Here is a 72089-nt window from a genome sequence, read left to right as displayed (position 1 = left end):
TGCCGCCCCTGCGTCGAGCCCTCCCCCTCCTCCTCCAGCGTCGATCGCCCCGGCGTCGGGATCCGCCCCTCTGGCCCCTGAGACCACACCCCCGGTGGGAGGGACCTGCCCACCCAATGACCCCGCCCCAGTGGGTGGGACCCCCGGGGGGGAGGGCCACGCCTCGGTGGGTGGGCCCGGACACGCCTCCCCCTCTCCAGCCACTTCCGGTTCCCACGCCACCGGAACCGGAAGCCGGCCTGACCGGAAGCAGGCCATCTTGGCCTGCCGGGCTTCTCATCACCGGGGCCCCTCGGTCAGGGAGAGGCTCAGGGCCCTAGCCCGTCCTGCCTCATCCTCCTCGGAGGATGAGGACAGCGACAGCCCCCGGCCCGCACATCGGCCGGGGAAGGGCTGGGCCTTGATAAGGGAAAAGGCGATCGAGGAGGGGGACGTAGAGTTCGCAAAAGACCTAGAACTCTTTGCGGCACCGGTGACTCGGGGTAGAGGGGGAAGGCCACGGTGGGAACAACTGCCTTACGTGGAAGTTAAAGAGCTGCGTAAGGCAGCAAAAGACTATGGGAGGAACTCGCCTTTCTTTAAGAACGTCTTGGACTTAACATTTTCGGGACACACGCTTGTTCCCCATGACCTCCGGTACATAGCGAAATCATTGTTTACACCCACCGAACTCTTGCTATGGGAGGTCCAATGGAAAAAATTACTAAAGCCTCTCCTCAAAAAATATAATTTGGCAGCCACGTTAGGAGAGGGAGAGGAAGGACTTGAGGCATTGGCGGGAGAGGGCGATCTGAGCCGGCCTGAGGACCAGATTTTGCTGCCGCTGGACCTCCTTAATGACATCAGGGAGGCCGCTCGGATCGCTCTCCAAAAAATACCAGATGGGGGGAAACCCCTTCAAAGTTTCTCCAATGTCCTGCAAAAACCGGACGAGTCTTTCATCAAATTCGTCGACCGGCTGCGGGAGGCGATCGACCGTCAAATAGACAATCCGGCTGCGCGAGAGGAGCTCCTCCGAAAAATGGCCTTCACCAACGCGGCAGAGGAGACGAAGAAGATTCTCCGCACGTTACCTCAGGACCCCGAGCCGACCATCGCTCAAATGGTGGAAGCATGTGCCAAGGCAACATCGACCGAGACAACTGTCGCCCTGGCCGTGAGTAAGGGAGTGGGGGAGGCGATGCTCACCATGAACACCATGCGGTGTTTCGGGTGCGGTCAGATGGGGCACATTCAAGCTAACTGTCCCCACTGGCCCCCCGACCGCTTTTACCATCAGTATGCGCCTTCCCCAAGACCACCTCCCAGGAACCCCCCGACCCAGCCCTATCCACCGGCGGGAAACGGGTTGCGGAGCGCGAGGAGGGGCCGCGCGAGGATACCAAGTGGCCCCTCACAGCGCCCTGGCCTCCCTACCATCCGGGAGGACCAGTGGCCCAGCGGCCAGTTTCGACGGATTGGCGGAGCCCAGAGGATGGACTCCGCCTCTTCCGAAGGACAAACAACTTAGATGCTGGCCGCCGCCGGGTCCTCTCTAGCTCTGCCAACATCACCTTCAGAGATGAGGACCTGGTTCGCGTCTCCGCGGGGTTCCTGGAGCCCCCTTACTCCGGCCATGACACCACGGTTCTTATAGTGGGCGACAGCTTGCACACACCACTGGAACTTGACATCTATCCAGAAGTGGTGTGCTTTCCACCGGGGTTCGAGGTGACGGTCTCCGTCGTGTGTCGTAGTCCACCGTACACACTCGACAAGGGAGCTCCTCTCGCCCTCATGTACATTCTGGACAGCGCAGCCGACGACCTTGATCAGGACCATAGTGGGGGGGACAAATATGTCTTCCTCACTACAAACGTGTGTCGTGAAAGACCTTTAATAGACACTGTCATTTCTCAACAGGGGAAGTCCATCTCGCTCAAGCTGATGGCCGACACCGGAGCTGATGTCACCATAATTCCCAAGGCAAAGTGGCCCCGCGACTGGGAGTTGGTGTCCCCTTGCGGCACGATCTCTGGAGTGGGAGGAGCTGTCAATTCCCTTCGGAGTCGGCATCTGGTAAGCGTGGAGGGCCCGGAGGGACAGATAGCCACGGTGAGACCCTTTGTTGTCTCATCGAACATTATGTTGTTGGGAAGGGATGTTTTGTCCCAGTGGGGTGCCCGCCTGGACATTCCTTGCCCTGCGTGGGATTTTTAGTGTGGGCCACTGCGGAGCGCACCTCCCCACCGCTGAACTGGAAAACCGATGACCCGGTGTGGGTGGACCAGTGGCCCCTTCCACAAGAAAAACTAATTGCGCTCAACAACTTAGTAGAGGAGCAGGTGCGCCAGGGACATTTAATACCTTCCACCAGTCCCTGGAACACACCTGTCTTTGTCATAAAAAAACCTGGCAAGGACAGGTGGCGCCTGCTCCAAGACCTACGCAGGGTCAACGATGTCATCGAGGATATGGGCCCACTCCAACCTGGCCTTCCCTCCCCTTCCATGCTTCCCCGGGATTGGCAGCTCGCAGTCATCGATATCAAGGACTGCTTTTTTAACATCCCACTGTATCCCAGGGATGCTCCCAGATTCGCCTTCTCCGTCCCCTCCATCAATCGGGCGGAGCCTTACAAACGTTATCAATGGACCACTTTGCCCCAGGGAATGAAAAATTCTCCGGTGTTGTGCCAGACGTTTGTGGCGCAGGTCCTATCCCCTGTTCGAAAACTGTTCCCGGAGGCCGTCATCCTTCACTACATGGATGACGTGCTCGTCTGTGCGGAAACATCTACATATCTAAACGCTGTTTTAACAAAGACTATGAAAGCCATTAGATCCGCGGGATTCGAGATCGCAGAGGAGAAAATTCAGCTGACGGCCCCATGGAAGTACCTCGGATTCGTGATCACGGGAAGGACCATCGTACCCCAGTCCGTCACCATCAAGGACCAGCCGAAGACACTGCGGGACCTGCAACAGATCTGCGGCACCATCACCTGGATCCGACCTCTCCTGGGACTCACCACGGAGGAGCTGGCGCCCCTCTTCGACCTCCTGCGAGGAGACAGTGACCTGGCTTCTCCGCGTGAGCTGACACCTGCCGCCAAAGGAGCCCTGGAGAGAGTCGCGGATGCCATCAGGTCCCGCCAGGCTCATCGGGTCGATCGGTCGCTTCCCCTGGACCTTGCCATCCTGGGTAAGTGTCCCAACTTCCATGGGTTGCTGTTTCAGTGGGACGCTGGGCGAAAGGACCCACTTCTTATCATCGAGTGGTTGTTCCTTCCGCACCAGCCCTCCAAAACGATCTCTACTCCCGCAGAGCTAATGGCAAAACTCATCATTAAGGCACGGCATCGTCTCCGGACCCTCGCAGGGTGTGACCCGGCGTGCATTTATATACCATTAAATTTGGAACAATTGGAATCTTTACTCCAAACAAATGAAAATCTGCAAATTTCAATTGACAGCTATCCTGGCCAAATTTCGATCCATTACCCTAAACATAAATTGTTCAAGGACACTCTATATCTGGCTCCAAAATCGTTCAAAAGCAAAGTACCAATTAAAGGTGCTCTCACGGTGTTCACCGACGGGTCGGGAAGATCCCACAAGTCGGTGATCACTTGGAAGGACCCGGATAGTCAGAAGTGGGAGTCTGACATCCAGATAGTTGAGGGTTCCCCCCAGATCGCAGAACTTGCTGCGGTCGTGAGAGCATTCAAAAAATTTCAACAACCATTTAATTTGGTGACAGATTCGGCTTATGTCGCCGGGATAGCCGAGCGGGCTGAACATGCCTTGCTCAAGGAAGTCAAAAACGAGAAATTATTTCAGCTGCTCTCGGATCTTATTTGGCTTATCTCCCACCGGGAGCAACTGTTCCACATAATGCATGTCCGAGCTCACACAGACCTGCCTGGCCCCGTTGCCGAGGGCAACCGGAGAGCGGATCAACTCGCTATGCCCGCGAACTTCAATGCACCGGCACTTTCCACGAACCTGCCCGACACTTTTGCACAAGCGAGGCTGAGCCACGCATTTTTCCACCAAAATGCGCCCGCGCTCACTCGCCAATTCAAACTATCTTTGTCTCAAGCAAAATCCATCGTCGCCACATGCCCAAGCTGCCAGGCCTTCGCTTTACCACTGTTACCTACTGGGGTCAACCCCCGAGGCCTGGGAGCATTGGAGCTGTGGCAGACGGATGTCACCCACTACCAGCCTTTCGGACGACTTAAATACATGCATGTGTCCATTGACACTTTCTCAGGCGCCATCTTTGCCTCTCTCCACACTGGAGAAAAAACTAGAGATGTTATTAAACACCTCTTCATGGCCTTTTCCACCCTCGGGGTGCCTAAGGCCATCAAGACGGACAATGGACCAGGCTTTACATCAGCCCGGTTCAACCAATTTTTACAGCAATGGGGGATTGCCCACACCACCGGCATCCCTCATAATCCAACGGGACAGGCAATTGTGGAGAGGTCCCACAAAGAACTGAAAAAACTCATAGAGCAACAACACGATGCCGCTCTAGTGATGACCCCCGTGGAAAGGGTCTGTAAGGCACTTTATGTATTAAATTTCCTTAACTGCTCTGAAAAAGAGCCAGACCCTCCCGTGCTTAGGCACTTTTTTAACAACACGCGGGCACACTTAAAAGAGCGGCCTCCAGTGCTCATCCGGGACCCCGAAACTAAGCAGATCAGCGGCCCGTACCCTCTCATCACTTGGGGGAGAGGGTACGCTTGTGTTTCAACAGGCCAAGGTCCGAAATGGGTCCCGGGGAAATACATCAAGCCCTTTCTAGAAGATAACACCATCGTCGATCCTCCCACAAGAACTACAACAACGCCTGCCTCATTACCACCGGACTCAGCACTCGCTTGGCGCCGACGGAAGAGGAAGACATCACAACGGACACCCAACATCGTATTAAAGACATTACTCACCAGACGTTACCTTCCCCCACCGATCAATGACTGCCCACAAACCCCATCCCCTCCTGTTCCCTTCCCTTTACCCACTTACCTTACCCGTTGCTCCCATTCCACTTAAATGTCAATTTTTTACTTAAAAATAAAAAGGGGGAGTTAGGGAAGTTGGGGAAGAAGACCATATTTTTCCTGAATATTTTCTCTTTGCACTTTAGTTCGCTAGAGATGGCTGCCCAAAAGACATCCACCAACGACCTACGAGAGGGGACGCCCCGACGTATCCGGCTGGCCGCAAGCCTCACGCTCCTTACCATCATGTGGCTGCAGGCGGCGGACGGCTGGATTGTGCCACAGCCGAAGGAAAACGTCTGGGTAACGCTGGCAAAGTCCTTGCAACAAGAGAACTTTTGCTTGGCCATGGGCAATGTGGACAACCCGTTGTCCACATGCCTGGTGGGGGTCCCTCTGGTAGCCGATGATTGGCCAGTTTCCAACTCTGACCTGCTCCGAACCACGGGCAGGAGACCTAACCCGGTCGACACTTGGGATGCGTGGACGAAAATACTACCAAATTCGAAAGAGGAGCCCCAAGAATTGGATCTGTTGGGGTCCTCTCCTGCTACATACTGCGTAAAGTTTTATTTTAAGAGGCCAAGTCAGAATTGGCATGGGATTGACTTGGCCAAAAACACCTACAGAAAAGATGTTACACCATTGAACAAAAAATACAATTCAGCTAATTGGTGTAACTATACAAGTCCTATAATTTCTGTTTCCTCCATTCGTCCCAAGTCGTTGCCCCGGGGGATGTTTCTTGTCTGTGGGGACAGAGTATGGTCAGGCATCCCATCTCGGCTCCAGGGAGGACCGTGTAGCCTTGGCAAGCTTACTACCCTCACTCCAAATAAAACCCAAATTATGGATTGGAAGAAAGAGAGACAATTGGCCAGACAAAAAAGATCCTATGACCAATTCGACCAAAATTGCGATGACAAAATTTATAATTGGGGAAAAACAAAGAGGGTTGCCGCTTCCATCTTTCTACCCTGGTATGCGGTTGCTAAAGCCCTCGGTGAGCTTTCTCACCTGGAGTGCTGGATAGCGAAGCATGCCAACGCATCGTCCGCCGCCCTCTCCGATCTCTTGGCGGACGAACAGACCACCAGGCAGGCCACCCTCCGAAATCGGGCGGCGATAGACTTTCTGCTGCTAGCCCATGGCCACAGCTGCGAGGACTTTGAAGGACTGTGCTGCTTCAATTTGACATCAAGAAGCAAATCCATTCAAGCCAGCATCCAGCGTATCCAGACACAAGTCCAAAACCTACAAACAGAGACTTCGGCTGTGGACCCTGCCACCAAGTTACTGTCCCAGTGGGGCGTCCCGGGATGGGCAGCCTCGATCCTCAGAGGACTTTTATGGATTTTAGTTATTGTTCTTATTATTTTCATTGCCCTAGCAATTTTTAAGAGGATGTTAATTAAAACTTTAGGGAATGTTTATTTAATTAATAAAGAAGGGGGAGATGTGGTAGGGGACTTGGGAAAAGCTCCCCCGAACATGCCTTGGGAGGAGGCTGTTGTATAGGTTCCCTCCTCCAAGCTGCCCATCAAACCTACCACTCCCCTCATGTTATGTAACCTTCAGTTATGCCCATCTTTATGTCAATCACTTTTGTACTTGCCCTCAGTTCTAGAATGTTCTTAAGTTCTTTGTCTGCAATTGGTTCTTCCCCAGTTACCACCCTCTTCCCTTATTCCCATTTGTTGTATCCCCATTATCTCATCCCAACTCCTCCTCCTAGCCCTATTACTATTGGACCCTTTGTACCCTGTCCCTCCTACTTGTTACCTGATATAAGCTCTACCCCGCCCCTTGTTCGGGGCTCTCTGAGCCTGCTCCCTTGCTGTGTGGTCGGGTCACAGATCCTCCCTGACACCCACCCTCAGTGAATAAAGCACAGCTTGAGAGTCAACCTGCCGTGGTGCAAGCCTTATTATTACCACCGCGTCCTCGTCGGGGCCTCCACGACAGACCCCCAGGACGCAGCCTTGTATGAGTTGCTCTCAAGGTTGATCGATCTTGTCTCCCACCAAGAGCAACCCTTCTACGTGATGCATGTCAGGTTGCATACAGAGCTGCCAGGGTTCATCGCCGAGGGCAATTGGAGAGCTGATGCCCTGGCTGCCCCTGCCAGAACGCCCCTCTCCCTGATATGTTTGAGTAGGCACAGATCAGCCATTGGCCTGGTGCGGCAATTCCATCTAACCCACAAACAGGCCCGGGCCATTGTGGCAACATACCCCCAGTGCAAAAACCATCAGGTGCCCGCGTTAAGCGCAGGGGCAAACCCCAGAGGGTTACACAGCTGTGAGGTGTGGCAGGATGTCACAAAGGTACCCGAGTTTGGCAGACTCAAAAATGTCCATGTATCAGTTGACAGCTGTGGAGTTGTGTTTTTATACTTCATTGTATTTTCATTATATTTTGATTTCCGAATGGTTTATTCCTCCCCCCCTTTATGTTTCTTTGGTTTGTCCCTAGTTTTCCCACCTCTCCTCATGTGTCCATCATCCCAAAAGTGCTAAGTAATCCCCTTGTCTCCTCCCAGGTGCCTTGTCCATCACTCAGCATCCCCTCCTTTACATCTGGAAGCTTCCCTCCTTGGCATTGGGTGATTGGATAAGGGCCTGGGGCCCCTCCCCCATTCCTCCCTCATTGGATGCCTCATCTGTCAGTTTGTACAAGAGCCACTCCTTACTGTTCTCCCATTGGATAGTCAATTCCCCTCCCTCTCGGTATTTAAACTGTAGTTTGCATCTCTCCGGTGCTCTTGTTTGCTGGTTGCATTTGAGTCCTGTTGAACTCTTTGGAACCCTTATTTTTGGGTTGCATTTCTAGGTTTTCCCCCTTCTATGGTTGTTTCTGTACACCCCCCACGTAAAATGGTTCTGCCCTCCTCCTCCTCCTCCTCCCTCCACCTGTCAATCCTCCCTCCCTCCACCCACTATAAGAGAAATCCCGCTGAGTCATTCCCTTGACCCCACCCTGGAGCCTGTCTGTCACTTGGAGGCCTCTCCCTCCCACCTAGAAAGTTTCATCCAGAGCCTTGAGTGATAGGCTGTTCTCTGGGGTCCCCTCCTCCCTCCCTTCCTCACTGGACCCCATACCTGCTTGTCACCCCAGTTGCCACACCACCGGGGGAAGGCGGGAAGGCACCGCAACAGCTGGGAATTCCCTCCTGGCTCCAGGGTGACCCATGCAGCATTGGCAAGCTTACTAGCCTCACTCCAAATAAGCCACAAATTCTGGATTGGAAGAAGGAAAGACAATTGGCACGTACAAAAAGGTCTTACTCACAATTAGATTCAAATTGTGACTCAGAAATTTATAATAGGGGCAAGATGAAGAGGGTTGCTGCATCCATCTTCCTTCCATGGTATGCAGCAGCAAAGGCCCTTGGTGAGCTTTCTCACCCGGAGTGCTGGATTAGTAAGCATGCCAACGCCTCGTCCGCCGCTTTATCTGATTTCTTGCCAGACGAACAAACCACCAGACATGCCACACTGCAAAATCGAGTGGCCATTGACTTCCTGCTGCTCGCCCATGGTCACAGCTGCTAAGACTTCAAAGGACTGTGCTGTTTCAATTTGTCATCGAGAAACACCTCCATCCAGGCAAATATCCAGTGGATCCAGACGGAAGTCCAAGATATCAAGACAAAAACTTTGGCTGTGGACTCAGTGAACAAACTCCTTTCACAGTGGGGTGTCCCCGGGCGGGTGGCCTCAATTCTAAAAGGACTTCTATGGATTTTTCTCATCATTTTTATTATTTCAGTTGCTCTCACCTTGTTTAAGACACCTTTAGTTAAGACTTTTGGAAACATTTATTTAATAAATAAAAATGGGGGAGATGTGGGAGGGGGGTCCTGGGGATAGTTGCCCTGGGATGCCCTGGGAGACCACAACTGTATGATTTCCTGCCTCCCTCATGACAATAATTTGTTATACCTTCCCCTGTTTATGTCAATCATTGTACTATCTCTCAGTTCCAGAAAGTTTCCTGTTCTCTGCATCCCCATTGGTTCCCTCCTGTTAACCATTCCTTCCCCTTGTCCCCATTGGTTCATCCTGTCACTCTTCCCCTGCTCCTCCCGAGTCTTTTCCCCATTGGTCCCTATGTACTGTGACCCTCCTATCCCCACCTGGATATATACCTTGACCTGCCCTCAGGACAGGGCTCTCACAGCTAGCTGCCCTTTCTAGTGGCTGTCTCCCTTCACCCTGATTTGCCTTTCCCAATAATAAAGCCCTTGAGAACTAAAGCTGCCTGTGAGTCATCCCATCTTCGATGGAACAAGAACTATAGCTATCCAGGCTTCTGTAGACCACGCCCACTGTGGTGTTCCCTGTGGCACAAAGGTCCAGGGAACGCCTCACATTATAAAATCTAGCATGCCACTCCTTTCAGTTTTGGGTTACTTTTGTGGTTGGCATAGTTCCTTTCATCTTCCTTTAGAATGAATGCATGACTACATACTTCTCAAAAATAATGTAATACTGGTACTATATTATGTTATATTGCTGAGCAACCTCCTGCAATGTATGTGGTGCTCAATATTCATGTAGTTCATAGTTGAACTTTCTAACATAGCACTAACATAGCTAGTTATAATGCTTGCTATTTTCCTATTAGTTTAGTTTAACTGGCGAGCACCCACCACCCAGCTTTCATTAACCTCTTTTAGAACAAAATTCTGGGTAATAGCAGACAATTAAACGACTTAATGCTGATCTAGGCTGCACAAATCTATATTACTCTTAGAGCAGACAGGCAGCCTGCTTGCATGTTTGCTGCAAGCAGAAACAGCAAAGAGACCCAAATCTACTGCCTTTCTTGCTAATGAAAACACTATAAGATGCAAAATTTTTATAAGTCTAATTACCCATCTTCATTGTACAGAATTTTGTGGCATATGCCAGAAAAATCCAGGTTTTTTACTAATAATGCTTAATCCCTTCTAAAAATTCACCAAAATTATATAAACTGAAAGATAATTAAAAGGAATGTCCCAAATTTGTTGTTTTCTGCATTAAAAGCTAAAGCTGATTTGAAAATAATCTTGCATGCTCCTCACACATTTACATTTAGCTTTCTGAAGGGAAATAAGTATAGCACAATTAAATGCATGTGAAGGCATTTTGTCAAAGTAATAGCAAGGATCTGGGAAGCCATACCTTTCATGTAATATTCCATTGCATTGCTACTGAGATATGAGTCCATCTGGATAGATTTCTTGGTGGGGCCTAATTTCTTTTCAGCAAGAACAGGGTAATTGCTACTGGCTGCCTTTGTAATCTGCAAAATGTAACTGTGTCCAGTTCAGCTCTCCTGAGAGTGGTTTTCATGGATGGAGGTGGAATGGCTCTAAACAAACGTGTCTCTCTTGATTTTTTGTCTTCCCAAAAGTCAGATTCTTGGCTCTCAGCACCCATCACCTCTGTGCAGCTGGCTGTTCTGTACTGTGCCAGCTGTGCCTTCCATTGCATCAGCGCTTTGTCCTGCTTCCTCACCTCTCCAGTTTTTTTCACAGAGAATAACTTTAGATCTCTTTCCCCCTGCCGCCCAGAATCACAGAACAGGTAAGGTTAGATGGGACCAGGTTCCAGTTTAGTCTAACTTCCTTGTTCAAGCAGGGTCATCCTTGAGCACATTACAGGATTATATCCAGTCCGTTCTTGAGTATCTCCAGCAAAAGAGACCCCACAACCTCTCTGACAACCTGTTCCAGTGCATGGTCACCAGCCCTCAGTAAAGAAGTTCTTCCTCATGTTAAGGTGGAACTTCTGTACATCAGTTTGCGACCATTGTCTCTTGTCCTTTTGCTTGGCACCACTGAGGAGAGACTGGCTCCATCCTCTGACACCTTTTCCCTTCAGGTATTTACTCACATTGATACGGTCTCCTTTCAGTCATCTGGACACTGAACAGGCCCAGCTCCCTCAGAAGAGAAACGCTCCTAAGGCCTCTAATCAGCCTCCTCCTAGCCCTGTGCTGGCCCCACTCCAAGAGCTGTTGTCTTGAGGAGGCCAGAACTGGACGCAACATTACTGGGCAGCACGGGCCAGGTGCCACATCAGGCTCGGGTGCCACATTGGGCACAGTGCCACATCTGGTCCCGGTACCACATCGCATGCAGGAGCCACACTGGGCCTTGGTGCCACATCGGGCTCGGGTGCCATGTTGGGCTCGGGTGACACATCGGGCCCAGGAGCCACATCTGGTCTCAGTACCACATCGGGCTCAGGTGTCACATCGGGCCCCAGTGCCACATGGGGCCCTGGTGCCACATCGGGCCCAGGAGCCACATTGGGCTCGGGTGCCACATCGGGCTCAGGTGCCACCTCGGGCTCAGGAGCCACATCGGGCCCAGTGCCACATTGGGCCCAGTGCTACATCGGGCTTGTGTGCCACAGAAAGTGCAGGAGCCACATTGGGCCCAGTGCCACATCGGGCTCAGTGTGACATAGGGCCCACTGCGACATCGGGCCTAGGAGCCACATCGGGCTGAGGAGCCACATCGGGCTCAGGGGCCACATCGGGCTCGGGTGCCACATCGGGCTCGGGTGCCACATCGGGTCCCGGGGCCACATTGGGCTCGGGTGCCACATCGGGCTCAGGAGCCACATCGGGCTCGGGTGCCACATCGGGCTCAGGGGCCACACCGAGCGCCGCCGCCGCGGCGGCCCCACGCCGCTCGGCCAGGACATCTCGCGATATTTCCCGCGGGCAGCCGGCGCCGGCGAGCACGGAGCACCATGGCAACGCAGTTCTCGCGATATTTGCCGCGCGGCCGCTGCCCGCGGCGGGCGGGGCCGGGCCCGGCTCTCCGCGGCCGCGGCGCTCCGGGGTCCGGCCGCGGTGCGGAGCGGGGACGGGGACGGGGACGGGGACGGGGACAGCCCCCGGCCCTTTACCGAGGTGCCCCGCGGGCTCCGGCGGCGCCCGCACCGCCGTGACCCGCCCGGTGGAGGGGCGGCTCCGGGTCCCCCGCGCGCCGGTGCCCGTCTGCCCCCGGTGCCCCCGCCCGCGGGCCCCGTCGGGCTTTGCACGGCCAAAAGTTAAAATGTGTGATGATGGTGTCCCAGGTAAGCTTATTCCGTATTCCTCGAATTCTGTTTTTACAGTCATTTGTTAAGAGTATAAAATGAAAAAAAAAAGCAACCGAAGGACAACGAAACCTTACAGTCTAAGTTAAGTGGTCAATTCTCACTGGTTAGAAAACATTCGACATAATTTCGTAGAGGAGTAGTGGTTGAAAAGAACGAGTGCGTGACAGGATGCCATTATCACTATGATTTAGTACAGTTAATGTTGACAGTGGCACATTTTTCCCACCTGTAGTAAAAAGTGTAAGTACAGGTAAGCATCTTAAATCCAGCTTTCATCATTCGTGGCAACTGTATTATACCCATGCTAGGTAGCCGTGTGAGATAATTTTCTTTGTTTTTAAAGACTGGTCCACGTGAATTACGGTTCTAATTCAAAAGCCAAGAAGTTGGTGAATCAGGCTAGTTAAACTAAGCAGTTCATGCATTGGCTTTAACAGCATTCTTTTCTGGCCCTTAGTAGCAGTGGTGTCCTTAATACCATTTTTTGTTTCAGCCTTTTTCTTATTCTGTTCGCTACTTCTCACTAAGTTTGGAGTTTAGTAACACTACTACTATTGCCCAGTGTAATTTATTTCACTTTGCACCTGAACTTTACTTGTGATGATCCATATGCAACTCCTTAACCTCAAGTAAAAGCTTCACTAAAATCAAAAACTCTGTCGTCTTAAATAATGGTTTTAACTTTGAGAGTTTCTGAACATGTTGCATGTCCCTTCACTACTGTAAAAAAAAAAAGGAATTACAGAAGTGCTCTGCTATTTTAATTTTGATTTGCATATATAACAGTGTGCTGTACATAGCTGGTTTCAGTTTTTCATTTTTAGTTCCTGTTCTCAAGAAATTGCAGAAAGAATTAGATGCTACTGGAAGAAGTAAATGTACTCATCTTTTTGCATTGAGATGAGAGATGTGTACAAATGCCATGAACTTCAAGGATTAGTTTTGTTGAATTTACAGCCTGTACTTTATCCTTTGCCTCAGAAAGTTACATTTGAGCTTCAAGTCTTTGAGAAGGTCTGAGGGAATGGCTGAGGGGCTTGGAGCAGCTTATGTAGAAGGTCACAAGGTATGGGGCTGAACTCCAAATAAGGATAATGGGGCCATTATTAAAGAGATCTGCAAAATGGTGAATTGAGTGGGAAGACTGTGGTTTATGACCTTGTTAATGTAAGAACTAGTGGGCTATCAGTTTAGGTCTTTGGATTGAAGTTCATATCAGGCAAAAGTGTGACATGTATCCAGAGGAGACCCACAATATTTTTAGTAAGAAGTCTCCAAATTCTAGGAATCTGCATGTGTTGAAAGGGGAATGGAGCTACTTGAAAGAGAGCAGTCTACTGGTATTTGCTAAACAGACAAAATCACCTGTGGCCCATGAAAACCCTGTAACTAAAAGAATACTTTAGAGGCCAAAAAAAATTGGAATTAAGGGTGTTGTGTAGACTTGTACTGTTTTTATTGTTACCTGCGTCTCAGCTTAGGGCCAGTGCTGGCTGTGGAATAGTGGGCTTGGCTACATTGATGCTTTTGTTTTCTCTAAGTGTATATAATTAAATCAATTTAGTAAATGAATTATGAGTTATCATTGATTTAACTAATGCATTGTGGACATTAAACCTGTAAGTGTATGCTTCCAGGTGCTCAGAACTTGGTGGGGAAAATCAGTTTTCTTGCAGTTTTTACTCAGAGTCATTAAAATGGGTGAAGGTGGAATTTCTTGCCTTCAGAACTTTTTTCTTTACTTCTGAAAAGTGTCTGGGTTGATGTGTCCAGGAATATATACCACCACTGGTCATAGAATGATGAATACTTGCTCTGATGCAAGATTCTTCATGGCTCGCTCCTTCCTGTAAAAAAAAGGTGTGCCTCATGGTAATTGATAATGACTTTCTTGTAAGTATCAAAACTATTCCAGCAAATAGATAAGAAACAATGAATATTCTGAGATGAATCATGTATCCCTTTGTTTTGGGATGATTGAGCAGGGGAAGACTAAAAATTGTTTCTGCAAACTTGAAAGAATGCCCCTTTTTCTCTCAGTTCAGATTTGGAAAACTTTGTGCGCAGCCATTACTTGCAAGGTCTTTTTACTGTGAAGAGTGAAGACCTTGTTTTTTTCCAGTAGAAGTATTTTGTATTATTTTTAATTGTCAGTGTGATGTGAGGTCTTTCCACTTTGGTACATACTGCTGTGTTTGCCTGTGTGAAGCCACTGTGTTAACTTAATGTATTGGAATCTGGATTTTGCTTTATTTTCCTATACACCTTCTGTTATTTCTAAAATACTGGCATTAGAGGAAACTATAATTTTATAGTCTAGCTGTAAATAGTAACTGCTATTTTGATTCTAGTGCTACCTTCAATAAAGTGTTTGTATGAAGTTGTGTGCATTTTGTCAACTAAATTTATATCTATTGTTTTAATAGTGAAGAAGTTAAATACTTTGTACATCAGGCCAGTTTATCACTATGTGTGTTTGTTTTTTTTAATAGACCATTGGCATATTGGGGAGAAATGCCTTGCACCTTGTTTTGAAAATGGAAAACTTCATGAAGGAACAATAACTTCTCTTGAAAAGGACAAGAATGGAAAATCATTTGCTGTTGTATCATTCTTCGATTCTGAAGAAAGGAAAATACTAATAAGAAAACTTTGTAAAATCAAAGACAGTCGAGGACCCTGGAAGAACTCAATATTTGATGAGGGTGATCTGGAAAAGCCATATTTTCCTGACCAAAATCTTCCATCTCCTGGAGTTGCTTTTAAATTATCTGACAATGGCGATTTTATCCCATATACAATTAACAGATACCTGCGTGATTATCAAAGGGAAGGAGCCCAGTTTCTGTATAGACACTATGCTAATAAAAGAGGGTGTATTCTTGGAGATGATATGGGCCTTGGAAAAACAATACAGGTATTCTTTTTGCTTGTTACAGTGGGAGAATATACTATTTTCTGGGATCTGTAAATCTTTTTTTAAAAAGCATTGTATTTGTGAAGTTTAATCCTCCCTCTGCTGTTACAGGGGTGGATGAGGCAGGACATGATGTCCAGGACAGCGCTCAGATCCAGGAATCCATTGCTGATTTAAGAGTCACTCCTTAACAGGCCATAAAACTGGGATGGAACTCCTTTTAGTATAAGCATGAGTAATTATGATAGTTAAAATGTTAGTGTGTTGAATTTACTTTGACCATTGCTACCTGCTCATAATGAAAGCAGTTTGCACTGGAATACAGTAAAAGAACTTGAGACTCTTATCTGACTCTTGCTTTTAAAATACCTTTTTCCTTTTTTCCTGAAAACAAATAGTTTCACTGTTCTGGAAATGCAAAAGAACTGTCACTTTCACTTCCATCTGTGGAAATAGTGCTTTGTTATTCCATGCCACTTCAGTAGCCTTTGTGCTCAAGGTCAGGTTGGCTGGGGGCTTGAGCAATCTGGTCTAGGTGATCTTAAAGGTTGGTTTCTTCCAACCCTTACCATTTTATGATTCTGTGATCTTCTGTTGAACACAGTATTTGCATTTAAGTTCAGCATGGGAAAGGCAGTTCAGTAAATATAAAGTAAAATGGTAGAATTAACTTGTTTAGAAAAGGTTAATACACATGAAAAATATAAATCTAAACTTCATTGAATAACAGATACAGTCTTAGAAAAAAGTTGCTTTAGGATTGTCAGTTGGCTGAAGCTTACTGTTTCTGAATTATAGGATGGTTCATGAAATAAAAACTACTCTGGAAATCCTTTGAATTTTAATATTCTTTATATTTCTGAACTGATTTTTGCTTTAAATGTCCCAACGATATGGTTCATTCATATCAAGCTGAAGCTTAGGTGAAGGCAAATAGAATAATGTTATTTCTTAGTGTGATTACAGTAAACAGTAATTTGCTGTCAAGGCATTTAGATTGCTTCTTGCTTGATCTAGAAGAGTCAAAGATTTTTTTATAATGAGTTGCTGTTTCACTGCCTTTGCTGCTCTTATAAATTTGTGATGCAAATTCTTCCAAGAATGGAGAACGTGGAAAAGACATGGAGATTTATTGTTCAGTTGAATTTGATTTAATTCTCAAAGTCGTTAGTAAAACAACATGTGCAAACTGGCAGTTGATCTCAACCTCAGTTTATGAGACAGTATGTATAAAAATGTTTGGGTTATTTTTATTCTACATACCTTTCTTTCATTCTGTGGCCATACGTGTGACGGATTTCTTCTCTCTTCTGTCCATACAACTATTCTTTTCAGGGGGTATTTTTTCTGCACTCTGCTCTCCTAACTAGCTTTTTATCCACATCATTAGAGGGAGAAAGTTCTTTTTTTTGGACATCAACAGTTGGTAGCTTTACCTCTGTCCTGCTATGAGCAGCTGTGTAGCAGCTGCACAAAGGAAGTGGCTGGAGCTGGCTGTTCTGAATAAAAGGAGCCTGTTGAGTTTTCAAAAGAAGGGCACCTCTCTGATGATGCATCTGGTCCTTGCTGCTGCTTCTGGATGGAAGTCCATGGATACCATTTATCCCAAGTGAATTTTGAATTTGCATGTTCTGGCCAGATTGTTCTCTGCCTTCTTCCTGTTTTGGATTATGATAGGAGCAGTTTGGAATAGCCTGTGCTGGGATGTTTGTCCTTGCTGTGGTGTATTGTAATAAATGTGTTCTCATAATCACCTTGACTGGTTTTAGGCGGATGGGAGAATATAGCACAAAAGAAAAAAAATGGTTTTGATGTCAGCAACAGGAATTTGAAGGAATGGAACATAGAGGAAAAGGTGTATTAGTAAAAAACAAACCTGTAGTATAAGCCTCTTCTTCCTTTTGCAGGAATAACGTTGAGAGGATAGTTAGAGAATATCTGTTCCTTGTGTTTTCTCATCTGAAATTCAAGTACACTGAAAAGGAGGAGAGTTGCAAGACAAGCCTCATTTCTGTATTTTCCTGGATCATTCATACTCTGTCTTTAGTGTATTTTTGTGACATATCCACTTCAAGAATGAAAGAGTGAGATAGAGCAATTAATTGTTCTTATCATTAGTTGAAGGAGTTCTTAGAAATCCAAAGTCCCATTTTAAAAACATTTATTTAAAGCCAATAAACACCTCATGTCTGCACCCCCCAGAAAAAAATCTACCCCCCCACCAAACTAAACCATCTTCCAGAGTCCTGTCCAGGATTTTGTCTTAAATGTTTATTTTTTGTGGAATTCATTCAATTGTACGTAGTCACTGAGAATTGTTTTCTTTTTCAAGGTCATTTCATTTTTGGCTGCAGTGTTGCACAAGAAGGGAACACATGAGGATATTGAAAATAATATGCCGGAGTTTTTACTGAGGACAATGAAAAAGGGCTCAGATTGTAACCCCAAGAAGGTACAACTTTTAGTGACACTAGCTTAAGGATTTTGATAAAAGGCAATATTTGGATTTATTTATTTGCTTGTTCTAGGAATTTATGTACATTAATTTTTAAAATTCAGCTGCTGAGGTGGGATTTCATGCCTTTCCTAGTACTGTTTGGGAAGCCTTCAGTTTTCATGACTGCCATAATGCCCTCTCTCTCTAATTGTTATTGTCTAATTTGTTACTACTGTTCATCTGCACTAATAGAAAACATTTGGAATTGTCTGGGTTAGATTTGTGGCTAGAGTACATTGAAAAGCCCATGTTAGTGAGTAGAAAATTAGTGTTGTGTGATGATATTTTTAAAGTAAAAAAGCATATATATCTATAATAACAGGGTATTTAATTAAGACAAATCCATATGTTTGGAAAGTGTATTGCTAATAGTCTTGAGATGTCCTGGCTGTCTTAATGTTGGAAGTAAGTCTGGCTGATAATCTAGGTAATCAAATACAGTGACAGCAAATAAAAGATATATGTAAAACTTCGGTGTGAATAAGATAAATCTGAAGAGTATTTTAATTTTACCCATTACAGAAACCATGTGATTTCTATTTTCAGTTGTTGTTTTTGTTTTGCTGCAGTAGTTAAGAGAATTTGACTGGCATAATGGGTCGTATGACTGTAGCTCTGTGAATGATGGATACATGCCCCTCAGGAAGTAACAGGCTGAGAAGAAGGGGTAAAGGGATAGCACTTTATGTGCAAAGAAAAAGGAATGGTTCTGACTCTGACTATGAGTGAGAGAAGAATGTCACTTTGAGGACATTTAATGTTGAAAGAGGTCACACAGCGGTTATAGACCCCATCCATCCTTACAGGGTTTTGAAGACCTCAGTTGGCTAAGCCTGGGTTTGATGTCAGTGTTGCCACTGCTTTGACTATTAAGTTGGACTGAAAATGTCCCAAGGTTACTTCCTACCTGTTTGATTTTATTATCCTGTGATACTGAATTGTATGAGCTCCCCTAATTTTTTAAACTCTTCAGGACTATCTGTTTTCAAGTCACATGATGACTAGACTTAGAGATTTGAGGAAGCTGCTCAACTTCTTCATCCTTTTATTTTCTCCATTTGTAAAACATTTTATGGTATACAGATGCTATGGCAATGCAAAATGATAGTTTCACATCCTACTGCATTTAAGAGTATAATTTAAGTAAGTAGTGCTTTGTAGTATTTAATTTTAGTATGACAGTATTCTTCTGCTGTATTATACACATACTCAGGGTAAACAGATTACTTTTGTATTTATATTAATTTTAGATATGTTCTATACATCTTTGAAATGACAGAATTAAACAGTCTGCTCAGAGCAGTAAAATAGTCAAGATCTTGACTTCTGTTATTGAGAAGTTGCTATGTTTTAATTTTTCAAGTGATACTATAATATATATTTGTTTTCAGACTTTCCTCATAGTGGCCCCTCTTTCAGTGCTGTACAACTGGAAGGATGAGCTAGACACATGGGGATACTTTAAAGTCTTTGTCTTACATGGCAGTAAAAAAGATGATGACATGAATCGCATCAAGCAAGGGAAATGTGAAGTTGCTCTTACGACATATGAGATACTTCGCCTGTATTTGGATGAATTTAACAGGTAATAGTTTTAATATCTTTTTGTACACACTGAATTTTAGCTGTCTAATTTGCATTGTTCTTTTCAAGGACTTTTTTTTTGTACAATCTATTTGCAGCCTAAAAAGATGCTCTTAAGTAATTACTTGTCAGGAATAAGAATACGTATGCTCAGTTATGCATGTGAATCAGTATGAGAGATTTAAGTGGAAGGAGCTAGGATATGAACATCTGTTAGACTTTTCAGAAACTACAATTTTTAGCATGTTTTGGGAATGTAGGAACTTGAATATGAATGAATGTATTTAGTGATTAGCAAAAATGCCACAAGATCAGCCTTCATTAGTGAACTAAATGCAGCTTGCTCAGGAGACATGCTTTCTACTAAACATCTCTAGACATGTCTGTTTCAGCCTTTTGCAATCAATATGGATGTGGTTGTGTTCTGAAATATTCATATATATAAAGTGAACTCATGAAGTTAGTAAATATCTTCCTAGAGAGTTGAAGACTTTATTATTATCTCAGTGTACAGGTCATTCTACCCCTAAGTTTTATTTTTGAACTGGCTGCAAAATATCTTTTGGTCACTGCTTATAGCAATGTTCCTTCTTATCACAATCCCAAAATATTAAAATTTCTCTGCTATATTGATATTGTATATATATTCTTGAGTGATACTTTATTTTGTAGAAAGCCATGCAGATTGAAATGTTTTCAGTTCATTGGTATTTGTCTTGGATAATTTTTGTTGGCAAAATGAAGCATACCTATATTAAGTGTATTTCAGTAGTTTACCTTTAGAGACTTATTTTTTGTAAATCTTAATTATAAGTGGAGTTAATTTTAATGAGATATGCTGGATTCATTGGTCCACAGATTGAAAGCTTCTTTGTTCACAGAAAGCATTTGATGCAGGTGACAGTAGCTCATTTATTTGACAATGTAGTTTAGCCATTAAGTTCAACTATGTTAATTGAATTTATGAAACAAACAATATAAGGAAATAGACTGGTATAATATAAAAACAGGGAAATCAAAAAATAATAATGTGTTATAATATTATCACAGCTTCACTTTTTGTACGGCTTTGTATGACTTTCACTTTTTTGTGTGGCTTCACTTTTTCTATGTATGTGGGATGATGGGACAAATAATGTCAATGAATGGAATCTTTTTTTGATCTGCAGTATAGAGTGGTCTGCTGTGATAGTGGATGAAGCACATAGAATCAAGAATCCAAAGGCTCAAATAACTCAAACTATGAAGTCATTAAAATGCAGTGTTCGCATAGGTCTTACTGGAACCATTCTTCAAAATAATATGAAGGAACTTTGGTGTGTTATGGACTGGTAAATAGAATACTTTATTTTATATTTAAACACCTCTGTGTGTTGACTGTGCAGTGGGGTTAGGGCAGGACTGGATGATATGGACCCATCTGTGTTGTTAAAAGAACAACAACAAAACACAAACCTCAACCTCAAAACACCTGCTTTTTTTTAAGAGTATGACTTCCTGGGGAGGTAAGCTCCTGGTATTTTACAGTTACTTACTTAATAGATTTGGAGTTCATCCCAGATGGCTTCTTTGGGGAATTTGAGAAGTAGTTAAAATTATTCTTCCTCCACCTCCTTTTTTTTTTTTTTTTTTTTTTCCTGAGGGACACTCTTTTTTCCTTCTGTCCTTCACCCAGTAGATAGGGAATCATTACACAACCTTGACCAACATAGTGCCTTTGCTCCAGTATGTGCAGGTCATTCTGACCTGCTTGGAGGATGAAAGTAGTAGCATTTTGCGCTTTTTTTTTCCAAAATACACAAGTGTGCATATTTGAAAAGCAAGTCTTGTCCAGAAAAACTTTAATGGTCAAGGAGAGGTACAACTGACCGTAGATACAAATCTAAATCTCTTGGGAATGCTTTGCAGAGAAAGAACAAAGCAAACATACTTTAAATATAAGGACATACAGAACAGAATTAGCAGGAGGAATATTTTAAGCTTAGTGTTCCATCTGGTTCATTAAAACTATGCTGATGCTGTTAGTAAATTGTTCCAATGTGTAATGCTGCCAACAATTACTAAATTCTTTCTACTATTTGGTTTCTCAAGATTTTATTTTGTTAATTGTAATATCTGCATATTCTGATTTCATAAAACCAGTAAAAATTGAAAACATGACTGCTTAGCTTCCAGTTTAGCCTCCTCAACTCTTGCAGCCTTGTAGTTTAGAGCTTCTGTATAATTTTGATTTCTGTTGTTCTGCTAAATGTTTTTTCTCATGATATTGGAACCCTTTTCCTGAGGGGTATGTCTTAGCATTTGAGGATCATAGAAAACAAAGGGAAGATGGCATGTCTTAAAATAGTGCATGCTTCTATTTGTACTTAAAATTTTTAGTAGTTTCTCTAGTGACTGCTACTTTAAGATATCTTGCTGTTAGTCAGAAAAAAAATGTATGGTATGCTTTAAATCAGTGAATCGATGCCCCATCCCCTTTTGTTTTTTAATAGGGCTGTACCAGGACTTTTAGGTAGCAGAGTACATTTCAAGAAGAAATTTTCTGATCCAGTGGAGCATGGCCAGAGGCACACTGCAACTAAAAGGGAGCTAGCAACAGGTCGTAAGGCCATGGTGAAGCTGGCAAGAATAATGTCTGGCTGGTTTCTGAGACGTACCAAAGCGCTTATCAGTGATCAGTTGCCAAAAAAGGAAGATAGGGTAAGAGTGCCTTCATGTTTCAAATACAATGCTAATAAATGTATCTCTTCTTTTTTGTTTTCTTGTTGTATTTTCTCTCTTGCATCATGTCTGTAGTTTATGGTTCTTTCTTAATCTTTCTAACTTAAGAATCCATACCCTTGGAAAAAGTGCACTTGAAGTAGTGTGCTTTGTTCACATAATTACTATGATTGCACATTGAAATGGAGTTAATCAAGCATGAAAGTGCTCAACTAGTCTTCTGATTAGTGATTTACACATCTGTTTTATGTATGTTTTTGTCCTTACCTCTGCAAGCCCAAAGCAATGTATGTAAATGTCTTGAAATTCTATGCAGAACTTGTGAATTTGCATCTTGACACTTTGTGTATGGAACAGTATGCTTTTAACTCCCTTGTTTTTCAATCTTGAAATAAAAATCTCAGACAAATGGATTCTGTGATAGATTTGTAATCCTGTTCATCTGATGCAATTGTAAATATTACATGAAGTGATAATACTTTATTGAAAAAGCTAAGAGTTCTGCTAAATCTTTTCATCTGAGTTGACAAATATGTAAGTTTGCATCTGGTTTTATTTTCAAAATTTGGTGGTTTTTCTTCATCCTTAGTTTATAATAATGTCATCTGGACAGTCTTCTGAAGGAAAGATTAACACAAACATCAGTCAGTCTCCTTTCTGAATCTAGCAGGTTTTATTCTTTGCATTATCTTGTTAATGTGAGTACATGTTCAAGTTACTGCTGTATTATTATAGCTCAGCATGGTGCTGCTGCTATGTTGATAGTGTAGGTTAAGGAATGATCTTGGGATTTCTGTCTCCTGCTGCTTAAGACTAAAGATGTCATGGAGATGCCACCCATGGTCTTTCAGAAGAGGGATCAGAGTTTTCGCCATAGCACTGTGTAGTTCCTTGCCTTCTTATTGTTTATTCTGTTTGTCCCGCCTGTGGTAGTGCCCTACAACAGCTAATGCCTAAAAAGGGGAAAGAAAGGGCAAATTAAGCACCTTGCAAAACAGAGAGAAATCTGTAATTAACATTATGCATTTACTTCTCTCACTTTTCCTTCCTCCTATTCCTTCACAAAAGCCATGTTTAAAGGTTTTGAGCAAAATAACATCAGGTTCTTGTAGAATGACACTGTTATTCTTTGTAGAATTTTGGGGTGGAATAGAATACGTATGCATACATTTTTGCTACAGTTTCATGCTCTTTTTTTGTCAAGATTCACTTTTTTCATTTGGTGGTAGAATAATTTCCTGAAACTATTTGAGCAAGTATAGTATTTATTTCTACTTTATTTTCAGTGATCTGTGATTTGTGTTTTTTGATGCAGTGGTTTTTTTTGCCTTTCATTGTATGCTGTACATGATAGTGTTTCTTGTGTTTTCTCTTTGTCAGATGGTGTTTTGTTCCCTAACTGAATTCCAGAAAGCTGTGTACCAGGCTGTGCTAGAGACAGATGATGTAACCTTGGTGTTAAGAGCAGGAGAGCCCTGTAGCTGCAATAGTGGCCGGAAGAGGAAGAACTGTTGTTACAAAGTAAGAACTTGGCACTGTTTGGATTTTACAGCGTAGTCTCCAGAATTTCTCAAGTGACTCTCTGCTGATGAAGAGCTGACTGAAATGTTTGTCTAGTTGTAGCTCATCTTTTTGGGAAATCGCAGCTGGAAACATGGGGAGCTGCATCACAAGCATTATAGAGTTAAGCACTCTGGGGTTACTGCAAAGCTGCTTTGCATGCCCTGAGCAGGTGATTGTTCCGTATGCAGTAAATTCTGGATCTTTTGTATTAATAAATGCACCTGTGATTTAGTTGATACTGGCAAAGCTACTGCATTGAGATGTTCAGTACGTGTCAGGCATGCTGCTCCCAGGTGCCTCAGGGGGTGTGTGCAGGAGCTGGGAATGGGAGGCATGCTGGCTGAACTTAGCAGGTTGCCTGGGTAGTTCCTTGTGTTCTAACATTGACTTTGCCTTGCTTCATGAGGGGAGAACTGTAACAGCACCGCAGAGCACAAGCTTTGCTGATTTCTTCAGCCTTTTCTGGACCTCTTTAAACCTTAATCAGTCTGGCTTTGTATTTATTTTGCTTACCTCACTCAGTAGTCTCATATTAAGCAAATCTTTTAAACATTTAGAAGCATAGGTAACACGCCCATTTATCCCTTTTATCTCTCTAGCCTGCTCTGATTCTTATGCAGTGTTTTGAGTTTTTTTCCAAATGATGTAGCTTCTTCAGTTTCCTGCATCTTTCTTTATAAGCAATCCCCTTATCAGTTTTGTTTAGTATTCCATGGACAGTAGCCCTCTTTGCAGGCTTTTGTTTCTAGTGATGTTCTGTAGAAAAAGAAATGCTGGTGAACTTCATTCACAAAAGGGCAGTAGGCAGGCCTGCAGATAGTTGAGTGCTCTTATGGACTGTTTTATTCCAAAGTTAACTGTGAAATTTAGTAATTTGAGAAGACAAAGGAAAACAAATATTGATCAAGCTAGCCAGCCATAACTAGGAAGATAGCTGATGCTGTTGCACAGTTGCTGTTGCACTGTAGAATGTCTTGAAGCTTGAATTATGCTATTTGAGATGTTTGTAAAGCTTTATAGGCTTTTGCTGGAGAGAAAAGTTAGCAGTTGAAAGGTAAGAAGTCATTCAAACTGCTCTTGCTTGATTTAGTTAGCTATAAAGTTACCATTTCTTGTTTACTGAAGAATTTTTGTTTATCTCCATGGGATGTCTGTAGAAGGGTGGCAAAGCTGAAATAAAAATAAAACTTGATTAATTTTTGTCAGAAATACAGTATTCATCTCTTGGGGATTAGTTATAGTACTGAAAATTGTTAAACCTGGTACGAATTAAACCTGGTAAGAATAGCACTTGTTTGACATTATTACTTATTTTCAGTAGTATTTATTTTCATAAACTGGGCTTTTTTTTGTAGGCAAATGCACATGGTGAAACAATTAAGTCATTGCGCTTCAGTTACCTAATGATCCTACAGAAGGTTGCAAATCATGCCGCACTGCTGCAGACAGACAGCACTAGCAAACTGCAGGTTAGTTTCAAAAGTATCTAAAAAATATACTTTTGTAAAATGAATGGGATGAAAACTCTTGAATGAAAATTGCTGCTGGCCTCCTTATAAGTCTTAACTAACTGCAATTAAGGTATTTTGTAAAATTCCTATTCCATTCAGTCATACAGATGCATACCTTGTAAAGATGTTATATAAAACAGCATGTTCATTTAGTTGATTCATACCTGAAAGTAAGAGTTATAAAACATCGAAGAGATTAGGAGGGAGAGTAATTTTTAATTATTTCTAATATTGCCATTTTTGTTATATTTATGAAGAGTGCCTATAAGAGGAATGTCTTAGTGCAAATAAAAAAATAATGGATAATTAGAATGTTTTTTTTCTCTAGTGCTTTATGTTAAGAGCTGAGTTTGTTTAAATAATGAGAAACAGGTTTTAGAAGAAATTGCTCAATCAGGATCACCTTATTTTGTAACTGTGGCAAGCAACAAGACCCACAAACGGGAGTTTCAGAAATGCTTGTGTGTGAGCCTTAAGATCCAGGAATGAGGAAAGGGATTTAGGGATGTTACAACTTTTTCTTAGAATCTATCAAGGAACAGAAACCAGAACGTCCTAGCTAATTTTGCAAGTTTGTTCCATTAAAGCAGTTTTGCTTTCTCATAAATGTTACTTTTAGTGTCCAGCACATTACACACAGCATATTCCCAGATGTTTTCAGTGGGCTTTTTTGTGTACTGCATTTTTAGTTTTTGTTGTTATAATATCTGATATTTAAATAAGCTCTGAAATCACGGAATACAAGTATTTTGTGACTTAGAGTCTTCTGCATCATGCATAATTGCTAATTTTACCAACGAATACTTCATGGTGTTTCTTACCTTGAGTATTGAAGGTGCTTATGTGTGTTATCCTTAGGTGAGAGATGTGGTCTTTTCTTTCTTTCTGGAAAAGTGGACTTAAAGTGTGAGGTTGTGATTAAGTTCAGAGCTAAATTTAGCAATGGAGCTTTATCTGGCTTTTGAACACCTTAAGTCCATTTCCTGTACAGTTTTTGTTGTGGAACAATATGCAGTTCCCATACTGGCTTGTTACCTGAGAAAGTCAAGAGAAATGTTGGTGCACAATCCTTGGGTAATGCAAACCTCAAGGCAGCAGAATGTTTTGAAACTGTCAGTTCTGTCCAGGAGAAGAAATTCTGAATGTGATCCATGATTTCAGATTAAGAAATCCTTTGTTTTTAAATGAAACAAAGCAAAACACACAGGATATGTTTTATCCAGCAGTTTTGTAGTGAACTAAATTAAAAACCACATAACTCTTGAGATACTTTGGCAGATCATATTTCAACCTATTTAACTCCTCGCATTGCTTAATATATTTCTGATTTTTAACACCTGTTTAATCTTTCTGCTTTTCTTCCAGGAAGCACATATCAAACGAGTTTGCAACCAGGTATTTTCCAGTTTTCCAGATTTTGTGCAGTTAAGCAAAGATGCAGCCTTTGAAACTATTTCAGATCCAAAATATAGTGGAAAAATGAAGGTAAACCCCTTCCTTAGAAAAAATATAAATTTTATTAATAGTAATAGATTTGGCCTATATTATATGGATATAATAAGATATACACCTAATAGTTCTGGGGGTTTCAGTTATTCTGTTTACTGTTCATCATACAACAGCAGGAATCTCCTGTCATGGATCAGTATTTATCTGGGCAAAGACTGGATAAGAGTAATCTGTGAAGCTAAAATTTTCTGAGATTTTAGCTTCACATGTTTGATGGTGGGCATGGAAATGACTCTTACAGTCAACAGAACTATTGTTTCACAAAACCATGGATTCTGGTGACAGTTGGAAATATCTGTCAAAGAAAAGGAAGCAAAACAAAATCATTATGGTCTTAATGGTTTGTGCACAGCTTCAATTTTGTGTGTAGCTCCAGTTTCTCCTCTCAAAAAGCAGATGTTAGATTTGAAAAGGTTCAGAGGACAGTTCAGAGGAGGGCCACAGGTATGGATAGTAACTGTGTCAGAAGCAGCCAAGTAGGCTGGGACACTCCAGACTGTAAAGAATGTCTTAGGTAAATGTAAGTGGGTCCTACACAATCATGAATAGCATGGAACTGGTGAAAATGTATTTGAACCCATTCTTGAACCCTTTGGACAGTAAATGAAAATAATAGTAGTTTTTCTGAAGATGACCAAAATAAATGTGTCTAGTATGAATTTGCAAAACTCCTCATGTTAGAAACTGTCTTTCTCTGGTTTCAGAGAGGAACAAAAGGTTACATGATGACATATAGTGTATCTGAGGATGATGTTGTTTAATGTAGATGAAAAGTATGTCTAATACAACTAATTAAAAAGAAACCATACTAGTTTTAGTGGTACTCTGGAGCTGAGTTGGGAGGGGTAGGAGCTATGCAGAATTTTGGCTTTCCGTAAGCCTGGATATTAACATTTTCCTCATGGGACTTTTGGTAGTGGGAGGACTCTGTTGCTGTAGCAGGAATGGCTGTTGCCACTTTACTGATTTGTTACTATGTAAGCAATGTCTTTCTTTACTGTTAATACATATGTGTGAAATGCCTGCATATTAACTTTGTTGCTTACACTTGATTATTTTGCGAATGTGAATTTATCTGTTAAATTAACACATAGCATTAAAAACCAAATCCATCATCTTCAGAAATTGAAGAATTGCTTATGAAGCAATTCTGTTACTAATTATTTCACCATGACATTATTCACATTGCTACTTGTAATTTTTGTTATTATTTTATTTTTTTTTTTCTTGTTATATTCTTCTGGAAAAGTTGGCAGCCCATGGCTTGGACTTGTACACCTTTGCCAGATTAAAAACTGTCTGGGTATCTGAGCCCAGAGAGTGGTGATGGATGGTGGCACATCCAGTTGACATCCAGGCACCAGTGGTGTCTCCCAGGGTTCAGTTTTGAGGCCAGTCCTGTTCAGCATCTTTGCTGATGATCTGGATGAGGGGATCAAGTGCACTCTCAGTAGATTTGTAATCTTAAAATGGGTGGGACTGTTGATCTGCTGGAAGTTAAGAAGGCTCTGTAGAGGAATCAGTGGGCTGAGACCAATGGTATGAGGTTCAGCAAGACCCAATGCCAGGTCCTGCATTTGGCCACAGCAACCCCCTGCAGCACAGGCTGGGGCAGAGTGGCTGGAAAGCTGCCAGCTGAGAAAGGTAATGGAGGTGCTGGTCAACAGTGGCTGGACGTGAGCCAGCAGTTTGCCCAGGTGGCCAGGAAGGCCAGTGGCATCTTGGCTTGTATCAGAAATTTTGCGTGCAGCAGGATCAGGGAGGTGATTCTTCCCCTGTGCTTGGTATGTGCTTGGAGGCCGCACCTTGAGCACTGTATCCATTTCTGGGCCCCTCTGGGCGAGAAGGACACTGAGATGCTGCCTGGAGCATGTTCAGAGAAGGGCAAAGGAGCTGGGGCAGGGTCTGGAGTGTCAGGTTTATGAGGAGCAGCTGAGACAGCTGGGATTTGTTTAGCCTGGAGAAAAGGTCTCCCCTGAGCCTCCTGACTGCTCTGTACAACTACCTGAAATGAGGTTGTGGTAAGATGTGGTCCTGAGTTAAATTTGTGCAGTAGCTGTGAGGGAGTGGTAGCTGAAGTGGTGTAGATGGAGCCAAAGGGTTGTTCTTTACATCCAAGAAAGCCACAGGTGTCCTGGAAAACAGCAAAGAAGATGTGGCCACCAGGGCAACAGAGGCAATTTTCCTCTTCTGCTCCATTCATGCAGTGTACTGTATCCAGCTTTCTCAGCAGAAAAAGTATATGGACATGCTGGAACAAGTCCAAAGGGCCCGTAAAGATTATTAGATGGGTGGAACACCTCTTCTATGAGGAAAGGCTGAGGAAATTGAGGTTGCTGAGTCTGGAGAAGAGAAGGGTTTTGGGTAATCTCATTGCTTCCTTTCAGTGATGAAGGAAGTCTAAAGTAATCTGGAGAGGGACATTTTACAGAGATAGGGAAAGAAATAATGGCTTCAAAACGAAATAGAGTAAATTTAGGTTGGATAATAGGAAGAAATTCTTAACTGTGAGGGTAGTGAGGCAGTGGAGCAGGTTTTCTGTAGAAGCTATGGATGCCCTGTCCCTGGAAGTGTTCAAGGCCAGTTTGAATCTAGTAGGTGGCATCTCTGCCCATGGTGGCATGGTTTGAAACTAAATGATCTTTAACTGAAACTATTGTATGATTCAGTGATCTTTGTGCCTGGAAGGACGATAATGGTTACATAGCTATCATTGAAAATAAGATGGGTTTTGGGTCCATTAATTTTAACTTGATGATGCCAAAAACCGGTTCATAGCTTTTTGGGGTTTTTTTGCCTAAATTATAGAATGGAAGCTATTTGTGATGATTGTGCATTTTATATTGTGAAAGCAAATCATTCAGGAAGTATGTAATTTAGAAAGTTGTCATACCATAAGAATGTAATCACAGAGGAGTCAACTGGTACTAGGGCTAGGAAATGGCTTTATAAAATTTTAACATGTTTATTTGGAAATAACTGAGACTAATTATAGTAAAATGTTTTTAATAACCTTGTTGCACTGTAGTAGTTTGCATTTCCTAGATAAATAAATTCATCATTCATTTCATAAATTCTGGAAACTAAGTGACATTCTTTTGTAACTTTAATCTGGTAGTGTAGACTGAATAAGCATTACTTAAAATTCACTACAGACTACATAGAAATTTTGGTACAGGTGATTATTCTTTTGTAGATAAACATAGTTGCAAAGGAATAGTTTACAGCATTTAAAAAAAAATATTCAGGAAGGGGGAAAGGCTGTGATTTTTTTAAATGTTTATTGGTTAAGCAGCTGTTACTGTTTTGCAGAGTTGAAAAGGTTCCATCTGCTTAGCCTATCTCTCCTCCAACCACCCAGAAACATTCTGTTGTGGGATATGAATTACTTCCACCAGTAAAACTAGATTTGCTTGTATGAAAGGGTTAAAGAGTATTTGTGTCCTACCTGTTCTTGTGAGTCATCTCTGTGTTTTGCAAGCTGTAGCATGCCACCCCAGGCTTTTTGCTCTGAATTTTGGATTACAAGAGCCTGGAAAAAACAGTCCTGCAATCCAAATATACAACATGTATAATCATTGATGGGGTACCTAATACGGTATAATGAGGACACTTACATATCTGTGTTACAGTGGGAGATGGATAATACACAGTGATTAAAAGCTTCAGCTTTTTTTTGTGAAATTATCCCCTCCTTTTCCCATGTACTGCAGAACATACAGTGTGCAAGTTTTGTTGGCATGTTTTATTACAAGGTAAATTTCATGCTTAGATTTTTAAATAGACATAGTTAAATATATGACAACTGAAAGGAATGTCATGTTTTGTTTGGAAACAACTGTTTTTCTGTCATGATGTTGTAAAATAGTGGACACCTACAAAGTTTAAAGACAAGTTGTTCATTGCTTTTGAAACACAACGATTTCAGATTGTCCACATGAAAGTATTGGGGACTGCTTGGAAAAGAAGATAAGTGAGGATAGTATTACAATCCTGCAGTAATTCCCATTCAAACTACCTTGTTTGATTATTTCTACAGTTTTGTTAAAATTGTGTCTCAGAGAGACTCTATAAGCTTTTAGGTGTAAAGGGTTCTTAAATGTCTGGGCCATTGAAATATTTTTTTTAAGATCTATTTTTTTTAAACTGCATACATTTCCACAGAGAACCATTTGTGGGGTTTTGGAATACTGTTCTTAATACAAATCTCTTAGGAGTAACTCTTGTATTGATTTAATTAGTTTTGCTTGGGATATCATCATTCAGTAGGAAAATGGAAGTCTCTTGGAGCACTTTGCAAGAAATGGTAACCTCTGTCATTAAACATAACCCTGACCCAGGCAGGGCTGGCCTTGAAGCCTTAAAACATACTGCAGGCTAGCTTGAACATCTCTATAGAAAAAAGTTCTCAAAAGCAAGAGGTAAAATTTCATCACATATAGATGACTCACAATGCATAGCAATGGGGAGACGTATGCTTAAATCCATGTGGTCTCTTAGAACATGTGACTTCTGCTTGAGTATGATCAAGTGTTTCTGTTTTGGGCTAAAAACATACAGGATAGTATTCTGGTGTGCAAATGTAGAATTTGCTTATCTTTGGTGCAGAAACGTTAATTACTTTTCCCTGTTAGAGTTGTTTCTTACTCCAGAATGCCTAAATTCTCCATGGGGATGAAATTGATCCATTTCATTTAAGTGAATTGGGTGGATTTATTTTTGTATTCTCCTGTAGGAAATTCACTATTTGACCTGTACTTTAATAATAACAACAATAACACAGAAGCCAATTTCTTCTAGTTTAAAAGAATGTCACTTCTGTTTCTTTTCTTAATGTGGCTAAATAAAATGCAAATGTGAGTAGTATACCTTCTGCTAAATGGCCGGTTGTGCATTTTTCCCCAGTCAAATAAATCCTAGTTTATATGTTCATGTACAATGAAATGAGGCCAAAAAAATCTGTCATTTGTACCTTGTTTTCACTTGTAACAAGCTGGCTAACATTTACTAAGGAGCTCATAAGTGACATATAATTACTATTTTATGTTCTAGATATTGTCCAAAATCGTAACATTAGTACAAACATTCATCATTATTTGATTGTCAAAGACTTACTAGGCTTGTAGTTAAATAATTATTGATTAACAGTTTATCTATTTATCAGTGAATAAATAGAATTTCAAAAATATTTATTGCCCAGTGGGAAAAAGCTACAGTCATGGTACAGAAAATTCCTCTTTTCCCATTGTGTATGACTTCAGCACAGTGCTCTGGAGCGGCCATTGCCAGATGTGGACATGGTTCTTTTGAAAATAACAGTATCACTATTATACACAAGGCTCTGGATTATTTGCTTCCCCACCAGAACGTTGTGTGTGGGCGGATTATTGGCATTTCAAGGTCTGTGCAGAGTCTGGGAAGCTGGATCCTACTGTAAACAGAGCAACAGATGAGAGTGGGAGAGGGGAGAGGCATACATCTCACTGATTATTTTAAGAAGACAAGTTCCAACAAGCTCTGAACTCAGATGTAGGACAGGAAGTTTAAACAGACCTTGGAGTTTTCAGGATAAATATGTGCTTTTTTTAAATGAAAAAACTCAGAATCTGAGCTAAAGTGTGACATAAGTAATGTTCTGTTGCAGTCTATACACTGACACAAGTAGCTTCTGAATCTACCTGTTAATGGTTGGATAACCTTTTCACAGTAGGATTTCCATGTACATCATTGAAAATGCAAAGTTCCAGCATCTCCATTACCTTTAGGCCATTTATTATGTTAGTAATGATTTTTGTTATGGCTCTGCTTGGCTTTGCAAATAAGTTTCAGTGTAGTCTGTTTGGAGGTTCAAAACATGAGTTAAGTGTGTGCAAGATAACATGATAAAAATTTAGATTTTAGATAAAAATGTCTTTATTTTTCTGCTTCAATTACAGGTCCTTCAGCAGCTTTTAAATCACTTCCAACAAAATAAGGATAAAGTTCTTCTTTTCTCCTTTTCCACAAAGGTGAGCTCCATGTTATTTCTATCAATTAACTGCAGCAGTAAGTTCTTAAGTGTGAATCTGAAAATTGACACCTTGTCAGCCACATTTCCTTATTGTTTTTACTGTTCAGAGTAATTATGAGAACAGTGTGCCATACTGCACAAGCATATTGAAACCCTGTCTTACTTCATGATAAAAATGGGTGATGGCAGAACAAGTGTAAGACTCTTCTGTTTTCCCTAGAGCTTTCTGAAATAGTTGTTTAAAGAAATATCAGCTTGCTAAGATGGGAGGAAACTGCTTAAATGGAATGCCTGCTGACTGGGTGGATTGAGTGACAGGTAGCGATGAAACAGGCAGCCAGGGTGGGATGATGGAGTCAGACACACCAGTATTAAACACCTTGAGTGCTGTAGAATCATGGCTAAAGAGAATCGTGAATGTTGATACCAAAATGGCAAATATTTACCATAATTAGCAATGGTGGTGTGCTAAAAATGTATTTGATAAACATAGTCCCTGTGATCATGTTTAATTTAAAAGATACTATTAAGTACTTAACTTTCTTTTTTTCCTTTTTTCTTCATTTTTCCACTCAGTTGCTAGATGTGCTAGAACAGTACTGCATGGCATCTGGGCTAGATTACCGAAGACTTGATGGAAATACAAAATCAGAAGATAGGATCAGAATTGTAAGAGAGTTCAACAGCCTTCAGGAAATTAACATATGTCTTGTATCTACAATGTAAGAAAATTTAACTTGTAGTTTGTTTCAGTATGTCTGTCTAGTGTTAGTAAATTGGTTACTCTGCATTTTTCTTGCTGAGCTTGTAAGGGATTACTTTTTGAGAAGGTGAGAGTAAGTGTAGACTTACTGCTTTGGTCTGAAGCTTCTTAAAATATATAGACACCTTCTCTCTCCCTCCTTTCTGCTTTGTGAAGATTTCTAAGATCAGAAAGAAGTACGTCTTCTGGATCCTAGTTTAAAGTTGTTGTAGGATTGAAGAAGCAGTTTTAAACATTCCTATTAAAACATTATTATGTCATTATCTACAAAAGGCTTTTAATTTTATTGGAGACAGACTCAGTGTCTTGTTTTACAGTAGTAGAACTAGCAAGTGAATTTGAACATGAAGTGCCATATTGAACTGAAAAATTCTCACTATTACTGCAATTTATTAATCATGTTAATTAGCTAGCATGTCTATTTCAAAATATTTCAACAAGATCTTTTATTGTCTTTCTAAAATGTATTTACCTATCAGATTTGCGTATCAATTTATGATGGGTAACAACTTCTTTTGAAATAGACTATTATGTTCAACTAAAGTTCTTGTTACTATAATAACTATAACTATTTATTTGTTTTATTTGGGTTACTTCCTTGCTTCATCTTGGATAAAATTTTTTTATTGGGTAAGGGCAGAAAAGGAGCAGAAAGAAGCTTTGCTTTTTTTGCCTCCTACCCAGAGGGGAAAACTCAGTGACACTTGATGAAATATGAGTATCTGATCACTGTAGTTTTTACTGGAAGTGGGTGTGTTTGAGTTAGGAGGATCCAAACTACCTCTATATAACTAGAGCAGACATCATCTTAAAGGCTGTTGCAAGTGGATGTCAGAGCAGTCTTCACATACTCTGCTTATGTATAGGGTTGTGCAGAGATTTGTGATACTGGTCATGTACATCAGCTTGTAATCTCTGCAACTGTGAAATCTGGCCATGAGCTTCATGGGTCCATACCCCTTTGTCCCTGAAGACAGATGGAAAATTCTGAATCTATAGCATTATGAAGAACTAATTTTTGCTTCAGTCAGTACTGTAATCATAGATCTGTTAGTTCTCTTTCATTAATTTAAATCGAAATATAAATGAAGGTCAACCAAACAGAGATGGGTTTTCTCCTCTCTGTTGTGAGGGCTTGTGTACAGAGACTAGTGAGCCTTCTCTGCCTGCTGATGGTCCTGGAGAAAAGGCTTGGTTTGGTTGTTTGTAGTTTTACTTACCTTATGAAACAAATGAAAGGAACAAACCATAATGGAATTACAGTCAGTATAACTACTGTGTTGAAAGCACAACAGAGGGTGCAATTGTTTGCCTAGTTTATTACAGATAACAGGAAATTACTTTTTCATTGCTTGATGCACAGGAATGGAAGCATCTTTACATTTATAATCCTTTAGAAATTAGAAAGTGATTTATCCTATTTCTGCTATACAAGAGATTGATCTTTCCTCTCACTCAGATTTCAGACATATATATAATAATAATATGCTTTAGAGTATATTCTGTATTTTTCATTACAGAGGACATTGATAGAATTGGTTCATACTTTTCTGTCTATACTTTCTTGCAAAGTTTCTAGCTGACTGCTCTGTGTAGTCAATTTATGTGTGAAGGTTTCATTGCTCAGAGAGCCAAATGTTGATTTTCACTGAAAATACTTACATGGTCTTTTGGAAGTGTAAGTCCATTCTGCAAAGGGTGAATTCTCTACATAGTAATCCTGAGACTGCCATTATGTTCACTGGCACAATTAATATGCAACTTGGAAAACATAAAACACCAATCAGAGAACTACAGTGCAGCACTGATGATAACTTTCACTATTAAATTTGCAATGTTCATATTTTATGTTCCTTTGTTTTCAAAATCACATATAGAGATAGAGACACATAGAGATTTGAAAATCCTGGTTTTAATTAATCAGTGAATTTTTTTGCCAAATGGGACCTTAAAAAAGAAAATAAAAGAACAAAGAATAAAAAACCAAAAGTTTATCTATCTTTAGTCATCAGTCTTGAAGTTAATATTGCTACCAAGCATGGCTATCCCTAATGCTTTTATTGACAGCTGTGACTAATACAGCTTTATGGATAAATATATAGGTGTTGAGAGAAAATGTAATTGATTTCTTCAGAGCTTGTACATTTAATCAAACCATTAGATAATGAATTTCAGGTTGAGCACTAGGGAAAAATAGGTATACACCTGTTGGAACTTCTAAGTCTCATGAAGTAATACCTGTTTGAGAATACTTCAGTCTTGCACTGGTGTTGCTGGGAAAATATGTGATTATTTAGAAAAAGAGAAGAGGATTTTTAGGCATGCTTAGAAACATTAAAATTATCGCTGGAGTTGCTGTAACTTGATAGGAGAATGTCAAACCTTTCAATTTCGCTGGTGCTTCTTAGCCAAAAGAAGAGAAACTGTGTATGCACCAGTACCAAAGTCAGCACAGTTCTGTTCCATCATAGTTTTCTGGAATAAAGAAAAGCAGCAAATATGCCTGCCTTTAAATCACTGTTTCTGGATTTGTTTTTGTGGTAGTTTTTCTCTAGGTTGGTTCTGTCAGAATTAATTGTTAATGAAAATCCATTTCTGCTTCTCAGCTTTCTTTTTATGTAAAGAGAAATGTCTAGAGAAATTTGTAGGTAATTTTTATCATGTAAGGCCCACTTCCATTCTGCCTGCAGCATTCTCTACTACTGTCCATTACTGGCCTGCTGTTAGTTACTTTTTACTTTTACACAGCTTCATTTAGCTTTAATTCTTTCACAGCAATGGTTTGAACAGCTTTTAGTGTGCATATGATAGCATTGAAAGAACTTTCAGCCACAAAAGCCTCTCTGGAACAAAGAGCATAGAAACTATAGAAAATCTAGCTTGGTAAACATAATTACATAATCAAAACTTTCATAGACCCTTTCCTAATGTAGCATTGTTCTGTACCTTTTGAGGTACTAAGTTGGGCAGTTTTAAGTAAGATGGTCTTCTGAAAACTGTTCAACAAAACTCTTTATTTAAACCACATCATAGTAATTTGCATGGACCAAATTGCAGTAATGATTAACTGCTAGTTAAAATGAAAGGTAAAATGGAGAACGTAACTCACAATGCAGAAACTTCTGCATTTGCTCTCTCTATGAAGGATATAAGAGCTATTCCTTTCTGATTTGGACTAACTGAATTTTTGGGTCATATCTAAAAACACTGAAAGGTAAAATTATTATAAAGCTAGATATCCTATTTTGTTAATTTTTATGGACAGTTGGTTTTACCTGTTGACTTACATTTCAGTCCAGCTGCAGGGCTGGTTTGGAAACAGGAGAGGCTAAAGTCTTACTAAAAAGAGTTTTTTTCATTAAAAAGAAACACACTAAATGTGATAAATACCATCATGTATTCTGAAAGAAAAACCCAACCCAAATATTGTTATTCAGTAATTCACAGTTGGAGAATGTGAGTTCTCTAGAAGTATCCATTAATATTGGCAGGTTTCTATATCCCCTCCCTTTCCGGATATAACTAACCCAGAGCTACACCATACTTAGAAGGGAAAGGCCGCAGCTGCATTTACATTGACATGGACTCCTTGAAAACCAAAAAGTGGTGGGGGCTCCATAGGTTTTTGGTTTCTGTCTCCATTCACTCTTACACTTGAAAACTTTACCTTACTTGTATATCTTGTGTGCTTCAAACAAGCAAAATTTAAAGTAATCTGTTAAACCAGGTGCTTGATAAATTAAATGGGATTGACTTTCTCAATTTTGCAGTACTGCTTTCAGGAAAATGGCACACTTCAAATTAGTGATGCCTATGCTAATGTGAATAATTGTTTTAATAGTTTATTTAGTAATAGTATTTATCTTGTGCTTGTGTAGGAGCTTGTGTCTTTTGTATGATAGTTGGTTGAGCCAGCCAAAAAAAAAATCAGTATTTTCTTGCTTTACAGCTAGATGAGAAGTGGTATTTTTCTCACTTTTGGTCCTATCAAATCATTCATCTGTGCACATGCCAAACTCCAAGTAGCTGAGCAGTTTTGCAGGGTTCAGCAGTTAACTGCCTCAGGTTAGATGTATGCTCAATTTCTTGTCTGGCTTGCAGGTTTTACCTGGAAACACTTTACAGCTATTGGGTGTCATAAGATGATGCAGGTGACTTTTTTCCTTTTAATGACTGGTACAATTGTTGCTCATATGCAGATACATGGCCAACAGCTGAGTAACTTACTGTACAAATACACTTGTGTTAGTTGTTAATGCTTACAGGTGTGGTTTATCTGTGATTGTGACCACTTTAGTGAAAGCTGCACAGCATTATTGTCAAAACCTATGTATTGAGAATAGATTAAGTAAAATTTCACCTGTAGTTTTCCTGCTTCCATAATGTTAACTGACATAAAACTGATTATGAATTTCATTATAGTATTGAGGGGTGTTGCTCTGTGTAGGACTTAATGGGAACGAAGTAGCAACAGGGATTTTTACTAAGTAAGTTGATAGCAGTTGGTTATTACTCAACTATTTATACAGTCTGTAATAGTGTTGATATTTAGATGAGAAAACTGTATTTTATGGCAGTGGTTATTTGAATACTTGATGGTTGTTAGTACAACAGTAACACAAAACTGTACTGCACTGTTTTCAGTATCTTTTTTTTTCTTTTATTGGGGAAGGGTAGGCCAGTATGGACCTAATACAGAACCATCTAATTGCAGTTTTTTTCTTACTATCATATAGTTCTGGTTTTTCATTTTTATGTTTTTAGGGCTGGTGGACTGGGTCTTAATTTTGTTGGTGCCAATGTTGTTATACTGTTTGATCCTACATGGAATCCAGCAAATGATCTTCAAGCAATTGACAGGTACACTCTCAAAATATAGAACTTGATCCATGTTGCACTGTTCCATTCATTCTGTAATCTGATGTCCAACTAAAATTTTTTTCTCAAATAAGAAATTTTTTACATTGTCTGATTCATCCATAACACAATAGAAAAAGTCCAACTAAATTAGGCTTTAGCTTTGATGTGATTATTTTAACCCAAATTTTAGAATATATTTTCCTTTATTTCTTTTTTTGCAGCACTGGGCCAAACAAAAACTCAAAAAACCTCCTTGTGGTTACTATAACTTCTTGTGATCTCTGGAATATGTGTGTGTAGATGACATTTTTCTTGTGTTCTTCATGAAGAATACATTGTAGTTAACCCTAGTTCAAATGGTGTTTTGAATTCCCAAACCCTAAAAGACAGGGTCTCTTTATGTTCTCTTCTACTTTACCATTGTGGAGATTAATGTCTTTTTAGCACTCTGATATTATGGTGTTGGAGTATTTCTAGTAATGTAGATTTTTCTTTCAAGGCTTTTTGATTGTAGGATATTTCCCTAGGAATCCAAGGCAGACTGCTGACTTTTTAGTAACTGAAGTAAAGAATATTGAAAACCTATAAAGAATACTAAAAACCTATAAAAGAATACTAAAAATTCAGTAGATTTATATATTTTCATGAGCAGAAATACACTTGTTTCTATTATCTCATGCAATTACATAATTCTGTTTTAAGGGTCTTTATGATTTCTAGGATGTGTTTATGTGCAGCTGTTCTAGAGAAGTATATCAGAAACATGTGTTGGGGACTACCTTTAAAGAATCTTTGTAAGACCACATTACTATGAATTGTTTTAGCCTCCTGTGAATTTTGTGGAATATAGTCTATTAGAATTCTCAGAATTTACCATTTGAATAGAACACTGTCAGTTCCTTACCTGTTTTTATGATGTTGTATCTTGTAAAGTAATTTATGAAGTTAAAGAACCAACTGCTCCAAGAAATCCATGAGTTAATTCCTGTATAATGGAAATAGGAGAATACTTTGAGCAAAAGTAGGTGGAGACACAAAAGGAAAAAAACCCCAACAAACCTGAGATAAACAGAGAAGATGTGTTTTGTGGAGAGGTGGGAGGCAGTTTTTGTGATATAAAATGAGGAGAAGGCTTTTTAAACTGGATAGGCCTGGAGAGAAATATAAAATACTTGAAGGTAAAGGGAAAGGAAATCAATTACTGAGGAAAATTCAGAAAAGTAAGGAAAAAAACACAATCAACGTATGTGTAATTTCGAATAGTCCTGTTTTATTAGAATGCACTTAACATATTTACTTTGTTTACTGTTTATTCCTACCCTAAGAACTCTCATTTCTTAAAATGTTTTTAATGTACCATGTCCTTGCAGAGCTTATAGAATTGGCCAACACAGAGCTGTCAAAGTGTTTAGATTGATATCCTTGGGGACTGTAGAAGAGATCATGTACTTGCGACAAGTTTATAAACAGGTAAAGCTCACAAACAATTTAAATGGGGAGCTCTTCCAAGCAGATTCAGGGACTGAAAGCTAATCTAGCCTGTAGTAAAACTGTAGTTTACATTGTGTTTATGGTAGATGATGTTTCCTTAACATACCAAGCCAAAGTGCATAATTTAGCAGCTGTTAAAGAATGGAACTGAATTATATTTGTATTCAAGAGTTTTTCTGTAACTGTTGACAGTTTAATTATGCAGTGTGCATTATTCAGGTTATACAGAGAGCTGCTTTTATTTGAAGACTTATGAAGTACAACTGTGATAGTTGTAGTAAGTATCTGCAGCAGTTTGATTCACCAACTTTTTCTCATGGAAGTCTGGAGAAAGTAAAGCAGAAATCTTGCTGATGCTATAGAAGAAAAGTTTGTGATCTCTTAGAAAAAGAAGACTGGGATTTTTGGTCCAGTCTGCTTGGATTTCCAAAAAGCATGTATAAGTCTTGATAGGATGTATAAATGTTTTTTTCCATTTTTATCAATTGGCTTGTATTTCTCTAGTTGAATAAGCAGTAATAAACAGCGTAATTATAAATCTGAGGGTTGGGGTTTTTTCAGCTATACTTGGATTGCTTTCCCTTAGCAAGTAAGTATACAGTGCAAAGGAAGGTGAAAAAATGCTAATAATTTAGTATAGTGGAGCTGAGCTGTCAAGATACAGAGGAGTGCCAGTAACATGAATAGTAGGTATCTGATAACAGGCAACAATGTAGTAAAAGTCTTCAAATGTTCTATTTTTTTTTTAAATTCAGTAAAGCGAAGCAGGTTCATATTATACCACAAACTATTATACCAACATCTGCCAGGGAAATTAAAACAAAATATCCTCGCTTAGGAATTTCTGCTTGTTCTAGCTAAAGCTGTGTATATAATGTGGGTGCCAGGAAATTCTGACGTGTTGTTGTAGCAAACACTTCTGAAATCTCTTGTGTTGTTCTGTTTTAGCAACTTCACTGTGCAGTGATTGGAACTGAAAATGCCAGGCGGTATTTTGAGGCAGTGCAAGGATCAAAGGAGCATCAAGGAGAGCTTTTTGGGATTCATAACCTTTTCAAACTTAGGACTCATGGGTCCTGTCTTACCAAAGACATACTGGAGGTATGAAGTACTACCCTTTTAGATAATAGTTTTACAGTTTTCATTTCTTCATGAGGCTTTTTGGTCGTTGTTTTGAATGGAAACACTATAAAACAGAATCATGAAACTTAATAAATACTTGTCTGTGCAATGACTTGAATGGAATAGGAACGCTAATTTCTCATTCTGATATAGACCATATAAATTTCTCTAAATCCAAGAATGGTAAAAGCTTGGTTTATAATTTTCATAAATTTCCTAGTATATGTATTTTTCTGGTATAAAAACTACGTATCTTATTTTTTTGATACTTTCATGCAGCTTTGTGCACAGATACCTTTTATGCATCAGTAACTGATACTGACCTTTTAAGCCAGAATTTTTACCAAAAAATATTTTTTATGATCACATTAACCTTCTTAGTGCACTTCTGGGGATGTCAATAATTGTTAAGAAAAAAGTTTGCTACAGCTAGCTTACATCTTCAAATTTACTGCAGCTTTATTTCATGTTTCTTTTTCTTTTCCTTTTCTTTTGTTACTTTTCCTCTCTAGGAATTTAGTCTGGACTTTGCTTATTCTACTTCTGGTGCTTACACTTCTTTTTCTGTGCTTGTCTTTGTGTGTAATAAAAAAGCTGTATCTGTTTATGTTAACATATTTGATTGTCTTAGAGGGAAGGACGGGTAGAAGCAGGAGTCATGACAGCAACTACATGGCTGAAGGAAGAGAATCGTTCCTGCAGCTCAGAAGAGGTGAGGTGTCCTTGTGGACTGTACACCAGAGCATGACAGACCTCTAATTCCCAGTATTGGAGTGGCAAATGTGGGCAATATATCTTTAGGCTGGTAATACTTTTACCCTGTTGTTATGAAGATTTTGTTTAGGGAATTGTGGAAAGGAGTACAGCGGGTTTAGATGACTGAAAGCTTCAGGTTTTGTGTAACTCTAGAAGACCTGGGTTATTTAGTTGTTATAGTCAGACAATCAGAGTGATTTCCACCAAACCAGTGGTCTGTTCAATGTCTTTTTTATTTTTAATGTATGTAATTATCTAATGGTTTCCTTCTGGAATAAGATCTTTTTTTTTTTTTTCCAACAAAGGTCAGTTTTAATAGGAGCATTGCATGTTTTGACTGAGTGCCATGTTCAGGTACTTTGAGTAAAGTTATCACTAGATTAGATTGCACTGAATTATATTACAAATTAGCCACTATCTCTTATGCCTGTTGGAGATTTGTGTGAGTATATATCAGCATTTCTTGTAACCTTACATTGATCTCAGTCTCATATTCATAATACATAACTGGATGGTCATGATCTCACCTATGACTTGCTGAAAAGCAGCAACTTTTTAAGCGTAGGTTAAATGCTTTTTGATGAGCAGAATTATATCAGGATTAATATATTAAATTTAAAACATCTCTGAGTACAGAATTTTGGTATTTACTGTTCTTCCATTTGCAGGCTGTCATAATTCTTACCTCAGTATAGTATACAGTTTTGGAGCGGTGTTCTGGACTTTAGGATCTTAAAAATGTTTTAAGATTGCCTGGGCATAATTTTGTTTGAATACAGTAGGCTTTGATGAATTTTGGAGTGGAATGTTAGCACCCATATACAAGGAAGTAAACCACTGCACAGATATTTATCATTATACACAATATTAAAGTTTGAATCATAAAGTAATCTTCCAAAGCACCCTTGAAAGATGAAAAGTGGCAGTGAGATAGTGTAAACTTGAAAAATATGGATGTGGATTGGGAAGGCATAAATTGTTTTAGCAGTGTACAGCATATACTGTCTCAAGTACATAATACTGTTGGTTATTTTCAGTGGTTTTCTGCTAACAATATTCTGCCAGAGACTTCAATAATTTCTCATTATGAATTATTTTGCATTTTATAATATTATTTTGCATAGTTTTTGCTTGAGTAACAGTGAAATTCTGCTTTTTTTACACTGCTTTGGAATTAGGCATGTTGTGTACACTATAAATCTTAAATAACTTTGTAGTATTTTTTATTTTTAGTATGAAGAACCAGACTGTCAAGAAGATGGAGATCCTCAAAGCATTCGGGCGCAATTAAAAAGAGAAGAAACTGATTTTTGGGATGATTTGAGTGATGATGATGTTCTGGAGAGTTCTGTGAAAAAATCTGACAGAAGGAAGCCATGCAATAAAAATGGTTTTGTGGTAACAAAGGGACAGCTTTCCTTAATACAGTGTGGATTCTCTAAGTTGTTGCAGAGAGAAATTGAGACTACCAAAGAAGGGGATCATAATTGTAACTCTCATCATTCAAGTTCTAATGATCACACTATAAGAAAAAATGTAAATAGCAAGCATGGTGGTTTTCAGAAATGTCAAACCAGTGTGCCTGTTTTGAAGCATGGGAAAGCTGTTCTGCCTCCAAATGGAAGTGATAAGCAAGATATGCATAGTACAGAATGGCTTGGTTTATCAGGCTCTGAGGAGGAAGGGGACAGAAAAAATGAGGATCAAAGCATTTTAAAACAATGTGAAATAGTCATGGAAACTGAAAGTAGTTCTGAAGCAGATGATGATGTCATCTTTCCTACCCAAGTTCAAGTATGCCAGCAACCAGTGCTTACTAAAGAAGGTGAAATGCATAGGTCAACATCTGAAAATTGTGAAGAGTTAGCAAGAGAAAAAGCTGGGTTTGTGTTTAAGGGAAACAGTAGACAATTTGGATTCCACAGTGCTGAGTCAGATTGCACCCTACTCGTTGAAGATGTCAAGAATGACATAGAGTTGAAAGGAGCAAGTGACGTAAGTGATGAGTCTGATGATATTGAACTTCCCTATAATTCTGAATCAAGAAAGCTAGGAACTCGGAGTTTTCCAAAGTGGAAAGAATCTCTCCCACAAGTAAAGGAGCCCTACAGAAAAGGAGAGAAAAGCGGTTCTCAGAATATAGATGAATTCTCATCCTCTGAAGAAAGCTCTCCAGTTGAGAAAATTCATGTCAGGAAGCAAAGCTATAGGAGTAAACAACAGAGCAGCAGAATTCTGTTTGGGTCTAAAATGTTGTGTCCTATTCAAGATACCTCTGTTGCACAAATGAAGTCTAAAAATTATGCTGTACGTAGAACATATGCAAATAAAACTGTATTTGAGCATCAAGAGAAAAATATGGAATCAATGGACAAATATTTAGGTAACTATTAAGTTTATTTGTTAATTTTATTTCAACTAAAGTAATAACATATGTCTAATTTACCATTGTCAGCAGGTTTTAAGTTCTTGTTGCTGTACATTAATTTTTGTTACATAGTAAATGTTCTGCTAAGTTATTATTCAGTAATATCTTTCTGTAGCTTGCTCTTTATTAGTCTTACTTTTTTGTCTTATAGGCTGACAGGCTGCTTTGTAATTCTTAGTTAAACTCTTACCATATCTTGAAATATGCTGAGATTGAAGATTTATTAAAAATCCACAACCTAAATATTTGAACTGTAAAATCTTATGAGTCTTGACAGGGTTGTTAAATAAAATGTACAGAAAAAAAACCCGTGGTGTGGGAGTTTTAAACACCATGTAGAAGACTTGATTCCTAAAGACTTAATTTTAATCATTGACGTTGCAGCTGTTGAGCCATAGATGCTTTGAAATGTCTTTGTCCATATGAAAATAATCACACTGAAATTGAAGTAGTGTTAAACTATCTGGATAAATCCAAGTAAGTCTAATGATTGTTGTTAATTTCATAGAACTGAGTAACTTGGTTCTGAGTGAAATCGTAACAAATTTTACAACTTCAATATAATTTTTTTTAATTACAGTATCTTTCAGTGCAAATGTGTACCTTCAGAGTTTTGGAATAACTAATGTCCTTGTATTTTTCTCATAATGTATCAGATGGTGTTCAAGAAGTGGCATATATTCATTCAAATCAGAATGTGGTTGGATCCAGCAAAGCTGAAAATCACTTGAGCCGATGGGCGGTGCATGACGTATTTGAGTTGAAGCAGTTTTCCCAGCTCCCTGCTAATGTAGCTGTCCGTAATGCCAAGGTAAAGAGATATTTTTGGAAATGTCATTTTAACTTTTATTTATCTTCATTTTTCATCGTAAAAACCTCTAAAAACTTGTTTTTCTGTTACTGGCCACCATGAATGATCAAAGACACTGAAGATGAGAGGAAGAGAATGCTCAGTTGGAAGTCTAATAAATTACTTTGGTTTTTTTGGGGGTGGCTTTTACATTATTCAGCTTTGAAAAAGTTGGGAACTAAACAGCACAGCACCCTCTGTGGGATTTTTTTGTGGAAGAAATGTTAAGATTAAAGATAGGGTTTTTGAAATCAAATTCTGAGACATGTTTTTCTGATTTGAGCCTTGAAAAATCTTCAGTTTGTCCTGGATTCAGTTAACAAAAACCCAATTGTCAGGGTACATTTTGGACACCCTGTAGCATAGAAATTTAAACATACATCAGTTGGCAGACTCTCCTGGGGAGGTGAGCATACACAGTTACTATAATTAAGTCAAATTGTCTATGTTTAATGTCTTAAACATAGAAGTAGAGTTTATTGGGAGTTCTTATTTTCAGCAATGGATATGTTTAATGTTTTTTGTTGGTCCTGTAGCTTGTTTGATTGCATTTGGTATACACACAAATCTGGAATAAAATCAGGTACATCTTCCATATTTTTTATTCTTACTACATTTTTTTTTAATCTGCTGTGATTATCTGGGTATTTGGTTGTTGCTTTGTAATAAATATTTGCAATTTCCTAGACTGAGTTTTGAGATAAACCACAAGCACAGAATAAGTCACTGGTGAATGTGCAGCTTAGTCTTTACGGACACATTAGCTATCCAGAAATTGTAGACATACGACTGTGTTGTTCTGGGGTGTTGAACATCTTCAGTGACTAGAAGAGTTTCTTCCAGTGCTGTTGTTATACTGTATTTAATTAAGCCATTAGCAGAGTTGCCAAGAATTTTTATACTGGGAAGATCAAACCAGGTGAATCGGTAAAAGTAAGCCCTTTTCAATTCTAACACATTTGTATTAGAATGATCCTTATTAGCAGAAAAGTTGGTCAAAAATACTCAAGAGTACGGTAGGAAGGTACTTATTAATTGGCAATGGTTGACAACATTATTAAAACCAAATAAAAATGAAAGAAAACTTTGAAGAGAGTATTTTGACTAAATGTCTGTTGATCCACCTCAGTTCAAAGTTAGTTTGTGGTTCTCATGTAACTTAAAGCTTATTGTGTAGAGTTACGTCACTGCAAGTATTGCAGATTAACTTACCTTGATGACCTTGTCAGTTTTTTTAAGGTATGCACTTTGGCTCAGAAGCAACAGTAGTATCTCTTCTCTTGGAGATCTAAATAACAAGAATTACATTAAAAATTATGGAGAAGGCTGCCTCTTTTTTCACGTCCAGTTACTCATTTATGTAAAGGCACTAAGGTAGAAGTAAAATATAGATTACTCCATATTCTTAAATGTGGCATTTTGAGCTTTGTAGACAGTATTGAAAGATCCTCTACTAAGAATTTTACTGCCACTGTTTTTGTTTTTACTTTGTATTTCCTTAGAAGACATTTTGTGAAAAGACATGGTCACTGTTGTGCTTCTGGCCATCAGACTTTGCTGGTCATTTTTCACTTACTTGCCATCAGTTGAAGTTAGGACATTCACTGTCTGAGCATCTACCTGTTTTATCATAAATAATGCTACTTAATAAAAATGTTTTTCAGTAGATTAAAGCAAGCAGCATCTTATGTAATATTAAAAATACAGCTGAGTAATTGCATTTCCATACTTGTTTTAGGTAAATAAAATTACAGTTTTGAATGTTGGAATGTTAATTGGAAACTGATAGTCATTGAAGGAAAAACAAAGTCTTGTCAGAAATGTTGAAATTCCTTATTAATGTAGAGTTCAAGTGTCATTGGTTTAATAGTTTGTCAAAAACTCTTGTGTAGCTCTTTCTGTTGGCTGTGGGTATCAATGATATTAGATTCGTAATTCAAAGCTTTTTTTACAGTGTATTTAGGCTGAAGCTTTATGTGATAGCATCATGAAGGCATCTGAATAATATTTATGCCCCTTGTTAGAACAGCTGATCTAATCATTTTATTTCTAAGTAGAAGCAATCAAGAAAGGTTATTTTAATTTCACAGACAGGTCTGATCAGGACCAAAAAGTATAATGTCCTTTGTGCTCATTTGTGTCATGTGTGTTCATTTTACCTATGGCAACTCTGTCTTCCTGCTTTACAGTTTCACTCAGTAAACAGTCTGTAACAATACATTTCTGATGTAATAAATTTTAAATACATTTTCCAAGCAACAACTTATATCACTGTGAAAGGGGTTCAAGAATTTTGAAAAACTGGAAGTATTTTGTTGAATTGTATGAGATGGGAAATACAAATTTCTAAAAATATTGGTGGAAGAGTGACATTTTTGTCTCATGCTTACATAGAAATCTGGAATGACAGGGATAATAAGCAATGTTATAATATGCTAAAGCAATTAATAAAGAAAACCCCTTGCAAGAGCAATGACATGTTGACTTCTTGCTATTGACTAGCCATCTAATCACATTTTGGGTTCACTACTTCTCTTGAACTTTTAGAACCTAGGTTAAGGTCTATAGTTTCAATAGCCAATTAATTGAGATTATATGAGTACAGGTAACAGAAAAAATAAGTTGCTAGAAAGCACTATAAAACAATGTCTTCTTCCTGGTTGTCTACTTGTAGTAGCTAAAAGTCTAAATTAGGTTTATTAGTGCTTCATTTATTGCTGAGTCATGAAGACTAACGTAGTTGCTTAAGTTGTAGTAACTGCTTAAAGCTGGAGCAGGCTGCAGAACCTGTGAGGTCTCTGAAAGTGAGAGAGGTTGCATGGGAAGAAGATCCCTGAGAGCCAAGTTGGAAGGGATGGGAGGCAGCAAGTCTTGTTCCTCAGAAAATAATTGAAGGTATGTAGAACATCCTAAGAACATGAGTAATGAACAAGCTTGTATTTAAATTGATTATAAAAAAAGTGTAAGACTTTAACACATTTTCTTACCTCAGATTTCACCTTGGTGATATTTTCTTTCCTTGAGTTTAGAAGGCCAGTGTTAAATCTGCACACTTGGCACTAGTTTAGTTCTCAGTCAAGTCTCTCTTAACTTTTTAAACTGTGGCTTCAATTAAGCTGATTTTTTAATCCAGTAATGTCTATTATCAGTCTCTCCTTAATTTTACCTGGCTAGTATTTTTACATCCTAGCTACCTTTTCTCTGAACAGGTAGAACATATTATGTTACTCTTCTACTGCTCTGTGCCGTTAAAGGCTTAAGGAGACAAAACTTTGATTCTTTTTATGAGAAATAGATTTTACTACTATTTTTTTCCCTTGTTTTCTTTGTTCTCCAGGTTCCATAATAGTCCTGAATTCAAGTCTGCAGAGCCTTTTACACTTCTTTCCCCAGAGCTGATGGGGAGTGTAGTCATATTGTCTATATATGGTTTTTAACAGAATTTTTCCAAATAACTAGTTTAGCTAGAATGTTCACTTTTATAGTAATGAGTGCTTATTTGGTCTGTATTTGTATAAGTACTGCATGACTCTGAAAAGCACAGATTGGCAGCAACCAGAATATAAAGGAAAAAAAAAAAAGACATCATGATACTTCACTCACAACTTAGCAGTTGTGAGATAAAATCCAGAAGTAATAAATGTAACAGTGTAAACTATGCATTAATTGTACAAGCAAGAGAATAAACTATAATTTGATTGAATATAAAGGAAAATCTGTGTATGACAATAATAGTAGCAAACATATGTGGAAAGGTATTTTATCATGTGATCCATTGTAGAAAATGTGTCTTTTATCAGAGAAATCCATGAGATTGCATAAAAAGAGAAGAAGATGCTCTTCTTCTGTTGTTGAAGATTTTAGGTGAATTGAAGCAGCATTCTCAGTGAAGAAGGACATTGTTAAGTTGTTACAGAATGGTTTTCACAAATAGTCACAGCAGTGGAGATTCATTTATGGTTTATTTTGCAAGTATGATGAGCGAGTATGATGAGCAGGTACTTTAAAGACTTAAGATTTACTGGAGTTTTTTGACAGACATGGCATATCTCTTTAATGCAGAATGCTTATAATTATAATTATAATAAAATATTGTAATACCTGTAGTTCCTGTGTTGAATGTAGTTATCCTTTTTGTGAAGATTATCTGTTTTCTGACCATGGCCCACGACTGTCAGTATAAGATTGCTGCAGATTTTGAGAAGAAAATACATAAGTCCTATAGAGTATGACCCTTAAAGTTCATCTAGTTCAAACTCCCTGCAATCAGAAGGGACATCTTCAACTAGATAAAGTTGGAGCCATATCCAACCTGACCTTGAATGTTTCCAGCAACGGGGCATCCACTGCCTCTCTGGACAACCAGCTGCAGTATCTTACGGTCTTCACTGTCACAAAGCCTTCTTCCTTATGTCTTATCTAGATCAAAACCAGGCTCTGCTAAATAGTCTTTTTCCATCTCTCTTACAGACTTGTTAAGTACTGAAGGGTCATGGTAAGTTCTCTCCAGAGTCTTCTCTTCTCCAGGCTAAATAACCTGGCTAAATAGGAGAGGTGTTGCATCCCTCCACTCATTTTTGTGATCTTTCTGCATGAAGAGCAAGGGGACAGAATCACCTGCCTTGACCTGTGGCCACATTTCTTTTGATGCAGCACAAAACAGTATGGCAATCCTCCTTCAAAGAGTTGATGTTTCTGATACTGCTGCTTATGCAGAAGGAACTGATGTGTCAATACTTGGAGGTGTTTAGAGCCTCAGTAATCAAAACAAAGTCAGGAGTTTATGTTCCATGCATAAGTGTTGCAGACAGCTGTTTCTGAAGAAAATTTGGAGATAGGGATTACACTGTATAATAGGTTAATAGTACATCTTTTCTTCCTTTATAGTTATAAATTTTGCTTGCATGTCCTAGAACCTAAGCATCACAGAAAGTAGACAGGTGTGTCTCTGTGCAGTTTGAGATCTCACGCTACTCATAATCTTTGCTAAGAATTCGTGAGTGCTGAAGAATGAGTTTAATTTTTATTTGTGATGCCATGATGCAGGGAGAATCACATGTGGCTATAGTAAACACCTTGAGGTAGAAAATGCATGGCATTCATTGTGGCACATGGCCACTCCAGTAAAGATTACTGAGAGCTGTATGACAACAAAACACACTTGGTATGCTGCTTCACTGAAGATTATTCATAAGAAGGGTTTTCCAGTCTATTATATACAAGTGTGAGGGAAGAAGAAATTAAATAAATAACTTGTTTTTTTCTGGGATTATTTTGTTCAGTTTAGTCTGATATGACGATGTTGAACACTGTGTTCTGTGCTTGAGTTGAATTTCAAGTCTTGTTTAAATAGACTTTTAGACCTGCATTTACTTCAGCCTTTCAGAGAGAGAGAAAAGTCTTGAGTAATTAATGTGTACTTTGCTCAAAATTATTCTGACATTAATTTTGAGGAAAGAAGTGTTAACAAATTCTCTAAGGCCTTAGTCGTCTACTAAGTAACTTTAGAGGTTTTATTTTCTTGGTGGACTTCGGGTTCCAAAGCAACCTGATTTCAGTGCAGAAGCTTTTTATGTCCTTGGGTTTTTTGGCAACTTGCACTGAAACTTTTATTTGTGATACTTTTTCTTAGCTACCATAAGAAAGAGAAACCTCTCAGAGGCAAGATTTAAATATCTTCTTCTAATGTTTCTACTCTGTTCTGAATTAAATGACTGCATTTCCTAATGAATTTCCTAATTAATTTCTGTGTTAATTGGCAAAACCAGCTTACGTTAAATGTTTTGCACAGAATGGAAGTCTGGGATGGGCTTTCTCTAGTTCTTCTACAGCTGAATTTGTGTAGTATTTCTTCAGTAGGAATCCAGGGTGTGGAGGGGGGGCTGTGTGAGCATGGGGATGTCTTTGGAGAAGGTTTGGAGGTTTCACAAAAAAGATGGAAGATGGGAACAGTACATACTAACTAATTTGAAAAACTGATGATGTCGCCTATTAGAGCAAGTTTGCGCTTACTAATATGTGGAAAAGTATTAGTCACAAGATCTTGTACTGTACCTGAATATGTGAAGTCTTTTTTTCTGTCAACTGCATGTTTTCAACTTAAGTTTACTTAATGTTTTACTGAAAAGAAATGTACAAAGACAGCCATTCAATTGAGGATTAATCACTATGGCAATAGAAGTGTGGTGACTAAAAAGGGGGAGGATGTATTCTCCCCTCAGCTTCCTGCCAGCTGTCATATTCAACCTCAGCAGCATGAATTCAGGCCAAAATATAGACTGTGACCAGCTTGAAGAAACTTTATCTGTATTTTTATAAATTTGTACAAGAATTGCACTATAAAGGAAGACTTAATCCCCTGGATTGGATGACAGACATTTGGCACTATTGCCAGTGTTTGACAGAGAAATAACGAGATGCTTTGTAGTAAAACCTGGATTAATGGTAAACCCCTCTTTATGTTATTGCAATGTGGTGTAAATGAGAAAACTAAGCATGCTGTCAGCCTAGGAAAAAACATGGCCTTTGTATCTCCAATGCAGATTTAAGTACTATTGAGAATACTGTAAATACAAAAGTTGTGTCATTAAGAACTCTACTTTATTTTATTTGTATTACACTGACATTTTGTAGATTATTTAAACAAAGACTTTCTATCAGTTGTAGGATCTCTTATTGCAGTGTGTTTACACAGCTTTCAGATTCAACAAGTTTAGATAGTTGTTTACAAAGAGTAGGCTTTTGGGAGATAACATGCCTTTGGCCTTGCTCTTCTAGGATGGGGAACTATGCAACTTTGAAGTAATTGTTCCCAAATGATTGGCCTGTAATGCTGTTTTATTGAGTTTACTGGTTCAGTTTGCAATGGAATTAACCATTTCACTATTCTACTTTTGTTTGTGTTTTTATAATGTAGTGAGGTTGTATTTTTATGATGTAATGAGTTAATATGTGGTATTCTTTGAAGGTTGTAGTGGAGGTTTTTTTTATGTGCATGGCCTTTGGTTTTGCTACTCTTTGACAGAAGGATGAGAGGGTGAATGAAGATGGGTGCAAGTCCACAGCTTCTGCTGGAATAAGCAACTACCTTAAGCTCTGAATTCTGAGACAGGCTGAGTGTCTCCTCCCATTCTCAACAATAATAACTATAGTGATTCAAGGTCTGATATGTCTTACAGGAATTACTTTAGGTAAAGGTTCAAAAACTTAAGATTGCTCCTAATTAAAAATTCTTGCTCTGTTAGCTATTGTAAAAGAAACAGACTCAAGTAAATATGAAATACAGAAGATGAAATCTGTTCTCAATTCATATAGTAGTCAATTCTCCAGTACCAAGAAAAATATTAGAGTTTATGGAATGTCCTTGTCTCAGTTTGTTTATGCAATAAAGCTACATGAAACATACATGGAGAAATGACAATGTAAAAATTTGTGTAATTTTATCAGCTTTAATTCTACTGGTCTCTTGGTTCTGGCAACATGTTTTGGAGGAGTAGTTTGGATCCATAATAAATCTTAACAGTTTTTATAACTTGAAAAATATTTCTGCTGTTAGTCTGCTGGGATGCATTCAAATATTAGATACACTTGTAATTGTAGCCAACATAACTTTGTTTAGCTCAGAAAGCTTGATGTAAATATAGTTATCCTTAAGTATTTTAAAATTTTAAGCTAGTTTAGCTTTATTATCTAAGACAATTAAGGTATTGACTGTTGACTATACATTACTTGTAATTCTCATTCTACAGCCTTATTTTCTTAGAACAGCAGATGCATTCATTCAGAGACTTGTTTTTCCATTAAGAAAGCTAAATTCAAAGGAAAAACTAATGTCCACATCAAAAATAGTTCTGAAATACTATAAGATTCAGGCTCATTTTAAACTGGAATTTATAACTCACCATAAGTCTCTGAAGTACAGTTTGTTCAGTAGTGTGTTCTTGGCAAGTAGAAAAGTAATTCTAGTTTATTTAACAATCTTGTGAAAGTAGATACAGGGGTTTTTTTGCTAATTGTATTTTTTGTCTTCACCATGTGGACCTCATTTTTAAAGAAACTGCATGAAATTTTATGTAGACACTATTACAATTTATCTTCCTTGACATACAGAATAATTTAGGAAGTGATTATTATGTGACATGTACATACTACATTGGCTTTAAAAGGTCCCTTTCAATTCAAACTACTCTATCAGTCTGTGTAGAAGAAAGAAGCAAACAAGACCAAGAATGGACAGTCAGGTATCAAACATTTCTTGGTACTTTATGTCCTGACAGCAGAGAAACATTGGTAAAATAAAAATAATATGTAGCAATAGCATATGCTCAAGAAACATATATAGAAGAGTTGTAATAATTAATACATATGATCAGAAAAAACTGTCGGGGGGGGGGGGGGGGGAACCCAAACCAACAAGAACCTCCAAACCAGACCAAAAAACTACATGAAAACACTGCAAAGGAGAAAAAGATTATTTGAAATAATTTAGAATTGTAATTTGTGTAGATAAAAACACTGGAATGCAGTATCAAATCATCAAATTAATAGCAATCATCCAAAACCAACTTCAACTCGCAATGTATTGGGAAGGTCATGTGTTTTCTCAAGTTTTCAGGGAAATGGGAAAACATAAATTAAGATATGGCATAATGGTTTGTTATTTGTTGTAAAATATATTTTAAGAGGTTAGTCATACTGAATTTACTGTTTCTTTCTGGTGTTTTGGGTGACTGCAAGACAGCTAGACATTTTAGAAGGCAATTCTTGTTTATTATAGAAATATAAACAGTGCAACTGCAATGATAAGTATTCTGGATATCTGACAACAGTGGTTTCATGCACACCAAAAGAGAAAAGTCTTGTAACACTGGGGGCAAATCAGAGGGATTATTGATGCTTGGAAGTCAGTATCTGGCAAAATAATTACTGTAGGGATACTTTGGGTAATGAGGAACTAAAAGAGAGGAAGGTGCTTGCACATGGTGCAACTATGGCTGAAGAATAATTATGCAAACATTTTCAGATTCAGGCTTCTGAAGGACGTTCATTATCCTCCAAGTCTGGTGTCTTAACAAATTGCCACAGACATGAGACAGTTTAAAAAACAAGTATCTCTGTTTCTCTTTTTTTTCTACTTCATCTTACTCCCAGCTTCTGCCCACTTACTCTCCCATACCTTTTCATCTTTCTTTGCCTTGCTTGAAGGAACTAAAGAAAAGGGAGTTACTGGCTTAAGGTGTCCAGTCATCTCCGTCATGTCTGATGATGCATATATGTGGTGTAACATTCATTGCTCTAGAGTATAGTGCTGCCTCTTTATGCCTGCTGCAAGAAGGACAGATACTGAAGTTTTGTACTGTCAAAGCTAAACCAAAATTAGGTTTGGTAGGTGTATACAGTTTTTAACTGCTGTAACTACGCAGCAGGAGACAAATTGCCACACAGAGCTAATACATCCAAGAGTTATAGCTTCAATATGGAAACTTAAAGTAGGTATTACTGCTGCATTGTAGCACTTAAATTTCTGCTTGATGCCTGTGCTCATTCTTCTTGAAGAGTGTTACCCTTAAATGGGTTTTGTGACACTTAATGTGCAGATAGTCTAGCATGTTTGCTACATTCTTGATTGCTGCATTAGGTAATATATAATTCAAAGAAATCAAAACTATCATTGGTATCCAAAACTTTATATATATTTTCAAGAGTAAGAGAATTAGGAAAAGAAGATAGGATCAAAACCTACATAGACTCAATGGAACATGAAAGGGTTTAATATATGCTTTCTTTGAAGAATTTTTACATTGTAGTAAGAATCCCTGGGTTTCTGAATACTTTAGAAATAATTTTCTGAACAACTACTTAATCTGTCGTCTTTCCCATTGCGATATTTAAAAAGTGTCTTAAATGTAGTAGATCAAGGGGGAATAGAAGAAGAAAACAAGGATAAGACAGGAAGGACTGGCTACAATTTTGTGGGGTTTTCCATAGTTCACAATAGCACTTCATAATTTCATTTTATTGTACTTTCATTAACTTTTTCTTTGCATTTAGTTAGATATTTCTGGAGTGTAACTTTTTCTCATTTCATTTTTTCAATTAAAAACCACTGCCTTCTACTAAACCACTTGCATGATCTTTGTCTTACATGTATGCCTTTGAAAGTAAATAAAATGTGCATTTCTTTTGAACTTGCTGTGAAGATTTTCTTGACATAATGGAACTGCACAAAGTTTAGTAAAGTATTAAAATACTGCATTCAGTAGTTCTATCAAAATTTTCTATCTTTGATGTCAATGTAATTATTTTGCTGTGCCTCTTGCCCCTCCCCCTCACATTTGTGAAAACAGAAATGTATAGTGGTGTTACAGATAATTCAATATAGACAAACATAATTTGACAGATGACAAACAAGTATTGATCAGCTTTAAATGAAATTTTCCACTTTGATCCACAGGAATTTTATAACAAGCACTGCAAAGGCATACTGTGTTTAATGTATTTAAATATTTAGTAAAGACTTTCCTGATTGCTGTCACTCTGTCTGTCAATATTCTTTTAACATACAGCATGCAGAAGGATTTTTGTTTCCTTTATCGATTCCATTGTACAATATCAAAATATGAGATACTGAATATCATACAGAGTGTGACATTCAATAGTACAAACAGATTAAATGTCCCAGTGTCTGTAGAAGAAGAAGCTAGGAGTCAGAGGCTTCTAGCTAGATCAAGTTGTCTTGATCTCAGTCTTGCTTTGTGAGATTGTCTTATGTATGTGATAAGTGTGATAATTTGTGTGAACATGACCTGCACTATACAGTCAACACAGCATTTCGTGTAGAAGCGAGGGGTGTGGACACAGTAATTTGTCAGAGAAAGGGCTTGAAGAACAGAAAAATACAGAAATCTGTGCAAGAGAAATTATCATTGTGAGATCAGTGATTCAGAGGGCAAATATTGAAAGATATGGCCATGAGATTAATGAATTTAGGAGGACAATACAGGAAGTCAAATTCAAAAGAAAGCAAAATAATATAGAATATTGACAGTACTGGAATATTGACTGAAGTTTTCACTTTTTGATAGTAATGCTAATAGAAAGATAGAATATTTTAATCTCATTTTTCAAATCTTACTTACACATAGACCCTGTCATCCATTGTGTCATTTTGAATATTAAGCAGCAGATTTGACCTTTAACAGACATGGAGACATTTAAAAAAAACTAAGTGTTTTGGGTTTATTTTAAAAATTTTAGTTTTTTAAAAAAATAAGTTCCTGGATTTAGGAGCTGGGTGTTGGGCTTTCTAAAATGTTTGTCTGTTCAGCAGAGTCAGTTGTTGTGTTTCAGCCTAACCTGGGTATCATGTAACCAATTGCCTTTGCTCTAGGGAGCTGGGAAATTCTCAGGAGTAACTCACAATGGCTGCAGACTTCCACTGGAATTCGCTCCTGCAGTTCCTGCAATAACTTTTTTTACAGTAATTTTTTCTGCAATGAGTTAAAAAAAAGCCCACCTTTAAACAACTTACTAAGTAGAAGAGAATGCATGCTTTTTGTATGTATTTGGTGGTATTTTGGTATTGTTCTTTTGGGTGGTGCAGTGTACCTAAGATTTTATGCTTTCAGAACTAAATATTGCCTTTTGTGCATTTATATGCAGTTAATAATACTTCCAACATTAAATGTGGTTCTTTGCAAAGACAAGCAATTTTATGACTTTCAGTCTGTTAACAACATTTGGTTTTTTTCCCAAAGATATTAAAAATCTTCTGTGTTTGAACAGATGTGTAAACCCAAGTGTTACTACCTTATATACTTGGGTCTTGTTTAATGAGAGGTAGATTGATGTGCATTTATGGGGGTTTTAACATAACTTTAAGACAGACATTTACATGTCTGTCTTAAAGTTGTCTTCTATTGTATTCAAGTTATACTTTTTTGAATTATACAGTCCTGATTTCCTAACAGAGTGAAAAATAAGCTGTCTTATCATAGTGAGATCAGAATACTATATTTTTCATGCAAAAAATCCATAAAAATAAATATTTTTTAAAACTATGGTTGCTTTCTTTTTTGAAAATACATTTTCCAAGTAAAAATGTTAACAAATGTATACAGAACCAGCAAAATAACTTATTTATGCTGCAGGTAACATCTGCTAATTCAGTCTTAATTTTGTTTCTAGTATTATACTATTATTGGGAGAATAGGGTTTTTTTCTTAATTTGGGTGGAGTTTCTGTGTTGTGTAGAGTAACATAATGGTGTAGTAAAATGTTGGTCTTTGGAGCTGTAGATTGGTCTTAGAATGAAAATTTATGCCTGTAGGTTCTGTAATATTAACATCTCTCTCACTATGCTAGTTTGAGGTTACTTACCAAAGTAGTGGAGTGAGAACACATGTGAGATTCTAAAGCTCAAGAACATTGTGAACAGCCTATGAAAATAAAGGAAATGGACATGGACCAAGTAGAAAAACATTGAGAAGAAACAGTGTAGCTCTGAAACCAAAATTTGAACAGCAGATGACAAGGTGTGAATGCCATTTGTGATTTAATCTCTAAAATAGTGTTTGTAGGGAGACTGAGGATATCAGTAACCAGCTATGTTTTGGCAAAGGGGAGGTTTTGGTGAGAATTTGTGAGAATTTCAGAAAAAATAACTCATGTTCAAATAGGATCATATTTTTGTGCAAGATGCCAGAGAATCAAGACTTCCCTTCATTGTCCCTGGAATTTTGCAACTGAGCAGGGAGTCTGCATTTTAGCTCTAAATACCAATCCTAGTGTTCAGTTTAGTTACAAGGGACAGAATTGGGTGCAGTTGGGTGCATTGTTACATCACAGGCACAGCTGTTCTAATGATTTCAATGTCTCATTTTACTAGAAAAATTATGAAGTTCCAGAAGACAGTACTTCGGAGAAGAAAGTTATTAAGGAAAGGCAAGAAATGTTGAAGAAGCAAAATCATCTGTATATTACACATCCTGTGACCCAAAGAAGCAAAAAAGTACACAGAGTAGGTTCAACCACCTTTATGATTGGAAGGACACCCAAAGAAATACGCAGGTGAGACTGTTTTGGTGAGTTGGAAGTAAAATTCTAAGGTTGAAACAGACTTTCTTTTGAGTAGTTGCATTTGTCTTTGTTTCAACCCTATATACAGTAATTTTTTCAACCCTGTATACTGTAATTTTCTATGGCAGGAGTGAAATTAATGGGAAACTTTGATTCACATTACTCTATGAGTACTGTAATTGATTAATAAAATTAATTGAATGCACAAATTACTTGAATGTGTTGATTCAATGGTCATAGATTACATAACTGTAGATGTCATCACCATGAGTGTTTGTATTATGTGTATCTTGGGCTACTACAAAACAGTGTTTAAACTGTATAGAAAAGAGGCATTTTATAGCATTAGCTTCTGACTGCATACTGATTTTGCCCAGATCTCATCACTTGCACTGAATGACTGTTAAAAAAACTGGGCTTCATGCTTCTTTTTTAGCATGGTGCTCAGTACTTTTGATATCTCTTCTAATGCTTTTTTCCCCACCGTTATTTTTTGAGGGATAATAATTTTTTGTTTCCTTGTTTTTTGTTTTCCCAAGTGATTGCAGCTATGAATATTAATTTCTGTTGTTATGTAGATAGCAGTTCAATAAAAATATCCCCGTGTTTTGTGGAAATAGAAAGTAGAAAGCGGTAGCTAGCTAAGCAAACCTACAGAACAGGTATTTGGTATATATTTTCAATTTGCCTTGAGACAAGTAAATTGCTATATGAAAGTTGGTATCTAGGTAATGCATGTAAGCATTCAGAAGCTATCATATGTGCTAGCTGGCTTCAGTTGTCCATATTGTTCTTGTCAAAGTGGCAAGAGCAGGTTATCTGTTAGCACTGGCATGCAATTAGACTTTGTAGTGCATGTGGATGTGCCATGGAGTGAATGAGGATGATTACATCCCTCAGTTTGTTGTGCTTGTAGGGCAGAGTGGAAAGCTGTCTGCAGTTACCACAGTCAAGTGATTGGAGCTAGCCAGTCCAGTAGTATTTGAGGCAAACAGAGTTAAATCTTACTGCCTTTTGGAGCCTTCCTAACAGGAAAGGAGACATGTTTCATATCTCTTCTCCAACACAGGATTGCAAAACTACCTTTCCAGCCTTCCAGTAAGGTTCTCTGACCTCAGACTAGGGCTAACTCAACTAGAATGGCCTATTTTAATTTGAGCTTGGCTTTTTAGCAGAAACAAATATTCCATAACTCACTGGGTAGGATGATGTGGATGATGTCTCCTGTGCATGCATTTATCCAATTTTTGTTTAGCAAGTCTTCTTTAAAAGGACTTGGAACAACTATTTCCACCCCATTTCCCCCACCTCCTTGTTAAGGGTTTTAGAATAACACATTTTTCCTTCTTGATAATTACAGGAGACAATTTGAGGAAATGGTATCTCACTTTAATATGGGATCAGTGAAGGACCTTGCAGAACATATTGCAAAAGCTACATCAGAAACCAGGCAGAAGCTATTGAAGGAATTCTATGTTTCCAAGCATCCAGAAATGGAGTCTTTCTTCTCACTTGAAATACCAGCAGAAGCTTCACATAACTGTGAGGAAAGAGAACTGGGTACAATACGCTCCAGAAAAAGAAAATACATTGTTAATTTCAGAAGATCTGAGTCTAGACCTTCATCAGCTAAAGGCCTACTTTTGAGTGGAACTATAGAAACACAGACCCAGGAGAGCCATAAAGGAAAAACAGAACAGCTTCACAAGGACTCCTACTTGCAAGATATGTTTGTTGATGCAAAATATAAACAATCATCCACTGTTGCTACTCAACATATCCAAAGAAGAAACAGTCAAGCATTCAAGGATTTTATGGCATCTGGCTCATTAAGCAGTAAATCAGAAATAATTGAGGTGCTGCCTACAAAAAGTTGTGGAGGACAGCAAGACTCAGAAGAAACACAGCTGCCAAAGGAAAGATCCGTGTCTCAGTCAGAAAATGGAGATAGAAAAGCTCAGATTTGCAAGAAAAATTCTTTTGTGGACTTACTTGGAGATACGTCTATTCTTGATGAAATCTTCAGAAATGATGGAAATGGGTCTACAGGATCACCAAGGATATTCTCTTCAAGACAAGCAGAAAAATCAAAGGGGAGACCAAAAGATTTCTGGGATATGCTGAATGAGCAGAATGAGGACAGCCTCAGAAAGCTGACAGATATAGCAGTCATAGAGAAGCTTTGTGAAAGAGCTCCTCATTCCTCAGTGACGGAAGATAGAGACGTGTGTGAAAGTTCTCTCTGGAAAAGAAATGAAACTTTTTTGTGGAAAAAATACAGTGCAGATGATTGAGATGAACCATCCACTACTAAATCTTGTAATGTAGTAAAATGAAAGTTTTCTATGTAAGTTGCACTATATTTTATTTGAACTTTGACAGCATTATGCCACAAAATGTGGTAATTCCATAAAATTAAAGGTAAAATGATAAATTCATATTTATAGTGATACAGAATTACATTTTACAAGTAATTATTTACTTGTAATTATTTGCAAGTAAATATGTATGTATTTACATATGCAGTGTGTAGTACATATATGCACAGTCATGCATATGTACTGTATATTGTAACCTATGATATATCATGATTTTATATTAAAATTTTTAGCATTTTCTGAGTGCGCTCTACTTTCTTTAATTCTGATTAGTGCTTCTCTTGAGCTTAGGAATTTTTTTTCCTTTACTTAAATGTGGACATCAGCAGTCATCTCAACACAATTTAGAAATAACAGGATTTGACAATGATACTGCATATATTTTCTGAGGTGCTAGAGACTGGAGGACTTCCTGAGACAGGGATGATGTCTTTGTGCCTAGTAGCTTTTGATGAATTCCCATCCTCCATGATTTTGCTTCGTCTCTGAAGCTGTGGACCTTTAAAATCTTCATAGTATCCTATAAAAGTGAGTTTCTCAGCTTGGTTAATATGAAGAACCACCAAGTTTTTTTATTTGATCTTTCTCAAATTAGAAAACATTAAATTATGTTAGGTATCAAATTTCATCTCATTACACTTTCATCTCCCTTTTTTTATAGACTTCTGTTATGTCTTTGTCAGGGAATATGCAGCACAGTGTATGTGTTGGAAATAAGCAGTACATTGCATATGTGATAAGGAATTTGAACATCTTGACAGGTTATTATCTTACATGTGGAATACTGGATGTAGTAAAATTTCCATATGAAAACTATTCTTCACAGATTGGAAGAGTGTAAGATACTCAGTGTCATACCTCATTTGCCAAGTAGTCTGTCACATTTTTCAGTGCTACGGGCCCATGTAAAGAGTACCTTGTAAGACATAATGAGAAGAGACCAGGGCTTCATGTTGCTCTGGAAACCTTAACCCTGATTTTTGATTTTTGTAAGCATTAGTATACGGGTTTACATTGAATGTACTGTATAAATTGTTTTATGTAAAGGTTAAATGTTACAAAATTTTAAAACCCTAGACACTGAACCTGCACAGCAGTAGTCTGTGAATGGTGGTGGTTTTTGTAGTCTGGAAGATTGCCCACTGGAAAATAAGCTTAAATTTGATCTGGAGTAGCTTCTACTTTAGGTCATGGGAAGCTGTTGTGGACTGCACTCTGTCTCTGTGGTAACCATTGTGCACATATTATAAGTGGAAACCATCTAAAATACTGATTGTGAAATCTGACTTAACTACCTTAAATAAGGAGCTGAGTATTTAACATAAATGTTAAGTAATGAAATCTTTGGGTTTTACAGCTAGCTAACATAAATAAGAGTAATGTCTTCCCTAACTTTTTCTTACTCTGAATACATGCTGTTGCCACTTTACCAAATTGTATAATGGCCAGTTGGAACAGCTTTTCAAGAAGTAGTATGAACTAAGAAGGTAAAAGAAGAAGCTGTAAGCTCTTACTCATTGGTACACTGGAATTATGTACAGCTAAAGGAAGTCAGCCTAAGTTAGGTAATATCTACACCCTCAGTGATGTTAATAAATACGAGATAAATTAATGCCTTTTGTTTGTGGTATCAGTATTGATTTTCTTTACAGGTTAGTGTTCTTACGCTTAGGCAAACTGCTTTTTAGGTAAGAAAGAGAAAGTTTGGTGGAATAAAAACTGTGGTCATCAAATACGTTAAAAAAGAGGAAGGGAATAACTCCTTTGTGTCTATAGCAAAAAGAGGAGTTAAGTGGCTTAAATTGCACCAAAGATAATTGAAGTAATGTGTAGGTTTGGAAAGACAGGTGTCTGCTGAAGAAGGCAGGAGCCTCGCCTGAAATGGAAAAATGTAGACTCCTTCCCTCTGAATTGTTGTAAATTTGAAATTAAGGGCGTCTCTCGGGCAAAAATATGGGAGCAGGAATAACAGTTCTTTATTAGGGAAGAAAATAAAAAGATAAAATAAACAATGCAGTAAACCAAAACAATACTGACAGAGTCAGAATACAGCCTGACACCCTGTTGGACAGGGTTTGTAGCAGTTCAGTTGGAATTGTGGCTGCATCCTCCTGCAGTGTCAGGTGTGGTTCTGTTAGAGCAGTGGTCCTGGAGAAAAGGGTGCATTCTTCCTCTGAAGAGGCAGTGGGAGAGGCAGCTGATCCTCTGGGAAATCCAGCATAGAAAAAGCTGTGCTGGTGAGCCAGAATCTCAAGACAATGTGCAGGTAGTAATGCTTGGCTCCTTCTGCCTGCTTAACACAAGTCAACTGCCCTACAGATGGCAAATAGAATACATCTTGCTTTTCAATCTAGGAAAAGTAAGATAATAGAGAAAGAAACCCTGTAGGGAGTTAATAGGTTGTGTAGTGCCAGTATTTGACATAATCAAGAAGAGGAGAGAAAAGTACCTGCTAAAAGTTGCATGGATGAAACTGTCCTTGTTTTAGGCAGAAGGAGGGACTGATAACCTCCACCTGAGGGTCCAGAAGGGGCTAGATAACCTTATTTCATTTCAGCTCATATTGGTACACTGAAGGAAGGCTTCACCTTAGCTCCATGTTTGTCAGCATGGTGTGAATCAGTAGGTGCTACACAGAGCAAAATCTGATTGGGGTAGGTAAGATATGCATTGATGAACAAGTATGAAGCTGTCATAATTTTCCTGAAGTAATCAGGAAATTATGTTTCTCTTACAAGGTGATGGTATGCAGAAATCAAAACTTCCATAGATGTGCATGTTTTATTCACATGTATGCCAAATACTGACAGTATATTTGTGGAAATCTATTTGTTATATGCAATTGAATTGAGCTATGGAAACATGTCTTGAGGTAAGATTTATGTCACTCTATTGCTTCCTGAAAATGTATTTTACAAGGAAATATCACCTAAGCCATAAATGTTCCAACTTAGTGCCCTAGGGATCTGTCTGTAAAATATTTTGGTTGTCAAGACATCTGTATAGTTTTAAAAAATTAATCTACATACATTAAAAAAAGAAGAATTTTACCATAGTCTTCAAATATTAGAACTGAAGAGATTAATTCTGTCTTCTTAGAAATCTGTGGATATCATTTTATTTGGCTTTAAAAACAAAAATTATTCTGTGGAGTTCATACTTCCATGTACAGGTTCCATGCAGGAAGGCATGGACTACAGGAAAACTCTTAAACAACCTCCTGGCATAAAGAAATATCTTCATGGTAGTTGTTACCTGATCTGAATATAAATCATCCAGGAGATGGGGTGTCATTGCTTTCATGTGGAAGTGACTTGGTAGGTTTTGCTATTCCTGATTGCAGTTCCCTTGTTTTTTTACTCATTGGTGTTCTTATGGGTCTGGCTGTGGGTCCCTGACCTTGCAGGTGGTACAGTAATTCCAGTATTGCCTTCAATAGGAATTCTTTGACTGGAAAAAAACCAAGTTGCCAGTGGAATAGTGTAAAATTTGGTCCTGTCTGTGCTAACAAACACAACAAGCTATCCCAACAACAACCTTACAAGACCTAGGTAAAGACACAGTGTGTTCTGAATCTGATTTGCAGTGCAGTGTGGACCCTAAGTTGTTTTGCAAACTAGGCCTGTACTTAGAACTGCATTTGGCAGTAGCTTTGTGGTACATGAATTCCATATTTGATCTGGGGGAGGGAGACTGAATAATTTCAGGTAATTAATATATTTGAGAAAGTCAAAGTGTAGATGTATACATTTGTCAAGACATTAAGACAGTATGAAAGGACACATCTTAGCTTTAGCAGGTCATGACTTTGAGCACCAGAAGGTACACTGATGACAGTGCCATGACTTCAGCACAGGGAATAAAAACCAGCCTTACAAAGAGGAAAGGGTGATTGGTAATAAAATAATCAGAGTATCACAGGATAATTCAAAGGTGATAAGACAGTTACTATGTAAGAAAAAAATTACTTACTTCCTTAGATATCTTACCTGCAGAAGGAGGAGAGAATTTTGTTCTTCCAGAGAAGCATTTAACTGCCTTTGCTGCTGGATATTTTTCCATTCCTGCAGTGTCCTGCATATCTTATTCACTGCATACCTTTCAGCTTATGCAACAAATGATGTAATATTGTTACAAATACTCTCTCCTCGTGTTTGCACATTCCCTGATTCAGTACATCTTGACTTGTTCCATTCTATAAAAAAAGTAATGGCCCCTTAAGAAGATATCATGTCACAATCTACCTTTCTTATGGGGGTACCTGAAAAGTAGATAATTGGCTAGGGATGACTAAGGAGATGCAATTTCTGCCGTTGAAACTGCATGTCTGGATTGCAGATGAGAGAGGTAGGCAGTGATTCAGAGCATGTAAGAGACATGCCTCTTGTCCTGTAGATCATGTGTGGATCATAGCAGAGTCCTTGTGAGTCTTTATTTCACAAAGACAAGTGGGTGATTCTGACAGCTAATTCTGAAAGAGGAAGAAAGTGCATCTAAATGGATGATTGGAGGGCTTTAGAACTGTTTGCATGGCATCCTAACCTTTGTTTAGTTGGCATCAGGAAGCTGAATTTCCTTTTCAAACACCAAGTGAAGACTGCACTCTGAAGTAAAGGACTTAATGTACGCATGACACTTGAGGACAGATTGTCTCAGTTGTTCTCTGAGTTTGCCTGAGCTGAGATGATGGAATTGAGTGGTCAGAACCTGACCTAGTGTCTGTGTCAACACACAGGATGACTGAATTGAGACTGTACACACAACTTGCACAAGCTGGGCCATAAGCAGGCCCACTGCACTAAAGCATTGTTTTCTGAAAATATGCAGAGACATCTTAATTACATTACAATTTGCATTGGTCTGTTGTAGCATGTCGCAATAGCTGAATGTTATTTATGTATTTAATAGCAGTATTATCAGCCCCTAACACTGTACCCAGTGAACACAATGACTTATCAGTGGGGATAGCTGGGATGCTAAACAAATACCAGCTAACCTCAGTGTGAATCTCTTTTCTTCAACAGAACTGTTTATACTAGATGAGTTTTATTCCCCTTTGTTTGTATTGAGTTGTTTCCTTCATGTGAATGGTCATGTAAACATGATATACTGTATCATCCTGAAAATCATTCTATGCTACTTACTTTAAAAACAAAGACCATATGTCTGTTTATATTGTTTGAGGTAAGTACTCAAAACTGTCATCAGCACTTGCCTCTCCATGATTCAGACTATGCTAGAATTTCTGTGAGAGTTTCTGCTTGTTCGGGTTTATAACTCTGCAGCAAGTAAAACATTCATACTGTGGTCTGATTGGAAGTGGAATTTAATCACCTCTGAGAAAGCTGTTTTCTTAAAACGTCTCTTATGTGCTTTTGTCTCTTCACCTCCACAGCAGACTCGGAGATTAGCTTGGCTTGGTCCCTCAATATATGTATACTGTAATAGCATAACTAGAGGTATTTATGCTCATCTTGCCTCTCTGCCTTCACTTTTTTGTAGTTGTGGTTATATATATTGCTGTAATTACAATATGCTAATTCTAGTCTAAGAGTCTCATGCTTGGAGGGAATATTGAGGAATATCTCCTCATTAGTACAATACTGAGGTTCTGTTCTGCGTCTGATATGTCACTCTGCACTATTTAGAAAAAACAGAGCCTGTGTTCCTTGTAATGGACATTTCCTTTACATTACTATTGCCCTAATCATTAGAGGTAGATAATATATATTTTATAGATAGGTACTTACTTATGTACTGTATATTATATACTATACATACCTATGTATATATAAATTAGAATGATACTATATAATCAACTTCTAGCATACAGTACAAGAAATTATGATTACAAAATAAGTATTTTATGCCTGAGGCAAAAGAAATATTAGGTATTTTATCTTAATATTTGATATACTGCTGTTTGACCTTGGGAACAGAGAATAATTTAGTGGTTTAGAATTTAGTGGTTCTATCAAATTGTAGTTGGATAATTTGCCATTTCATAGTCTTCTATGTCAAACCCTAGGCAGATAAGAAACCAGTGAAAAATGGTAACATTAGAATTCAGTGCCATTCATCTATCTGATTCTTTGTAAACTGTACAGAGGAGAATGTGCAGTCTCTTACTTAGTGTAGTTTCTTAGACTGTGCAGTCTAGGAAAATGTGCTTGGACTAAACTGGTATTTCTCTTGAAACATTTCTGGATAGAATAAGGAATTCTCTTTGTAAATTCCATTTCACTAAAAGAAATAGAAGCAGTAGGAAGCCACTTAAAAATGAAAGTTGGACTTGCTATTGCTTATATAATGAAAGTTAAAATAAGAATTTAATATTTAACAATTAAATAATCCTCTTTAGTAATGAGAAAAGCTGTTTAAAGTGGTGGGAGTTTTAAAAATGCTTTTGTTTACCCTTTGGTTCAAGCATTCTATGCATTAATGTTCATGAATTCCAGTGAAAGGAATAACCTGACTAGTGACTGAAAAAGACAAAGACATGGAACTTGTTTGCATCTGGAGACCCTGATGTCCAGTGTCAAAACTACCACCCTTACCCTAAGAAAGGTAAAGGTTTAGGTAAAGGTTTTTGCAGAGTTTACTCTGTATGGTTAGGTATTTAGGCTGTGATGATAGGTTTAGCGTGGTTACAGTTTTTCATCTCATGCATGAAGTCTTTGCTTCTACTATGAGAAGAGACATTTGTAACGTGGTAGTCTTGAGAATGATGTGTTTGAAAATAAAAAATCATGGTATGAAAATTTAGGAAATTTTAGGGGAGTTTAAAAAATAGAACAAGACACTTTTGTTTTACTTACCTCACCATCAAAATCTCAACATCTTAAAAGATTTATTTAAGACCCAGAGTGAGGAATAAAATCCTCTGTAATTGAATTGCTATATTTTAAGCATGTTACTTTTTAAGCAAAAGTTTATGTTTTGTTGTTTCATTCCTTCAGGGATGAGAAGTGGGTATTCAAAACCTCTGGGAAGCCTCAGTGAATCTGTTTTTCTTGGCAGCAGAGAACTTTAATTTTTAACCTTGCAGGATTACAGCATAACAGATTGGAAGTCTGTGGTCTGTGTTTGGCTTCATCTTTTGGTTTTCAGGCAGCGAACTGGGAACTAACTAGAAGAGATTATAACTACCCAGTAGCTTGGTTTGGATGCACTGAGATGATAGCCCACAGTGCAGCTGTGCTTCACAGCTGCAGAGGCTGCAGCTGATCCGTGGTGCAACCTAGGATTTCTTCATCCTTGGCTTTGTGCTCAGACAGAGGGGAAAAATTATAAATCTTAAAGGGGAAGAAATAAAGGGATGTCATTAGAAATGTGGTGATCTGCAGAGAGGGAGGGCGATGTCTCTGAGAAAAGTTAGTATTCCTCAGCATACAGTAGAAGAGAGGATGCATGAGCAGTTGTAATTTTGTACTTTTCCAGCTTCTGAGTGTTTTTTATAACTTTCTTACGCAGTTCTGAAAAGGTGATTTTTGAAAGCATACAAACAAAACCATAAAGAGAAGGGTGTTCCTTTACTCAGAAGTGATTGATTCCCATGTGGGTCATTATGAAAATTTGTAATCACAATTCCAATAACTTGACCAATTGAAGTTGCTGATAGCACTGGATTGCAGTCTTTTTTGTAGACTAGCCAGTTAGGGGGAAAAAAAGGATGTAGTTGTTGAAACTGATTGAAAACAAAAGAGTGCAGGTGTCTGTGAAATTTTGGTTCTATTCTACAGTTGGAGACAGTGTTTGTGTATTTAACACAGTGGATCATTATGCCCTGCCTGTTTCATCTGTCTCTTGAAGTCTGCTCTGCTTTCTATTTCTTTCTTGTTAGCCCAAGCTCTTCAGCTTGTTTCCAAGCTAATGAGTATTCTCAGTGTCCTGCATGGGCACTATCTGTGAGTGTTGATGGAACAACAGGCAGAATTTCTCAGCTCTCGGTTCTGGTGCCACAGCAGTTTCTGGGGGCCAGTACCAAAAATTGCCAGTACATAATTGCCACAAAAAGACCCAAAATGCTCTACAAATCCTTTTGTAATTGTGGAGTCACTGATTTCATCTGTGGGAAGGACATGCATTTAGTCTGGTGATGAAGGAAGTGTAATAAGGCAAGGTAGTAACCTGAACAGTAACAGAAAGTGTTGTGCAAACTTCATTGGTGGACGTTATCACCAGTAGTGTGTATGATATGAGTATAGATGTACATTTGTATGCATAAGCAGATAGTATCAATGGCTCAGTTGCTGGTATTACTGATGAGGTAGAAGACAATGGAAAAGGCACAGGAGTCAGTCTGTAAGCACCTTTTCTTGTCCTATTAAAGCTTTGTTGGGGCAGCTCAGCAGTGGTGCTACAATTGTTATGCAGGAGAACTCCTTACTTGCTGAAGACAATAAAGCTACTTCATTTAGTCTAGCATAAAGGAAATATTTAAGGAGAGGTGAGCAGGAGTCCGGCTGCTGTCTTACTGTTTATAAGTGTATTCATTTGCTGTAAGGCTGTGAGAATTAAGCTTAGGAGGGGATATTGAATCTATGGAGTAACAGCTGTGGAAAAGTTTGCCCTTTACCTCTTCTGTGTGTAGTTTGTTCCCAACAGCCATACAGTATAGTTCCTCTGCTTAGGAGAGGAAAGAGTGTGAGTTTTTAATATGCAATAAACTTATCTTCCTGGTTTACTTATTTTTATTGTTATAATGCAAAGTAATATTTGAAACATTCAGTGATTTTAGCTTAACTAAACAAGTAGTGACAGAACCAACATTAGTCTCTAGGAAAATTGTGGGAAGGTCTTCTCATCTCCCTGTGCAGTAAAAATAGCTTTAATATGTTTGCATCAGCAGTTTCTCCTCTTGAAAGTATTTAAATGGCACAGACTCTCTGGCATAGTATGCACATACTGCAGTAATCCATTTTTTTCATCAGTGTGTTACTAATAATGAGCAACCTAAGCTCTGAAAACCTCCCTCTGCTCTTAGCTGTAAAAGAATGCTTAAAGGATTTAAGGATGTCAGTCATCATCTGGTTTTTTAGCAGGGGTGTGTGTATGTGTGCACAGGGATGAGGGGAAGAGAGCCCAAGCCGGAGTTCAGAAATTACACTGTGTGTGTGGTCTGAGGTTATTTCTCATTTCATGAAATGCACGCTTCATTCCTGGCTCCAACAAACTTGCACGTCACTGAATAAGTCCCTTATCCAGTTTCCAAAACACTGAAGAGATTTGAAAGGACTCTGTGGGTGGACTGCTACTATCAGCAAAAGCAAATAAGCTAGCCTATTTAGTTAAGCATTTTTTAATACTTAAGCAGAATAACCGATAGCAACACTTGAACGGTTGTGGCCAGCCAAGGGAAGAGAAGGAAGGGGAAAAAACCACACAAGTTTAAGCAGTCATACATTAATTAACATTAAAGGCTGCATTATGTTTCCTGGTGTGTGAAGGTGCTGTCTGATCAGTCCAGGAAGAACACTAGGGAATGATTAAATGAACTGCCTGTGCCTCTAACAGTCCCCTGTGGTCTGCTGGTCACAGTTTAATCAGCATTTCACCTTCCTTTAATCAAAAGTGGTGTAAAATTATTATTGTAAGTCCCAGAAAGATCAATCTAAATAATCCTTGTATCAAGCTGTTTTGGTGTCTAAAATATGTAAATTGCTCTACCCTGGAGTACTACAAATGTCCAGCAAAAAGTATTATTATAGCAAAATGTAACTCTGTAATAAATCTCAGTATCTAAAACAAATGATGGTTCATTTTGTGGCAGAAAGAAACTACAACAAGCAAACAAAATATTACTATTCATTCCATTTGAAATAGTTTGGCCAGAACATGGTTGAGTACTCCAAATCCTGTTTTCAATCTAGTATTCAGTGATCAGAATATCTCCAATCTTGATTCGTTGACTCCAAATGAGCAGTGTTGCCAGATCCATGTATTCAAAGATTAACTTCACTATAGCTCTGAACTAAATCAGAAAAAAAGAATCTCCTTTAAAGTGAATCTTAGGCAGAAATCTTGTATCCTGAGAGATCAGGATCTGTGAAAGCCTAGGCAGGACAATAAGTGATAGCGTAATTTGATGAAAGCATCCTGTGACAGAGAGGCAACAATGGTCTCCTTGCCCTGGGTAGCATGGCCTGGGTCCACGCCTCTCAGAGGTCTAGCAGAGTGCATGGCTAGAGGCCTTTGCCCCAGCAGTGAGGTTCCTGCTTCCCTGTGGCATGAGAGAGGGAATAATCAAGTTGTAGATCGGGGATTTTGCTGAAACCTTTGCAACCCAGCATGCAACTTAAATACTTCTCACCTCCCAGTACCAATGTTAAATTAGGTGCCAAAGGTCTCATGCTCTGAATAAACAGTAGAGAAATGAATGTTGCCAAGGGGTTGTTGAATTGTAGGGAAGGGAGGCAAGAGGTATTAGATGGTTTTATTTCCTTTGTGACATTAGCAACTCTTACTTGCTTAGTGTGGGCCAAAGACAGTTGAATTGCCAAACCATGTTACATATTGTCTTTTCAGGCTGCATGGATCCAGGAAGAACTGGTGACTGTAGCTCTTGTCTGTTTTCACAGGCTGCTGCCACAGGTTGTCTCCATCACATCTTCTGTGTGGGAAAGGGGGCAGGCTTACCCTTCCCTTTGATAGCATATCTGCATCTCTCTCCCCACAGGGAAAATGAAGCACAAGGCAGGCAAACTGCATGAGCAAAAACTCTTGTGATGGACCCAGATGACATAGATCTTAGCTGTGAAACTGTTCTTCCTTTCTTAGCTTGTGTAATGTGTGATCTGCCTTCAGGGGATTTCCTGCTGTGCTGCTTGACAGATCTGATGAACAGTAGGTACTGGAGGGAGTTGTGGCATGATGGCATTCAAGGATGAATGGCATGAAAAGCTCTAAAGCATGTGCAGTTACTCTCTGGACAGACTAGACAATATAGACCCTGAAAAGAAATTTGTTAGGGCATCCATAATGAAATTTAATGGTAAACAGATCTGGACAGTGAAGTGAGTTAGTTTATGGGGAAAGGTGGCATTTGAAAAAATTTTAGGGTGTACTAAGGACCTATATAAAAGGTTCAGAGAGATTTGAATAATAAAATACTAATGCACTGCAAGTCATTTTATGTTTTCCCTGTCCTTGAATGACAGCAATTTATGCTGAATATTTCCACATTTTTACCAGCCCCAGAACTGAAAATTGTTGTATTTTTATTTATTTAGTCTGACTTATTCTGGACAAGATTTTAGTCTTTCATTCCTTTGTGCTTAAAGCACACCAGTGTGTCCAGCTGCTGAATACAGAGCTTTTCTCAGCAGTTGTCTGCATTAGCATCTGGCTACTAAGACCAAGCTGTGCTGCCAGACTTAACAACACTGTCCAGACAAGGCTTTCCCAGAGTTGGATGAGCCTAGGAAATAAACCCACCAACCCCAAAACCGGCTTAGAGAAATCAATGCCAGTTTCAAATACCACACTTTAAAGAGCTTCTGCTTGTGAAGCTAGCAATCAGAAAACCTCTCTCTGTCTGGAAAAGGGCACTGAACCATCCCCTGTTACAGGACCTGACGCTGAGTTCTTGGTGGTAAGTGACCACATTACTCTTTGGGGCCTGTGGGTGTCAAAGAAAAGATGCATGTGAGAAAAGACGCCAGCTGAAAGCATGGATATGTTTTGAACACTGGAGGTAGTTTAGTAGCCTGAGCCTGTTTCTGATTAAAATAAGAGTCCTTCAGATGAATGGAATGTAAACCACATACCAATTATTGGAATCCCATAAAGGAAACTCCCTTTTCCGTCTGTCTATTCATCCATCCGGCCACCCACAAAAGTACAGTGTCTCAGAAATATCCCTCAGCAGAAATGATGGAAAAATTCAGTCCTTGTTTCCTTTTTCCTTACCTCCCAGGTGCTGGATGACAACTAAAGAGATGAAATTGCA

General features: G+C 38.8%; 2 protein-coding genes and 1 long non-coding RNA gene across 4 annotated transcripts; 2 read left to right on the top strand and 1 right to left on the bottom strand.

The window, feature by feature from the left end:
• The first annotated feature begins 11955 nt into the window (after positions 1-11955).
• LOC110472740 (DNA excision repair protein ERCC-6-like 2) lies at positions 11956-47477 on the top strand. Of its 2 annotated transcripts, XM_077790078.1 has the most exons (18): positions 11962-12078; positions 14595-15019; positions 17352-17471; positions 18908-19101; positions 20270-20431; positions 21593-21800; positions 23202-23342; positions 24740-24853; positions 26261-26380; positions 32341-32412; positions 32991-33136; positions 37942-38037; positions 39408-39507; positions 40477-40629; positions 41282-41362; positions 42640-43789; positions 44491-44645; positions 47434-47477. In XM_077790078.1, exons 1-18 carry the CDS (start codon positions 12057-12059, stop codon positions 47437-47439), a joined length of 3465 nt encoding a protein of 1154 aa, XP_077646204.1. In that variant the 5' UTR covers positions 11962-12056; the 3' UTR covers positions 47440-47477. The 2 variants fall into 2 exon arrangements, with proteins under 2 accessions (XP_021390388.2, XP_077646204.1); XM_021534713.3 differs by lacking the exons at positions 41282-41362; positions 42640-43789; positions 44491-44645; positions 47434-47477 and having other exon boundaries at positions 11956-12078; positions 40477-40635.
• LOC116184646 (uncharacterized) lies at positions 22667-64183 on the bottom strand. Its single transcript, XR_013341581.1, has 4 exons — positions 64129-64183; positions 38942-39022; positions 24491-24554; positions 22667-22774 (listed from the first exon to the last, which is right to left on the bottom strand). It is a non-coding gene; the product is annotated as an uncharacterized LOC116184646 (long non-coding RNA).
• On the top strand, positions 48659-60382 carry LOC110472745 (DNA excision repair protein ERCC-6-like 2). Its single transcript, XM_077790542.1, is given in 3 exon segments — positions 48659-48682; positions 57571-57752; positions 59122-60382. Coding segments are annotated over 3 exon segments (1182 nt in total). The 3' UTR covers positions 60098-60382.
• Positions 64184-72089: the final 7906 nt, after the last annotated feature.

The sequence above is a fragment of the Lonchura striata genome, chromosome Z (assembly GCF_046129695.1).
Source record: "Lonchura striata isolate bLonStr1 chromosome Z, bLonStr1.mat, whole genome shotgun sequence".
Lineage (NCBI taxonomy): Eukaryota > Metazoa > Chordata > Aves > Passeriformes > Estrildidae > Lonchura > Lonchura striata.
Note: the sequence above shows the minus strand (reverse complement) of the source record. Positions and strands in the feature narration are given on the sequence as shown.

Bases quoted from the DNA above. Each gene is read 5' to 3' on its own strand.
- LOC110472740 (XM_077790078.1), top strand. From the start codon at position 12,057: ATGTGTGATGATGGTGTCCCAG. The intron at 24,854-26,260 runs GTTAGTTTCAAA...CTTTTCTTCCAG, and splicing joins ACAGCACTAGCAAACTGCAG to GAAGCACATATCAAACGAGT. The intron at 40,630-41,281 runs GTATGAAGTACT...TGATTGTCTTAG, and splicing joins TTACCAAAGACATACTGGAG to AGGGAAGGACGGGTAGAAGC.